We start from the raw sequence: 72,089 nt of genomic DNA on the forward strand, positions 1-72,089 counted from the left end.
CAACAGGCAGGCGGACTGACATACATACAGACAGGCAGACATGCGGGTGGCCGATGAGCTGACGGCCTGGGGGATGGACAGGCAGTCAAACATACTGGTTGACAGACAAGCAGGTAGACAGACAGACATGCAGGCAGACAAACAGACGATGGGGCAGGTGGACCGTCCATTAAACAGTTCGGGGGACGGACCAGCCCCATCCCCAAGGGGGAATGCCCTCCAGGGCGTGGCTGTGGAGATACTCCAGGGAGCCGGAACACAAGAAGGCAGTGGTGCTGACTTGCAGCGGCCACGAACGGAGTCGCCGAGGGAGGCGCACCAGGCGCTAGGGTGGCAGACTCCGGATAACTGGACGGCCAGGGTTTCTGGACCCTGGGCCAGGGAAGCTCTGGAACACTGGGCAGTGGGAGCTCTGAAACACTGGGCAGGACAGGTGGCCCCTGCTGGACACTGGACTGGACAGGCGGTTTCTCCTGGACATGTGGCAGTGATGGCCCCTGGACACTGGGCAATGAGGGTCCCTGGTCACTGGGCAGTGCAGGCAGCGCCTGCTGGACACTGGGCAGGGCAGGCAGCTCCTGCTGGACACTGGGCAGGACAGGCAGCTCTTGCTGGACATGGGACAGGGCAGGCAGCTCCTGCCGGACACGGGACAGGGCAGGCAGCTCTTGCTGGACACGGGGACAGGGCAGGCTTCTATTTATGCTCCTGAATATACTCCTCCCACCAGAGGGCCGAAGCCGTGAGGGCCTTGAGGTCCGAAGACCTGCCCAGCCCTGAGTGACATATCCCGCTCTGGAGGGCATCCCTCAGACCGTCCCGGAAGAGCTCGCACAGAGCTTCTTGGGACCATGAGGTGAGAACGCAAAACCTGGTTGCATACTCCTCCACCGTACGTGACCCCTGGCGTATGCTCACAAGCCTTTGCCCTGCCTCCTGCCCGGACAAGAGGGCCTGTCCTAAGGCAGGGCTGGTCCCAGAGGGCCTACCAGAGACCACGGGTTTACTCCAAACCGGTGGCATGCTGAACAAAAAACCCAAAAAACACAGGGGGAAGAAAAAAAAAGCTCTGCTCGGTCCAACATTGGCTGGATCCTTCTGTCACGGGGTGGGGGGTTAAGACCCAGGCGCAGAGTGAAAAAAACTCAGGAGACTCCAAAGGTAAGTCTAAACAAAGACTTTACTATCCACGACAATAGTGAACAAACCAAAGGCCACGAGGGGCAATTCCAAAAACACAAAATGCTTGGAACAAAAAAAACAATCAGCTTGAAATCCCAAAATACAGGAAACTCTGGGGAAAAAAACTAGAAACACAGGGAACTATAAATACTCAGAACTGCAGGGAACACACAACGAGGGCAGTACAACAGTATGGGCAAAATACAGTATGATCCAGCGCCCAAGTCAGGGACACAAAGAACTTAAATAGGCCAGGGATAACCAGACACAGGTGAACACAAGGCACAATCAAACACAGCAAAGAAAGGAATAACAAGACACAGGTGAGCTAGCAAACATTAAACTTTGTTCTACAGCAAAAAGTGAAATCCAATAAAAATGTTTTTAAAGTTTAACTGTTTTAAAAATTGCTTTTTAAAAGTGTGGCTCACAATTTAGGTTGTTTCCTAAGAACATATTTTGTGAATCTGGTCTCTGGTTCTAATAAACACATGCACATGGTCAGCAACAATAACTTAGTGTTACACTTAGGTATGACGCGGTATTGAAATGATGGTCAATTTGTATTAAGGGACCTAATGTGTGCCAAGAAAACATTCCACACACCCACGGGCATAATTCCGGTATGGATGGGGCGATATAACCCCCCAATATTTTAAAACAGGCAAAATAACCCCCCAGTAATATTAGCGTGATGATGAGAAAAATAATTTCATATAATAAAGATGGGAATAGGGCGGCACGGTGGTGCAGTGGGTAGCACTGTCGCCTCACAGCAAGAAGGTATTGGGTTCGAATCTTGGCTTGGGGCCTTTCTGTGTGGAGTTTGCATGTTCTCCCCGTGTCAGCGTGGGTTTCCTCCGGGTACTCCAGTTTCCTCCCACAGTCGATTGTAGACCCTAAACTGCCCATAGGTATGAGTGTGTGAGTGTATGGTGTGTGTGCCCTGCGATAGATTGGCAGCCTGTCCAGGGTGTATTCCTGCCTCTCGCCCAATGCATGTTAGGATAGGCTACAGCACCCCCCGTAACCTTGCTCAGGATAAGCGGGTATAGATAATGGATGGATGGATGGATGGATGGAAGATGGGGATTTCATGATGTGATTGGTATATAGACTATTGATCAGTAAGAATGGGCGTTTGCATGGAAGTCACACATTTCCTCCATTTTAGTGATTTCTGTGATTTTTTGACAGTTTTGGATGGTAACCTGTAAACTTTAACATAGCCTATGTGGTGTTATTTTTATAGTCCTACACATTTTAACAACAGTCTATTGCCAAATGCTGGGAGACACCATAGACCTATGCAGATTCTACAATGCTCTGGGAGCATTCCAGTCCTTGTCAGCTGTTTCAATCAAATGTTTGACTGGCTCTGTCAGCCCAGTGTTCATTCCCCATTATGGTCACATCTGTGACAAAAGCTCTGTCAAAGATTCAAACCTCGCAATGTACAACTTACTGTTCCAATACAAAAAATGGACATGGTAACCACATTTTATTTTAGTGATGCAATTTAATAATGCTCTATTTCTAACAACGTTCTGTTAAAAAAGCATGCTCTTTCTTTCCATGATGGTCCGAATTAAGCAAATAAATGCACCAGCCTCTTAATGTATTTAATTTGTAGGCTGTTCCTAGTAGCCAGCCAATTGCCAATTGATTTTTTAAACTTCAAGCATTTGTTACTATTGCTATAGTTATGCATATTATTTCATTTTCAATTTCATAAATGGACTTTAAAAATCTCTGATTTCTTCTGATTTTTACCAATCATTTAGCCGTGACTACTCTATTAACTTCATTCAATATTTTTTGTGACAAATACCCAACCTTAATTATCAGTAATCTGAAGTATGTTCCTCAGGGTTTATGCATTTCAACCCCTCCAATATTCAAAATAAAGTTAGCCCTTGCCTACACCATTACAACACGATTGCCAGCCTGTACTGTTGGCACAAGGCTGGATGGATACATGGATTCATGCGGTTTATGCCAAATTCTGACCCTACCATGTGCATGTCACAGCAGAAATAGTGAATGGGCAGACCAGGCAACATTTTTACAATCTTCAGTCATCCAGTTTTGGTGATCACATGTCCACTGACCTCATCCTCCTGTTGTTAGCTGACAGGAGTGGAACCTAGCATGGTCTTCTGCTGCTGTAGCCTAACTGCTTAAAGTTTGACGTGTTGTGCATTCACACCACGGCTGTAAAAACGCCGTTATTTGAGCCTTTGTGGCCTTTCTGTTAGCTTTAACAAGTCTTCCCATTCTCCTCTGATCTCGTTAACATTGTGTTTTTGGCCACAGAACTGATGCTCACTGGATGTTTTTTGTTTATCACACTATTCCCTGTAGACTCTAGAAATTGTAGTGGGTAAAAATCCCAGAAGGGCAGCTGTTTCTGAGATGTTGGAACCAACATGTCTGGCACCAACAATCATACCACAGTCAAAGTCGCTTAGATCATGCATCTTGCCCATTCTAATGTTTGGTCAAACTAAAAACTAAACCTCTGTACCACATACGCATGTTTTATATATTGATTTGCAGCCTTAAACCTTTTTCACAAGCCCCCTTGTGACAAGGATGCCAGCATCCTGAGACTGCTCAACTCAGGCATTCAGTGCTCCTGCAAGCAAACTATGAATTGAAACAACAAACTAGTGTTCTTGCTTTATTAGTAGAAAATACATGCCATTACATGCCGTATACGCCAAATACGGAGTTTCTATGTGACACCATTGTCACCATATAGCTAGTCTATTTAGCAATCTCCCCATCCCTGAAGTCTCATCTGCAACAATAACCCCCATGCAAGACAAAAACATTTATTTGGGAGTCCATAAATATTATTTCACCACCAAAAATTAATATTCTGTCTTAGCAAAAATATAAAGCAGACAATAGGCTGAAGGTATGCCAAGACAGCGGTGAAAATGCTGAATAGTGAAATAAACAAACGCAATTCTTGTGTAATTATACTGCGTTCTAATATCAATATAAAGATACCCCTTTCAAGATTCAGTAGACATTTACTGTCTTGTACAATCTGTGTGAGAAATAAACATGCAAATAGAAAGTGGGGCGCTTATATCGGCTACTCTGATAACTATTTTATCCAGTAGAGGACAGCATAAATTTTCTAACGGTGTATAGCATGTTTCATTTGAAGTTCAAAACAACGAATGAGCGCCCCACACAAACAGCAAGCATGGTTGCTTCAGCATAGTTTTGCGCAGTCAACTGTAACATTATACAATAACATACAAGCATTCGTTGAGGCATAATTGTTTTCTTTCTTTCTATTTTTTCTTCCTAATTTGACTAAATCATCAGAAAGGCAAAAGTAAATTATCTGGGGAGTGGGTCAGAAAGGAGTCTAGCTAGGACACATATGAAGATGTATGTATTACTGCTGGTAGTATTTCAATTTTTTACATTGTGTAATATTTTTTGATATTGTTATGTTCACACTGGTTGTAAGAGACAACTGTTAATAATGCTCAGCATGTACTGCGGGCTAAATAATAGGCCTAGCTGTTAGTATAGGGGCATTGTTAGCGTACCCTGGCTCGTAGTGGCCTGCTTTGTTAAAATCCATGCCACTCACAATGAAACTGATCGTCTTTCGAGATGTTTGCACTATTATATAATGCAGTCATTTCATGTACTGTAGTGCAAGCATTCATAGGTGGCTCAGTCATGTGCTTGATGCACTGGTTTACCATGGAGCTAGATCATCGCCAATATTTTTCTGATGGTGGAATATTATTTATTATCTTATTGTCAATGTGGGGGGTATTAGTGTCTCCATCAACTATACCTTTCATTTGGGGCATAGAAAATATTCAAATTTACTGTGTGCCAGTCGAACGTAAAATTTCCCTTGGACTAAGCATGAATAGTAATAAATGTCGTGTCATCCCAATGCAGCAAAAGATTACATATTGTCGAGTACAGAAAAATATACAAGAGTAAATAATTAAAAATTAAGGTATGTGCATCACAGTGTGTCCCAATGTTTTTGCATGATTTGTCAATGTGATATCAATGTTTGATCTTAACTGCATAGACCCTGAGGACGCCTTGTGGCGTCATAAATCACTACAGTTCATTGTCAACGAAGATCTCCGTTATTTTCGAAGCTAACTCGGTTTTCTTTTTTTATCAATGAGGGGAGGGTCTGAACTTTGAGTGGCATGCATCTTTAGCCATTCAGCAATCTATGGTGCTTTAACTATGTTAACAAAACGCCAAAATGTTTGTGTCGGGGAAGCAATGGAGGCTAGTGCCAGACTTCATGCTACTGAAAGTTTGTTTGAGTTTTTTTCCATTTTGAATTCATTTTGAAATGCTTCCAAAGATGTGTTTGAAGAGACACATGGACGCTAAAAAAGCTCTTGAAGCTATTATTACACACAGTAAGATTGTGGTTCTGCAAAAGAGTGAAATTTTTTTGCAGAACCGAGGATGAATAATTACTTTTCTTTGGCATGGATCCATTTGAAGACAATATCAGGTGAGTTTGTTTAGTCCGTCATTATGCTGAGAAATTGCTAAACCATTTTTATTGATAGTATTTGCGTTTCTCAGCAAACGCGTGAAAACACGCTGGTATAATAAAACAATGATGGTAAATATATATGTGTATATATATATATATATATAGTCTGCATCGTTCTGTTGCTACCATAATATAACAAACGTTCTTGTGTCTACAGCTGCAGTTTCTCGCTGCAATTACTAATATTAAATATAAACAAAAGATAGCAATTCATGCTACTGTCTGCCAATGTCTAAATAAATAATATGGTACTCCGTGTGCAGCACGCAGGTAGCAGGGATAGCGAGTTGATATTTTGTTTTCTGTTTCTCTTCTGTTTTTTTTTTCCAATGTCATATTATTTGAAATATGAATTATTATTCTATCTGTCTCTGAGGCTCTCTGAAATGTGCATTCTCTGCTGATCTAAGCAATGGATTGGAATATGCGTCTGACGCCTTTTTTTCTCAGGGAACTGCTATCAGCACAATAATGCACTGCCCCGCCTCCAACCCCCTCAGCTTTGCCATCAACTTGCCCTGCCCACTGCCCCCTCCCCCCTCCCCCGTAACTCCAAAAGCAGTTAAAATAATATAGTAATAATAGTCATATTTTTGTTTACTTTGTAGTTTACTATTGTTCAAAAACAAAGAAACATTTTTTTATACAATAAATAAAATACATTTTTTAAAATTTTTATTTATGGTATTAGTTATATATAAGGTGCCGTATTCCTGGACTTTCACCACTGCTGAGGACTGGTAAAGCCGCACATGCCACAAGTTATATTTGGCAACCAGGAACTGGAAGACCAGGCCATGGGCCTACCTGGCGGAGGGGTCAAACATACAGGCAGATTACCTCCCTGGAATACTAGGCTATGGACAATACAAGGCAAAGGGGTCAACAGGGCAGGACAAGACTGGACACAGACAGAAATAAACAACGTTGCAATGTATCGACAGTGCCACAGCACAAGGAATGTGCTTGAATGTAGAACAGAATGTGAAAGAGGCAGTGATGTATAGGAATAAATGTGGGAATGTGGTCGGAAGTAGGGTGTATCAAAAAATGAGGTTTACCTACATGAGTGTCTGGATAACGGAGGGACCATTACCTTATAACTCCATAGAAAAGTATCTTGGAAGATAGTTACAATCATAAGATTGTGCGCAGTCGCACAAAGAATCTTATTTCTATCAATAGACCGCAAAGGAGTATACTCTGCGGTTTCCCTGGTTTTGGGGGAGAAGGGGTTTTGGTGCCTATTCCTGTCCAGACCTTATGTGGGCAAACAAAGGGAATTGTGGGTATGGAAGGCTTGCTCAGGATTGTACCTAAGGGAAGCTCAAAGAAGCATTCAGGGAGACACTGCTTAACAGTTCTCCTGGTACCGTAGTTATTTCCGTACAGTCATTTAGTTATGTATTTGTCAGTGAACATGTTCATGTTTATTTGGCGTAGCAAGCATGCATCTGCATGCATTTCTACAAAAATTACATTTCTAGTCCTAAAGGAACCCCTGAGTATTGAATTGTGAGTAACAATTTTCAAGATATGAGTTTCTAAAATTAGATTCCTAGTCCTAAAGGAACCTCTGAGATTGAGTTCTGAGTAACAAGTTTCAAGATATGATTAGATTCCTAGTCTTAAACGAACCTCTGAATACCAGGATAGATAACAAGTTTCAGGATAAGAGTTTCTAATAAACAGATTCCAAGCCTCAAAGGACCTCTGAGTCTGAGTACTAAGCCAGACATAAAAATAAAATCCCTTGTGAGGAAAACAAAGCCTAAAATGGGGGGTAGCAAAAGGAAACCAGAGCTCTGAGGTGCAGGTATACTGCTCAATACGGGGTATATACCAGGTTTTGGGTATTTGATTTGTGCCCCCTGTCTAAGCGATAACTAAATTATACAGAATTTCCTTTACAGTTTTGGCGCTGCAAGCAGGATAACACATTTTCTTTTACAGTTTTGGCGCTGCAAGCAGGGTAACAAATTTTCTTTACATATATATATATATATGAAATTTAAGCAGTTCAAGTCCAGTGAATGACATGAAATGGTACAAAGGTAAGCGGTAAACTGCCAGAGTTTTAAAAAAGTTCCAGTTATCAAAAACTGAAAAATAATGTAAATTTCATGTAAATGTAAAAGGCCTTATAAAAAAGGCCTTTTCAGGGAACAAGTAATGGGTTAAAAACTTACAGCTTTTCTGCAGCAATGAAAGTAAATTAAGCCTTGAAAGTTTATGCAAACAATTAAACAATTCTCTTGATTACTTACAAACTCTCTGTCCGTATAAAATCAGTGTTGGAACAGACTGTGTTACTACACCCTGTGAAGCATTATTTGGAAAATATTGCACTGCAGGAAGTAGTATATTGCTATCATAATGGCGAAAAAGGCAATTAACAAAGGAAAAGTATAGGTCTTTCCTTTAGAGAAATTGCAAAGAAAGCCAAGGTGTCAGTGAGTACAGTTTCCTACACCATCAAAAGGCACTTGGAAACTGGAGGAAACTCTGACAGGAAGAGGTCCGGCAGACCCAAAGCCACAACAGAATTAGAAGGCACGTTTCAGAGAGCCAATAGCTTGTGTGATAAGCGGCTCACAGGACAACAGCTTCAAGCTCAGCTTAACAGTGGTCGAAGTAAGCAAGTCTCAGTTTCAACTGTGAAGAGAAGACTTCACAGTTGAAACAGCTTTGACAGGTCGAGTGGCAGTACAAAAGCCATTGATAAAACAACAAAATAAGAAAAAGAGGCTTGTCTGGGCCATGAAGCACCGCAGTGGACTACTGAAGAATGGAAGAAGGTCTTATGGACCGATGAATCAAAATTTGAAATCTTCGGTTCATGATGCAGGGTTTGGTTTTTGTATACTGTCGAGTAAGTGAAAGGATGGTTCCTGTGTGACACCAGCTCTTTTGCTGGATCCAGAGTTGGCGCCTTGCACATAGTGACTGGCACCCTGAACCAAAAGGGCTACCACAGCATTTTGCAGTGCCGTGCAATACCCTCTGGTCTATGCCAAGTTAGTCAGGGGTTCATCCTACAGCAAGATAATGACCCAAAACATACCTCCAGGCTATGTCAGAACTAACTTACTAACTAACTAAGAAAAGAACAAGAGAATAGACTTCAAATCATGGAATGGCCAGCACAGTCTCCAGACTTAAGCCCAAACTTGTTTGTGATGAATTGGACAGAAGGGTGAAAGCAAAGTAACCTACAAGTGCAACACATTTGTGGGAACTTCTGCAACAGTGTAGGGAAGAACTTTCCGAAAAATATTTGATTTCCATTGTAGAATGAATGCCACGAGTGTGTTCAGCTGTTATATCTGCAAAAGGTGGCTACTTTGATGAGTCAAAAAATTTGACCGGTAGTGTATATATATTAGAGCCCAACCGATATATCGGTATGGCCGATATATCGGCCATTATTTGACTTTTTTGACGACATCGGGATCGGCAGTTATGCCGCCGATGTGCCCCGATTTTTTAATAAGTATAATAAACAAAAAAACAATGATTATTTATCTGTACTTGTCTGTTCGAACGTTGTAATTGCTATTTACTAGAATTATCCAGTAGAGGGAGCTCTAATGCAAGTGTGAACTGCAGCAGCTGACGCGCTACTTCTCTAATAAGACGTTTGTCACTCGTGCCTCATCCAATATTCTCCACTGCAAGACTTGTCTGCACAGATTCGATTGCCGCAATAAAGGTATGTATATTTAGTGAATGTTTTTAATTAAATGCGTTTATACGACCACTATGTTTATCAATCCTCATTATCAAGCGAGCGAGCTAGCTAACATATTTGGTTCACTTTAGCAAGCTAGCTGGCTAGCAAGCCTTTATGAAGTGGCAGTGAGCACATAAGCAGCGTAGGATCTACATTTCCAGAGGACATCGCTGTATTCTCAAATAAATAACCAGCCAAAATAAAATGGTGATTGAATGTATCACATTTGTTTTTTTTATCTGAGATAATGATATTAGCTACTTTATGACGCTGTGTAAATAGCCAACGCATGATTGCAAGCGAGTGTGTCATCTAGTCACGCGTCATCGTAGCAAGCTAACCAGACAGTAAAAACACAGATAAAACACTTCTAACATGGATCTTTTTAAGCTATGTTATCTAGCTTTGTCGTGATAACATGAGAGAAGGATTGCTGTTGGAGAAGTGAATCAACCAACAGTTAGCGCAGGTAACCTGCACGAAAGCGCATTGTAGTTTTTTTTTTCACGTACTTCATCCAGTCAATTTAATTTCATCTAACGTTACACTTGATTCACTCTTTAGCTCCGCTAGATAATTTCTTACTCTTTGAGATCATGTAGTAGAAATAAAATAGGAAAATATAATTAATTTAACTTACTGAGAATATATAATAAGAAATAATGAGGCTGTGTCAATAGCTAATGCGTTATTGCGAGCGAGTGTGTCATCTAGTCACGGGTCAGAGCGCATTGTAGTTATTTTCACCGCCTAATTCTTATGGACAGGGAAGCTCGCTAGATAGTCTTACTCTTTGAGATCATGTAGTAAGAATAAAATAAGAAAATATAATTAATGTACTGAGAATAGATACTAAGAAATAATAATAACAAATAACAACAAGAACAATAATAATAATATTCATAAAAATACATGTTTGAAACTGGACAACTGATTTTTTAAAATTAATTTTTTATAGATGGCTGGAAAAGAAAGGAGTAAAAGCAAGGTGTGGAGTTATTTTGATTTCACACACTTAAATATGGTGTTAATATATATATATATATATAATATATATATATAATTTTATATCATCTTTTACTTTTTTATCTAAAAAGTTCTTTGTGTGTTTATTTTTCAAAACATCGGTAATCGGTGGGCTAGGACTCTCCAAAATCGGGATCGGCATCGGACCCAAAAATCTGGCATCGGTCGGGCTCTAATATATATATATTTCAATTGTGCTTTTGGAATAAAAACATTTCTATTAACATTTTTATATATATAATTATCAAGTAAAAAACTGTAAAAATAAAAAAAATGAAGGTCAGCCAACGTGGTTGAATGGAATGGCCTGCCAACAGCCCAGACCTCAACCCAACTGAACACTTGTGGGATCAGCTTGGGCGTGCTGTACGTGCTAGAGTGACCAACGCAACCACGCTGGCTGACCTGTGCAAGACAGTCTGCCTGCAGGTCTCCTCTTTGGAGTCGCTTCCGGTGCAGGCTCCGCTCTCAGGGCAGCTCCACTGTCAGGACAGGAAATGTACCCAAAAAATACAAAACAAAACCCTAGCGACATCAATTCACAGAAAAAAATAAAGCTCGTTTATTGAACAATTGGAGCTGTCACGACAAATTTAATCCCCCCAACAAATTTCATCCCCCTATTCACTTATTCACTGCTTACCTTGCGTGCATGGTTTTCAAGCGTTCGCTGCTGGTTGCTAACGACAGTGAGCGATCGCTAGCTAGGAAGAGAAGCTTTAATAAAAGTCTAAAAGAAGCTCTTCCCGCTAGCTAGTGATCTGTCTCGCTGGCTATCTATTTATTTCTCTTGCTAGCTAGCTAGCGATCTATGAATCTTGCTAGAGAGAGAAATTAAAAAAAAAAAACTAATTACTCATTGTTTCACATAATTTACACACGCCATTACACAATCTAAGATACAGAAATACCACACACACAAATTTGTATTTTGTTCATATGTTTATTGTTGGTTGTACTCATGTTTTTGCAATATGTATATACATCATGCAAATAAAATTTATGTGAATTTGAATCTTCGGACAGAGAGATTATGTGAATTAGAATCTTCGGACAATGCCGTTACATTGACCAATCGGCGCGACCCCGGAAGTGAATAGAGGGGATGAAATTTGTTGGGACAGAGCCTCTTATGTCATAAGCCTCAACATCTCATTATGTATAATATTTATCTCATAAAAAACATGTTTTCAACGTACAAAAATGCCAAGTTACTCACACATACAAGACATACACCGTCATTCATTCAGACTGACAAAATCCAGGCCTGCCATTAAAAGTATTGATATCAAAATGATGCCAAGTTACGGTACTACAAACAATATAGGCTATCTTGCCTCACCGAAATTTAATAACATGTATTCCAAAGCAATGCTACCCAATATTTCCTCAAGTTGATAGTGGAGAATAGGAGCAGACGCATATGTCCCAGCAGGCTTAGCATATGAGAAAATAACAACAGTGTGAGATGAATTAGGCGAAATGATGAAATTGCGTAGTTGAAACAATATGTTTTTCGCAGAATGGGCATGTAGGTGAAGGTTGACATGATGACAGACTATAGTGCGAAGGAAATTAAGTGACCATGAGCGAGCTTAGTTTCCTTATCAAAGGGTAGCCTATAGGCTATATAACAGTCTGTGTTAAACGTTAGTTGTTGAAGTGGAGGGTTAAATAACGTGTGCAATCTATTGCACTAATGTGTTTTTCTCATGTTCAGTGCTAGTAGTTATATTGAATCATGATTTTAAATGTAATGTTTTAATGCGGAGTTGCAGAACGTACATACGTAGTAATTGTTTGTATGTGGCTAGATAGAGAACAGGGCGAGGTAACATGAATGTAGAAACGTGGCTTTTGCTGATAAGGTTTTGTACGGTAGCCAAGTGAAGAAATATAGTTAGTAGAAATGGCACAGTGGTGAACTGGTGTAACTTGTTAATAAAAGGAATAAATTTGCCGTCATGAAATGCATATGGGTGGCCGTGAGTGAGTTTTGGTAAAGCAAATATAAGCGTAAGAAAACGTTAGTGTAAAAGAGGAAATGATCTGCCTGAGGGCGAGGCGGGATTCAAGCCTTAAACCGGAGGTTTAGTGCAGCACCATGCCATAGCTATACAATGCGTGAAATATCATTAGCAAACCTGCCGGTGGTTTTAAAGAAGAACACAGGCCAGTAAGCACAGAAGAGCTCCCGTTGAATCCATATGGCTTAGCAATATTGTAGCCGGTTAATAACTGAACGTACAGACGGTACGTCATAATGCATATGGCTTAGCAATATTGTAGCCGGTGAATAACTGAACGGTGGGTAGATATGGTGCAAAAGCAATAATTGATAAGTAGCAGACAATTATTAGTGAGGGTCGAAGCAGGTTAAAGGAGTAACATGGTGGTTGAACGTGACACTTCCCAGTTGTCTTTAGGCAACAACAAAACAAATGTGCATAATTTTTTTTATTATTCAGTCATTTCAATGTACTTTAAAACATATTTTTCTAAGCTTAAATTTCCCACTATAAAAGTTCACCCGAACCGTCTGGGCATGGTAATGAGAACTGTCAGTTAGCTATGATTGACAGACCGTGCCCCGTTACCATAGCTAACCCCCATGATAAGCGCTCTTTTTGGGAGACTTTTCACAAGCTAGCTAGCTTAGTAGTATATCAAGTATCGATAGATAGCTAAGATAAGGACGTTGACTTATATCCAATTATAATTTTTGCTATCTAGCTAGCCAAGTGAAGATAAAAGCACAACTAAAGCATCCTCATAAAAGCAAACTAGCTAGCTAACGTTATCGATAACATTGCCTTATGAAAGCAAACTACCTAGTTAGCTAACGTTAGCTAGCTAGCTAGCTAGCTAAATGAATATAACCAGAAATAATGTAATAGTCCTTAAAAGGCACTCTAATTTAAGTGAACCTAACGTTAGTGAAATATTTGCATTGTCTTGCTCGTAAGCCAGCGGCGCAAACTATGGGTCTCGAGTTATCCATGGGTTTATGGGCGTGGAAAGGGGAGTGGTTACTGTGTTTGTGAGGCACGAAGTTGAGAACTTTCTCAACCGGTTGAAAATAGGACGATAAATTTAAAACGCATATTTCTCCAAAAATACAGAACGGACATATTTAATACTTTACTCATTGTGTTTCTTCAATGCCTCTTGTGCAAATAGCACATAAAACCAAGAAAGTGTGAAAATCACCATGGTACTCCTTTAAAGAAAGGTGTTCCTAGCTGGGCTTTAACCTACGATCCCGTGTTCCCAAGACTGTCACCTTACCCACTAGGCCACAGGCGGAGTAACTGTTTAAAAACTGGAAATGTTTCAGAGTAAAAAGGTATGGGTATTTTGCGTGTGTATGCGCATTTTTGATTGGGTCGTGTAGGTGAAGATTTGGCTGGTGTCAGTGAAATGTTAAATGGGGAAACATGTTGTTAGTGGGATAGGCGGCAGGAAAAATAAGAATGAGAAGAAGAAGAAAGAGAAGAAGAAAAAGGAGAAAATGCAAAATCCCCTTAGTTTGGGGCTTTATTGTGTGGACATGTGAAGTTGTTTATGAATTCTGTCTGTTGAAATGGGGTCAGAATATACATAATTTAATGTTTTTAAGGGCTGTGTGTCTGTGGCTGTTGTGGTTATTTCTGTGGGGAACCCTGAAAAGTGCCAAACTCTCGATGCTGTATAGGTATGGGGCATGCCCCCGCCAAGGCGTAACTTGGCGGGATGGCATACCTGCCATCCCAATCATGTTATATTCACTATTCTGATGTGTGCTATTACACACTATTACTCACCTAACTCCTACATATACTATACTTTGCTGCTACTTTACTCACTCTAACTTTTGGTTGGGGGGTCAATAAAAGGCTTATCTGAAAATACACTAATTTAGCTCTGCGTTCTTCATGGCATAATCAAAACAAAAAACAAAACAAAGCAAAAAACACACAAACTGACAAAATGATCAAATGTTCTATTGCCCTTTATTCAGCAAACACAGCATATCACAACAATAGTAGTGTGCTACTACTTGTATTCAAAGTCATAAGTTGTTTTCCATTCAGCATTCACAGTACGCCAAATACCCTTGGCTATCTGTCATTTCTTCACAAAACTTCCACGTCTTCAATGTCGTAAAATACAAACTTGAATGGCTCTAAGATCGATTCCCTCTCATGTTCGTCCAGGCCCTCACTCGTTTCCTCAACCCAAACCTTTCCATACAGCTGTGCAGCCTCTGCCAGTTCCTCTTCCCCCAAATTCAGTGCATCGGGCAACTCCACCTTGGCTGAAAAGACATGCTGGTTTGCTTTAACCCATTCTTCTGCCTTTTTGCAGTCATGTACAATCCTGGGCTCTACTCTGTCCTATGGAAAAGAGAGAGAGAACAAAGGTTGTCTTCCTATAGCAAGCATAATTGCTGCACCAACAGTATCATAACCTCTTTTCACATATTGCATTCCTTCTTATATATATATATACACAACACACATACACACACACACTTTCTTACTGAGCATAGAATGTAGCAAATTTTGAGCTTACGTTGCAATGGGTAAGGGTAAGTAGCTAGACTACGCCGCCTTGGGAATTTCACCCAAGGAAATAACCAGTTCGGACGCTTTACAGTTTCCCAGGTTCTTTCATTGAAAGAAGACAGAGACATGGTTCAAAAGAAATTATTTTAACTTTTATTGAGATTTAAGAGGGCTGGATGGAAGAATCAAGCTCAAATAGCCAAAACGATTAGAAGCTACAAGAAAATAGCAGAAGAATTTAAGCAATGATACCAAACTTTTATTAATTTAACATCAAAATACATGCATGGAATTCCAGACTACTTTGTTAAAAATGACTAAAAATTACCATTAGAGGGCGCTAACGAATGAGCCGAGAATCCACTCAGTGGGAGGTATACTAACAATAAGGGCTGTCCAAGTGAATTCTACTTACCACCACGCGTGCCACCTCATCTGAAACACAATCAATTTTGTGTTAAATAAGTGATTCAGTGCAATTACCATTAAGAGGAACGCAAACAGTGAGGGACCTAACCACCGACTAACCTCCCCACCAGAGCAGCACTGGGCTCACCAACAACCTTAATTTAAACAATGTAATAGATCTAGCTAAAAACAATTAATCAAATACAAAGAACCAGTTGGTTAGTTTCGATCATTTCGAAATTAAAATGACAATACGGGTAGGCCAGTCTTTCCCGTATCTCCGCCAACAAACGCAGTTTAGCTCGTTTAAGGTAAAAGAACGGAGATTTAACCGCTGAACTATGACAGTAAAACACGACCAGTGCGAATACACTTCAGGAGCGTTCAGGGTAGCAAGTATAGTACAACTACGAAACACCCTTCGGACAAAGCTAGATTAGCCTACCAAATCCTAAGCACAGCGGAAAACTACAAGTGGTTAACAAGTTGTAGGCAAGTAATGTTGCACTAATAAAAAGAGGCAAAACAGCAGCACATTGAGGCAACCTAGAAAGGGAAAAAACAAAACAATAAACAAGGTAACCAGACAATCGCTATGAAAAATAACTACCTTGGATGCCATAAGGCAATCCTACTTAATATACCTCTAGCCTACCTTAAGCCTCAGAAATGCACGCACCTTGATTGGTGAAGACACACCCTCACTTTACTATTAGGCTACCTCAGCCAGGCGAATCAATCACTCGCTCTGGCTTGCAGATACCTGTAAATGAATGGGAGGGTTTGTTAGCCAGTGGAAACACGGACTTTTAGTTAAATGTACACGTCTTCCGAACCTACCTAGATGCAGCAACAACTGGTTCACAGTAGGATCCAGCGATTTACTAGAAGCCAGGAAACTACAAATACAAATGGTTATGAATTCACCGCTTTACATATTGAACCTTAAAACAGAGGAACAAGACTGCACGGTTACACGTACCTCTCACCAAAGCAGAAAGACGCTCAGAAACAGAGGCGGGCACAAGAGCAGGAAACAAGGTAAAGCGATAGGTACATTTCACTTAAATAGAAACCTAGGCTACCTAATTGGCGAACTACTCAGTGAAGAGGGGTGGGGAAAAACACGCAACTAGTTTACCATGATGTCATCCCAAACAGGAACAAGTGAAGAAACACTAGCCCCGGTCACACTTACTTTGAATGAGCAGGTCAACTTACAAAAATGAAATCATAGGGGGCATCCAGTATGGTGTAAAGGGCATACTATGAATAAAACATTAATAATTTAATGTTAATATCTTTAAAGCACACAGAGAGTTAAATCAGACCAATAATATCCCCTACCATCAACATGAAGATGCCACAGTCATTCCCGTATGGTTGTCTTGGAAAACCCTAGCATGTCAGAAAGGAGTTGGTTGTTTAGTTATGGTTTTACAGTACTGTTAAATATAAATTATACATACTGTATACTATTACCTCTATTTCCAAACCAGTTGTCTCTTTCCACGGTCCAGGATTTATTGACTGGGAAAGGTTTCTAAAATTGAAAAGACAGCTGCATTAAGAGCTAAATATGTTTATCTTTATCTGTTTTCTCTTACTTGCCTTTTGTTGTTGATTTTATTGTAAAGCACTTTGTGACGTCTGCCCTTGAAAGGTGCTATATAAATAAACTTATTATTATTATTATAGTTAGTTATCAAAATGATAAATATGGTCCTCGTTCATGCACAACACACACCATACAAGCAATTCGGTCACAAACAAAAATTTACCTGCAGTCACACACACACCATTTCAGCAGGCTTTTTATGGTGTCAGTTTATGAACTCAGTTGCTGGTTTCAAATATTTTTAATGTTAGGTCATCGCATTAAACTGTAAAATTCTAAGATAAAATTGATATCCAATACTTGATGCACAAAACTGCAGTTATATTGAAGTTGCACCATAAAAAGGCTATTACACAGATCAGAACATGATCTGGCGAAAAAACAAACAACAAAGCTTTTCAGAATGGCATAGCAACATGAACACCAATGAGAACCAAAATGTAAGTTTTTGTTAGTGACCTCAATAGTTCTCTCATTTCCTGATCACCAAATCCAAGTTGTGCATGTGCACATTTGGAGTCAAGAAAGACTATGTCTCTCTGTGTTGGCTTCAAAACCTACAATTGCAGTTAATGACATGTCAAATCAACATTGTGTGAGAGGATAACACAACGCAACACGACAGTCTAATATAAAATACCAATACTTTTTAAGAACATTTGATAAATAGTTTAGAGATTTTCCTCATGAAAGCTACGTGTCACAGGTAGCATCACTACTTACAGACAACAGGAAATGTCCAGGTTTCCACACAAGAATAACAATGGTGTCTCTGATGTAAGCATCATTCTAATACAAAGGAAAGGTTTGTCAAAATACATAAAAAAATATGATGTAAATTGAAACCAGTAGGGCATGGTATACTTACAGGTAAACTTGAGAGTGGGTTGCATGCATTTGGCCAGTGCCATGTTGGAACAACATACAGATCAGCCACAAAAATGCTCTTTCCCCCGTAGAATATATTGCAGCCCAGGCACCAAAAAAAATATAAAGAAGAAAAAAGTATGTTCTGAAAACAAATTTTATATTTTATACCTTTGATTGAGCAATTCGTTTGCTAAGCTCAAAACATGCGTTTCCTACCTGCAAAACAAACAAAAAAAGTTTAACTTGGCAGCCTTAACTACATACATAATTAGCTCTCAACGAAATGAGATCCATCAACTATTAACTCACGGTTGATTCCATTTCATTATTCAAGCCGAGGCCCAAAAAGTCAGCACGTGTCAGGCAACTCTTTTGTGTTTTGACAATCAACTCTGTCCCTGACCTCTCGATATCCAAGACGTAGTTGAGCTGATGATTGTAAAAGAAACAAAAAACATAAAATGTTATTTGACATGAAATATAACATTCATAAAAAGCATGATATTTTCCCCAGGAACTTCATGGGTGGCTGGGTTTCAAGATGAGAAGCACAAACCTCTCTCTAAAATGTCACAGAGCTAGCTTTTGTACAGTGGCTCTGAAATGCAAAACACAAAAACAAAAAGAGCACGCAAAAACCAAAACTTTCGGCCCTGAAGTGCAAATACAACATACAAAAACAAAAAGGAGCAGCCCTGAGGTGCAAAACACAAACATACAAAAACTAGCAGCCCTGAGGTACAAACATACAAAAACTAGCAGCCCTGAGGTGCAGATGCAACATACAAAAACAAAAACTAGTAGCCCCAAAGTGCAAAACAGAAACATACAACAACAAGCAGCCCTGAGGTGCAGATGCAACATACAAAAACAAAAACTAGTAGCCCCAAAGTGCAAAACAGTGCACTTCGGGTCTACTAGTTTTTGTTTTTGTATATTGCATCTGCACCTCAGTGCCAAAAGTTTTTGTTTTTGCATGCTTTTTTTGTTTTTGTGTTTTGCACTTCAGAGCCACCATACTTTTACCTTTAAGAGATGTACTACGTACCAGCTGCTCTCGGGCAGGATGAGTTTGCAGTGTCCATGATGCTCGGTATGGTCCTACTTTGTCACAATTTGTGATGGTTTCACAACGTGTTCCACATGGGTCACTGTCTATCAAGGAGAAATAAAGTGAGTAAAAAACATAGCCAAAACAATTTCATGTTGATTTGAAAACCTACTACCTACCTTTGTATGTGTCAGTGTGAAGCCCTTGTTGCTGCAGAGGGGTTCCAACTGGTGAGGGTTGTTGCTGTACAGCCTTTTCAGGTGGTGGGGGTCCTGAGGCTGTACTAATGAAATCATGATTATTCAACACAAGCATGATATTTCAAATTACAACTGTAAAACAAAACATATTTCCTTGACTTCATATTTACCAAATACTGCTTCTCCAAAGTCGTTCAGAGTGATGTCCTGCAAACGATGTGACTCATGCCCTCTCTGTAGTTGCTGTTTGTGTTGTTGTTTCTGTGATGTACTAGGTTTCTCATCAAAAAAATGTGCATTGATGGTGCCGTGTTATTAAAGGAGTAACATGGTGGTTGAATGCGACACTTGCCAGTTGTCTTTAGGCAACAACAAAACAAATGTGCATAATTTTTTTTATTATTCAGTCATTTAAATGTATTTTAAAACTTATTTTTCTAAGCCTAAATTTCCCACTATAAAAGATCACCTGAACTGTCTGGGCATGGTAATGACTAGCTATAAATGAACATAACCAACCATAGATAGTCTAATAGTCCTTAAAAGGCACTCTAATAAGTGAAACTAACGTTAGTCTAATATTTGCATTGTCTTGCCTGTAAGCCAGTGGCCTAAACTATGGGTCACACGTTATCCATGGGTCCCTAAATATGATTTAGAATGAGCTATCACAGCAATCTGACTGACAGTAGGGAGGGCAAAATGGAGCTTTAGAATGTCGCCAGCAGTGTATGCGCGTGTCTCACAGAAAAGGTAGTTTGTCGCCTTTTTTTTTAGTTCATTACAGTGGTGATAGAATTGACTAGAATTAAGTGGTACTGTGCTGTTAGCCTTCACTGATCACCGTACAAGGTTAATGTGAAGTAGCTAGCACAATCAGACAGCACTAACCCATAAAAATGTGCTTGAATGGTACTTGCTCAATCAAACGGTCAATCTGAATTTTCGATTATAGTCAGTGGCACCAACATTTTCTTTCACACCCTCAATAAATGGCAAAAGTCCCAGTAGAAGATTTAATTAAACCTTTTACATTATTGATTCCGCTTGGCCACAGTGAGTGAAACTAGGTGATCTGAGTGTATAGTTTCTATGTAAATTACGTCAGAAGGATTCAGCCTTGTTGTTTACTACCTAAACTTCACAGCACACTTGTAGCAGGACGGTGTGTCCCATAGACATATGTCTATGGTGTGTCCAGTCAGATTTCTTTACGGGGCGTGGAAAGGGGAGTGGTTACTGTACTTGTGACACACTAAGTCGATAACATTCTCAACCGGTTGAAAATAGGACGATAAATTTAAAACGCATATTTCTTCAAAAATAAAGAACGGACATATTTAATACTTTACTCATCATGCTTCTTCAATGCATCTTGTGCAAATAGCACATAAAACCGAGAAAGTGTGAAAACCACCATGCTACTCCTTTAAGGAAGTAGTTGTTTTTCTGCATACTTGAAAAAAATTGCTCGGCCACCTGGCTATTCAACGAACCCTGAAGTTCTGGGACCAGGTTTATCCTCCTTAACACTTCCTGTAGATCTTTGGTGTTGGCCTGTAGGAACCAGTGAATGGATGCCCATCTTCATCAGGACTTTGCGACATTTCAGTCAGCTATCGTAGAGAGATCTTGAGTTTTTTCTGCTGAGCTGCTGTGATGATATCTTCGGTTGACGCAGCCAGTCTCCCTTCATGTGGCTTGAATGGTAGTGAGGTTGGGAAACGGAGGTTGACATGAGTTGCCAAACCCCAAGCAAAATCATAAACAGAGACATTTGGCAGGTGTTTCCAGGACAGAAGAAGATCGGCAAAATCCCTTGGAGACTCTGCCCTCAGGTTAAACTTTAAACTGTAGACCACACCATTATACACTTTGTTGTACGTCGCTCTGGATAAGAGCGTCTGCCAAATGCCTGTAATGTAATGTAATGTAATGTAATGAGGGCACAGAATCACTGACGACCCACCTTTAAAGGAAAGTTGAAAAACGTAACAAAAACGTAAACGAAAAAAGTTATACAGTAAATGTGTAAATAGCTAATCTCAAATAGTTTTTTATGAACTACGTGTGACCCTTACCAGACGCTCCCCAGATTTTCTGGAATATCTTGTCATATTGTCTTGTCTTCATCTCCTCCCTTAGTCTAATAATAAGATCCATCCATGATCCCTTCAAATCCAAATTGCAGGCCTTGCACAGCTTGCGCACAGTCAAAACCTTTTGAAATACAGACGATAAGAAATTAAGACATCACTGCACAATACAACTCAAATATACATACATACATACATACATCCAACAACTGTACCTTCTGCTTCATGAGCTCATCCACAAGACGGTCCTCTGACACCATGCTGATATCAGATTCAGTGGAGGACTTTGAAGAGGAAACTTTTTCAAACTCTGTGTTTAACACTGTCTTGGATTTACGTGTATTCTTCCCAATCTATGGGCCCCAGTGCTCAAAACTAGGATTTACATAAAAGCTGTTCTTTTTACGACCTGGGAAAAATAAACCAAACAAGACATCAATAATATGGTAAACTGCACTGCACCATTAAATAAAGGTAATTACTCATTTAGAGAAATTTGAGAGCATGTAAATACTTCGGAAAAAGCCACGAGAAATCAACTCCAGCTGAACAGAATCCCAGAACTCTTCAATGTTAACTTCACCAGTGAAGTTCTCAGAGGCCTCTTTCATGACACTTACTGAAAAAAAGTCATTTATTTACTCTTATATTTTTAATATATATATTCACTCCCTCCCGATACACATGAGACATTGTGATTTACCAGGCAAGTTGAACACTCCTTTTTTGTGCAGGTCCATCACAACTAATTGAGGATAGTAGCCACAGCAAACACAAGAATAGGAATAATCATGGCTCGTCAATGTTTCAAAGTGGCAGTAGGCATGGAGTGATAGAGTGATAGTGTCTCTGGCAGGAAATTTTACTTTCCTCAGGCTTTCCAGTACGTTTAACACCTTGGACACAGAAACATTTTTCTAAAAGAGAGGCAAAATAAAAAAAATATGTATATTTTGGATGAACAAACAAGTTCTAAGCAACACACACAAAAAAACATTTGAGCATTTTTCCTCACCACGAAAATTCCATTGTACCTACCTGTAAGTTGTGTCTCAGATATAAACATAGTTCAAGGTTCAATATAACATGGTCATCAAATTTGTGAAGACTGTCCTGCCATTCCTGGTATCAGTACATCATGTGGCACTGTGGACATCGCCGGAAATAGGTTGAAACATCTAGTGAAAATAAAACATGAATAAATAATGAACACTTGTTACATTCACAAATGGCAAACTTTCATAATATAAGGTGAAACATGAATAACTTACTTTCAATTACACCATTCATGGTGATTATCTGGCATTTCTGGAGATTCTTGCTGACTTCTCAAGATGTACTGACCCTGGACAGACAGGGCCAAATGGTCTCTGTTGGATGCAATTCTGTGATATAATTATCTCAGTGCCTTTGGTTTCACAGGATCATCTGGTTGGTTGGCTGGAAGCTTTTTATGACTATATATGGACTGCACAAGTCACTTCAAGTCTTCAGCCGATGGTGGATAGACAGTGTCTTGGTGCTGTCAAGGTGTACTTATGCAGGCAGTCTCTGTTTTGAACATGTCCCGGTTAGTTTGAAATAAATGCCATTTACTTATGTTTTTGTGTACACATGACAACATTCTTGGTTTGGCACAAGGACAATGCCACGTGTTAGCTGGTGAATTGTATGTCGCCATTACCCTCCCAAGGCAACTATAGTGGTGTAAAGACGGCTCGTAGATTGAAAAACAAAATTGCTTGGGGGTTTCTTGAAATTACACTTCAACACAGAGAGGGACATGAGCTGCCTGGGCATGTTTTTGCCTTTTCACACAGATTGCCTTTTTAGCCTTGCCGAAGTCCACCATTTCAGATAAGACTTCTTCTTTAAGACATTCTTCTGTTGCTGTTTCCCTGCAGTACTCCAGTGAGCGGATGTGTTCACAATGGCTAAATCCACTTCGAAACGCCATTAAATGATATGGCCTGCATTCTTCCAACTTGCACTGAACCTTATGCACATGACTCCAGGTTTTTTTTTGGACATGTATGGCCACAGAAAAGCCGTGACTTGCTTTTTGGACTGCAGATATCCCATTTGTAGCATCCACACAGACACTCTTTAAATGATCACTCACTGTTATGTCCTTTGATTTTTTATTGTGTTTCCTCTGGATATGTTTGCCCATGTTTCTTTTATTGCAAGTAAGTTTGCAGTGAGGACATGTTACCTTATTCAAGATTAATCTTGGAGTTTTAGTCTCCTGGGCTGTAGGGACAACAGAAGAGGACTTGGCAGTTGAACTTTAAACCAACAGAGAGGAAGATACATTTGTTGCAGAATCAAGTTTAAAATGGGCAACTGTCGCATGTGTATCCACTGAGGAGTGGATGGCAGATGTTTGAATTAACTGTGCAGAGGGAACAGCAAGTGCGGTTGCATCTTGTTGGGGAGGAGGAGCAGTCAATGCTGGAGAGGGGGAGACTGTGGTTGGTGGAAGCAGGGGAGAGGGCGTAGCAGTTGAGTTTGGTTGCAGTGAGGAAGAGGAGATGGAAAAGGACAAATCCCATGCAATAGGAGTAGATAGACGAGGGTCTAGGTTATGTTCGGACCGGGCAGCAGCTGAGGTGGATGTCTGTTGTGTGGCACCTTGGCAAGCTTCCAGGTGTCCTTCCATGTCTTTTCTTATAATAATAGTTTTGTCACAAACAGGGCAATGAAAATGTCCCCCATCCCTGCAGTTTAAATTGCATCTACATATCTTGTTATCTAAGAGCAAGTCTAGAAAAAGTTTAAATTAGCCAATGACTAACAAGACACAAGAATACACACTTTCAATATATATATACATGCATACATATAAAAATGACCTTTAAACGTAATGGCATTGTTTATGTGGACTTCTAGGTGCTGCTGAAGCCTGGATGGTAGGCTGGGCTTGTATTTAGGGCAAAGGGGGCAGTGGTAAAGTTGTGCATCGTTCCACTGCATGCTTTTCACTGGAAGGAATGATCGAATGATGCATCTACAAAAGACAGAAAAACTGTTACAAATGTTATGGTCATAGTAAATAAACTTCAATTCAAATAAGATTAATTCATACAGCCAGCAAAGTCTTTGCACGCTGTTTAAGTGTAGCGGAGTGTAGCACAGTGGGTAAGGAACTGGGCTTGTGACCGAAAGGTCGCAGGTTCGATTCCCGGGTAAGGACACTGCCGTTGTACCCTTGAGCAAGGTACTTAACCGGAATTGCTTCAGTATATATCCAGCTGTATAAATGGATACAATGTAAAAATGCTATGTAAAAGTTGTGTAAGTCGCTCTGGATAAGAGCGTCTGCTAAATGCCTGTAATGTAATGTAAAAGTGTGAAAATAGCTTATTTCAGATTACATTTTCGTCTACACCGAACGGCCTGAACGATAGAAAAACTTTACATTTTTATTTTATCTTCTTTTGTACAACAAATAACCAACCTGAGCATCATAGTCAACATCTTGAGACAATCTTAAGATATGTCCCTTTTGAGAATGAGTGATCATATATTGTCTTGGACAATCCGTTTGTGAAATATATGTGCATCTGTGGCGCCTGGGTACCTTCGACCACACCCGCCAAACCCCCCCACATTCAACAGCATCCAACAGCAGCCCCCCCCCCCCCCTTGCCCAAAACGGTCGCAATTTCAATGGCTGCTATGCCCTTGCTAAAGTCTTTACAAAAACGTTTAATAAAGCCAAACACAAAGTTATATATAAACTTCAGGAGCTAACGCTAGCCACTGTTGGCGTAACTACCTTTAAAAGACAAATAGCCTACCCACATGTGTAACATTCGGTAATTTGCGTGATTTAGATTTACACATATTGATAGCGGTAGCTATTTTGACGGCGAACATATGCAAGACCCATGCATTAAGATTTTTTTGGATAATGCAAATCAGTCACCTACCGTTGCCACGAGGCATAGTGTAGTGAAAACAACCGGGAGAATGCCTTAAGTTATGTCCTTTGAGGCGACGTAAAAAAAATCTGTTCGTCATTTCCTGTCCTGACAGTGGAGCTGACTTGAGAGTGGAGCCTGCACCAGAAGCAACTCCACAGAGGAGCCCTGCAGGCAGACTCCTCTCGACCTGCGATGAATCCTGGTTGAGGAATGGAATACCATCCCACAGCATGACCAGTATGAGCAGGAGGTGCCAGTCTGTTGCAGCTGCTTATGGTTCTTCCACCTGCTACTGAGGCTCCTGACTGTTTGTTCTATGAATAAAGCGTAAAATTACCAAAATGTCTTGTTTGTTCCTTGTTACTGTTAGTGTTCAATTATCCAATCCCCCAAACAACTCAAAACAATAGAGTCAATACCAACAGGAGAATACACAGTTTGACATTGGCAGGGAAATTTGGCACATTTCATCTGGGACCCCACCCACATAATCAGCTGTGCTGCTCACCCCACAAATGCATGATCCTTACAAATTGGACATCATTGTAAAGGGAAATGAACAGACTTTCCAATGATATAACATACAATGCTAATAATACAGTGACAACAGAGATATGATCGACCAAACACAAATTTCCAAACTTTTTTTGAGGAGTTTAGAATACCCCCTAAATGTGCGAGGATTGGCCAAATTTGGCTTCTGCGCAAAGGGGTTGACTGAAAGTAATAAATTATGGAGGTAAGCTATATATTCTGCTGTGTAGAGCCACCATTGTCCTTGGTTCACTGTTGACCTCAGATAGCAACTTTCATGCAAAATTAACCCTCCTCTCTCCCATCATCCCCTCTATGATGTACTTAACATATTCTGCAGCTGCAGTCTGTCTGATCTTGCTTACATGGAACTGATACATTTTATAGGGTGAAACCGCATACAATTTGATACATTGTCTATAAAAGTAAACATTCAGCACTTAGTGAAATATATTTATCAATTTACTACATGGTCAGTATGACATTTAATATAATTGATTATATAACGCTTTATGTAAGTCAAATTTTCAACTATGACCCAGTATCCCCTCCATTTAAAACAAAATTCTGAGATATCAGACATTTTACTAAGGGTTCGTCCGATTTCACCAAGTGCCTCACAGGTTTGACCAGTATCCCTGTGAGTGTAAACATTCCCAAAAATACCCCTGTCACTTCCCTCCATACCTTGACTGAAAATTTTAAATCACACCAATAGCTAATGCGTTATTGCGAGCGAGTGTGTCATCTAGTCACGCATCAGAGCGCATTGTAGTTATTTTCACCACCGAATTCTTATGGACAGGGAAGCTCGCTAGATAAAGTCTTACTCTTTGAGATCATGTAGTAGGAATAAAATAAGAAAATATAATTAATTTACTGAGAATAGATACTAAGAAATAATAATAACAAATGAATAACAACAACAACAATAATAATAATATTCATAAAAATACATGTTTGAAACAGGAAAACTGATTTTTTTAAATTCATTTTTTATAGATGGCTGGAAAAGAAAGGAGTGAAAGCAAGGTGTGGAGTTATTTTGATTTCACACACTTAAAGATGGTGTTAATATATATATTTAATTTATCATCTTTTACATTTTTTTTATCTAAAAAGTTCTTTGTGGGTTTATTTTAATTTTTATTTGTTTGCTTATAAGTTATATTTTATTAAAGATTCTATATTTAAGAACATTTAAGTTTTTCAAATTGCACTTTTTGACAAAATATTGGTCAAAACATCGGTAATCGGTGGGCTAGGACTCTCCAAAATCGGGATCGGCATCGGACCCAAAAATCTGTCATTGGTCGGGCTCTAGTCTTAGTGTGCAAGAAGGACGGCACTTTAAGATTCTGTATAGACTATCGTAAACTCAACAGTGTAACCTGCTAAGATGCCTTCCCCCTGCCCCATATAGAAGAGTCTCTCACTATGCTTTCCAAGGCATTCACCACACCCATGGGGCTTTATGAGTTCAGCAGAATGCCCTTTGGATTGTGTAATGCCCCTGCCACTTTTCAGAGACTTATGGAGTCATGCCTGGGTGATCAAAACTTCCAGTCCCTTTTGATTTACCTTGATGACGTTGTTGTGTTCTCATATGATTTCCCATCTCATTTGAAAAACGTAGAACTGGTGTTTCAGCGCCTGGTCCAACATGGCCTGAAGTTAAAACCCTCTAAGTGCCACCTCTTCCAAGCTAAAGTGCAGTACTTGGGACATATGGTGACGAAAGATGGGGTGTCTCCAACCAGCCACGCCCCCAAACGGTAAGGAAGCTGCAAGAATTCCTTGGCCTGATTGGGTACTATCAGTGCTTCATTAAAGATTGTGAGGAGGCATTTCAGCAGCTCAAGCAAGCCCTGGTAATAGCCCCAGTCTTGGCATTTGCTGACTTCTCCTTACCATACCTCTTGTACACTGATACCAGTAAGCAAGGCCTGGGTGCTGTCCTTAGCCAAGTCCAAGGGGGGGTGGAAAAGGTCATTGCCTATGCAAGTCGTAGCCCGCACCCCTCTGAGAAAAATGATGCACATTACAGTTCCTTTAAGTTGGAATTCTTAGCCATTAAATGGGCTATAACAGAGAAATTTAAATAATACCTGTTTGGTGCATCATTCACTGTCTTTACAGACAATAACCCTCTGGCCCATCTGCCAACTGCTAATCTAGGAAGTGTGGAACAACGCTGGCGTGCACTGCTGTCCAGCTACAACTTCATTACATTATTACATTACAGGCATTTGGCAGACGCTCTTATCCAGAGCGACGTACAACAAAGTGTATAACCATAACCAGGAACAAGTATGACGAAAACCCTAGAGAGAAGTACCGGTCCAAGTGCAGGGAACAACCGCATAGTTCAACTTGGGCCCTGAAGCTTAAACTGATTAACACTAACACAAATGAGAACAGCAACAACGCAGTCTATGGAAAAATACAAGCAGTAGTTAAGACGGGTGCATTAACTAAGTCACCTACGAAACAGCTACCTAGTTACAACCCTAAGCTTACAGTCATTTGAGAGATTACAGGGAGGTAGGGAGGGATGGGGAGAGGTGCAGCCTGAAGAGGTGAGTCTTCAGTCGTCGCTTGAAATGGGTCAGTGTCTCAGCTGTTCTGACCTCTGCGGGGAGGTCATTCCACCATCGTGGGGCCAGAACAGACAGGAGACGACTTCTGGAAGCGCAGGTGCGAAGAGGGGGTGGTGCCAGGCATCCTGAGGTAGCAGAACGGAGGGATCTGGCTGGCATGTAGGGTTTGAATATCTTGTGGAGGTATGCTGAGGCTGATCCCTTGACTGCCTGGTATGCTAGGACCAATGTTTTAAATTTGATGCGAGCTATAACAGGCAGCCAGTGGAGGGTAGTGAACAGGGGAGTGACGTGGGAGTGTCTGGGGAGGTTGAAGACCAGACGAGCTGCAGCATTCTGAATGAGCTGCAGGGGTCTGATGGCAGATGCCGGTAGTCCAGCCAGAAGAGAGTTGCAGTAGTCCAGGCGGGATAGAACCATTGCTTGGACTTCAAGATCCAGTTTCGACCTGGCCGGACAAACCTTAATGCTGACGCTTTGTCCAGGGTTCCAGTGGGGGACCCAGGCCTACTGGAGGAAAATGATGTTGAAGTGGTCTCCTACACTGATGTGGGTGCTGAGGTAGTGGAAGCCTTCTGCTCTGGAGCTGCTGGAAGTGTTACCACAGCTGATCAATCCCCCTCTCACTGTACCCCAGTATAGTATCAGTGGTCAGGTATGACACTGGCAGCCTAGAGGCAAGCACAGCAACAAGATCTTGTAATTGCTAAAGTGGTAGTATTCTTACAGAAGCCTGCCAAGCCCACTGCCACTGAACAAGCTGCCTTACTACCTGAAGCAATGCGCATCCTGAAGGAAAGGGAGAGACTGTTTTTCCAAGATGGTGTCCTCTTTCAGAGACGCAGAGATCCAAGAACTCTAGAAATATGCCACCAGCTGGTGCTCCCAGAGGCCTACAAGCAAAAGGTATGGACAGTATGCCATGAACAAGCTGGCCACTTTGGCCGAGAGAAGACCCTGTCCTTCATCCATTCAAGGTTTTTCTGGGCCCACCAAACCAAAGTTGTCCACAACTGGTGTGCTTCCTGCCCATGCTGCACCCTGCGTAAAATGCCCCCTACTATCACAAAAACACCACTTGTACCCACTGAATCCACCTATCCCCTTGAGCTAGTGACCATGGATTTCCTGAAGCTGCACCCTTCTACAGATAGCCATCAGTATGTCTTAGTGATGACTGATCACTTTATCAACTATGCATGGGCGGTGCCCACCAAAGATAAAACTGCAGTCACCACAGCCGGAGCAATGTGGAATAACATAATTTGGTTCTTTGGGAGTCCATCCAGGCTTCATGCTGATCAAGGGGCTAACTTCCAGTCAGCAGTTGTCAAAGAACTGTGCCAGCTTTATGGGGCGAAAAAGAGCCACACTACGCCATATCACCCCCAGGGTAATGGAAGCTCTGAACCTTTTAACTGCACTTCACTCCAACTCCTAGGCACGCTGGAAGAAGACCGTGAGACCCACTGGCCTGACTACATTCAAGAACTGCTGCTGATGTATAACAATATCTTTAAAAAAAACACGTTTTCAACGTACAAAAAGGCCAAGTTACTCACACATACAAAAAATTAATTATAAGTCCTTAAAATAAAAAAAAAACTTGCAGCACCTAGGCCTGCGATTAAAAGTATTGATATCAAAATGGGGCCAAGTTACAACAAACAATATTGGCTATCTTAGCTTATACAAATTAAACAAGCTCAATTCTGAAGCAATGCTACCCAATGTTTCCTAAATCATTTCACGTAACTTGGCCCTGTGTTTTTCCATCTTACCATCTGAAGAGAATGTGGTCGTTCTAAATTTATGTCACATGTGAGTAACTTGGCCTTTTTGTACGTTGAAAACGTGTTTTTTTTAAAGATATAATTTCTTTTTGTACTGTATTTATTATGTGTAACTGATAATAATAATGCATATAAATGAGAGAGAACCATGAATGCACATACATACATGCAAACACACATACATTCTTGCTAAAAGAAACACATAGGCCTAGATTCAGTCATTTTTCTGTTAACATGAATTACAAATAAATGGAAGTGTAATTTTTTTTGATGGATTGTGGTACTGTAAGTGTTTTTAATGGGTTATGCTTAATTATAGGTATGGTAAAATGTAAAGAATGACACAAGCATGTCAAAAGAATATTTCACATGTATTTGTCATTATTACATCAATAACAGACAGCTGTGTGTACACTTGCCATTGCAATATTGTGATATGGAAGAACTTTATACGAAATGTATAAGAACTAAGAACTATAACATATTATGTAAATAGTACTGAACAGATTACATAATGCCAGAAATCCAGATGCAACAGGTTATCTTAAAAATACACATTACACTGCACTTTTACATTTTTTATGGCAAAGTAGCATATATACATTGTATATTTACAGTATATACAATATCTGTTGCTGATTTTCTATGTAATACATACATTTTTGGCCATGTTAGTAACTGCAGTTCCATGTATGGTTTCATGTGGTTGAATATTATTTTGCTTAACCTCAATGTGTAAGGTTTGAATTGTACCTCAAGTGTTACATCTTTTCATAAAAGGCCATGTACATATCCTTTGCATTTTTTGGCCATGGTTCCAATGTAGTCTTCGTGTCATTGGCATGCACCCACTTTTTAGTTCCAGGTACTGAAAGGACAGAAATATAATGTCCTGAAGAAATGTCTTGTCCTTTGTGTAAAATAATGGAGGACAGCCTGTACTTGTGTTTTCCAAAAACTATTTTGCTCCTGTGTGCTGCAGGAAACTTCACATCTTTCTGCTTTGTAATTTGTGTAACATTTCCTTGCCTTTCTGCTTTCCAAAGCATTAGCTGGACAGCAAACAATCTTCCCGTTTGACCAAAACGGTCACGTTCAACAAAGTCCTCAGATTGGCAAGAGAAACATCTGTGTCCGGCTAGATTTGTCCAATTTTCTTTATATTTTATTGTGTCTTCAATAGACATGTTGTGTGCACTGGGATTAAGATGGAGAGAGTAAATGTAGCCCAACTCTGACGATGACGTTAGGTGGCCACAGTCCTTACATAATCTTTCATGAGAAACATTGAAGGACAGCGAATCTGATATCTGAGGGCACTTGGCACACATTTGTGTGAGGAATTCTGCAACATCTTGCTGCTGAGGTGTATTGAAAGGTTCTCCCATAAAATTACAAATCTCTTCAGTGCTCAAAGAAACTGCAAAATGTAGTTCATCATACTTAGTTGCAAAGGTCTTGAGAACTGTTTGCTCACTGTTTTTTAGAGAGTGCTTCAATGGCTGACAATGAAGAAGACACTGTACTGTGGCATTGGCATAGCATGAGGTGAAATTAGAATTGAGCAAACCTCTCACCATGTGATCAATTATCGGGGTGCTTCGCGAAGTGGATGGGATTTACTGGTCTTGGACAGAATTGTTGGCTTGATGCAAAAAATGCACATGGTCTTTCACTTTGTGCACTTTGTGTTTAGTACTTAAATTCTGGCTAATCCTCTCAGGGCACTGTTGAGCGTTCAGTCTGCTGTACTCTGCAACAGCAGCTGGAAGTGCTGTAATGGAGGCAGGGTCAAAGTTAACCAGGTGAAGTCCACTCAAAGAAGTTACCCTGGATAGAGCAACAAAACTTTGGGCACTGGAGAAAATGGAGCTCCCAAGGTCGGACAACACTGTGTGTAGTGTCATGCCTTGGCATTTTGTGAATAGTGATTGCATGGGCACCAATAACAGGGAACTGTTCTCGAACAATGTATGCTCTGTCCATGACTTCAAACTTGGAACTTGTTCTTTCAAATGTGTGTGTTACTCCATTGTTGAATGCAATAGTTATTGATTTCACAATGTGAGGATTTTCAATGTAGTAAGAAACAGCCTGAAGTTTCCCTATGGCCCCATTAATAAGACCTTTGGAAATGTCAATATTTCTCCGAAGCATCAGTTTGCAGCCTATTTTCACCCGTATTGAAGTTTCCAATCCTGCAGTGCGACTGCAGTCATCCTTGTAGTTGCTTAATTTCTTTGAGACAGTTTTCTTTATTTGTGGGCAGTCCACACTGTCAATTGCTACAAGATGAATGTCCTCCCCGGGCATGCTATCCAGCATTGCATTTTGTATCTGATTACAGGCATTTAGTGTGGGCATAAGGCATGTTGCGTTTGCATCTTTTTCATCCAATTGTTTCATGTACTGAATGATCCCTTTTTTACAGGTGGAAATGTCACTTCCAGCAATGGGTATGAGTCGGGAACGCAACATAGCATGGTCACTGCTGTTTGTTGCACCAAGTCCGGCACGATTAAGCAACTGTGCATAAGCTACATCTTGCTTTTGCTCATATTGATCGTCAGTTCATCATATGTGCACAACTGCCAAAGGTCCACGGACCCCATAGAACCAGTCAGTTTGTGTACTTCTTCTTGTGTAAGTGGGACAAAAGGTGGTTTCTTGTGCACAGGAGGAAGCTGAAGTAAGTCTCCCAAGAGCAAGATATTGATTTTTCCAAACCAGCTATTATTTGCATTGGTAGTCTCAAAAATTTCTGATAGACGCAGGTGAATGTGCAACAGAGTGACATTTGAAATCATTGATACCTCATCAATTATGAGGAGTTTGACATCTCTCAAGTCTGAACAAAGACAGTGAAACACTTCATCTGAAAGGGTCCGATAAGTGGGTGTTTGTCCATGTTCTACTGGGAGCATTAGCAACCTGTGACTTGTCATGCCATTGATATTGTATGCTGCTACTCCTGTGGGAGCTGTAATAGCCACTTCCTTCTTCATTTTTTGTCTAACTCAAGCAGTGACAGTTTTTATGACGTAAATCTTTCCAGTGCCTCCGGTGCCACTCACAAACATGCGGAGAACTGGACCATTTGTTTCAGTTTGTGCTTCTAAAATCTGAACAATGTGGTCAAACACTTTATGCTGGTCCAGATTTAAGTTGGCAATCATGTCATCCACATCTTCATGGAGAGGTTGTGATGCTCCATCTCTGAATTCAGCCATTGCTTCTGCAACCTGCATGGGAACAAACTGAAGTGGATTCTCAGGCCCCTCTAGGTCTGAGTCATTTTCTTCAGCTTCCATTTCTTTTTGTTTTTTTTCCACAAGTTGGTTTAAGTGCTGTTCTGCTGCAGACATTTCTTGCAGTTGATCATGGTATGACATTGCTTGTCGAAGACCATCCTTACACGTGTGGAATGCATCAATATAGGATGTGATCCCTTGAGGAAGAAGCTCTGATGTGTCTCTCCATGGCTTGAAGAGAAACAGAATGGCATGGAAGTAGTTTTCTGGCTGATTGTTGACATTGTAGTGGTAATGGTTGATGAGATAGGGCTTTGGTCTTTTTTTGAGGTATCCGAAGGGAAACTGATACCACGTGATGTTTTCATCTGAGGGCTTTTCTTTAACAATGTCATGCCATGCAATGAAATCATAGAGACTTGTGTCATTCATAGATTCAGGACGCTGTGGATAGTATGTGTCAGTCCAAGAAGGAAAGAAGATCTCTGTCGAGTCAAGACGTTCTTCAACAAGAGAATCAATGTCTGCCTTTGACAGTAGTCGCCGGCTTCTGATGATAGACACATCAACCCACTTGATAGTTGTGTCTGGATCCTTTCCATGTAGAGGAATGCCAAGCAAGTTGTCTGCAGCTTCAAGTGCTCCACATTCTCTATTGGACAAGCTACGGACTGCTATGTTCCAAAGTCTGCTAGTTAAAGGCTTGTTTGAGGCTTTGCATAACTCTTCTCAGGCTTTGAGATGTATTTTGTAATGTAGTAGTTAAGTGCTGCTGAGTGCTCACCAATGAACTGAATATCCATATTGCCTTCCCAAGCCAGCATAAGAGTTGGATTGTAATCATTGATTCTTGCTTGTGCGAAGTCTCTGGGGAGATCATATAACCTGCTGTGAGATTTCCATGCTCTTCGTCCAGCAATCGCCACAGAAACATCTCGGATGACCATTTCTGTTTGCTGTGGTCGTGGAAAACCAAATCGGCAGACAGACACCATCCCCTTCTTTTGTTTCTTTGACCTCAGACAGTATTTGTTGCACTTATGGTTCTGCCATTTTAAGACACGTTCTCTGAGTACAGGTGCTTCAAGGTCACTTGGGATGGCACATGTGACATGTTCACTGATGAACTGTGCAACCTCTTTCTCTGATGTTACCCCAATTACTGGTGCATTTTCTACCCAAAGCAGGATGTGGAAATGCTGAAGGCCACGGCCCTGGTACTCTCTGCGCCAAAAGAAATGTGTAACATTGCCTAGGGGGCCATTACGAGATGTGATTTAACCCAAAATAGCTTGAAACTTGTTTTGCATAAATCTGAATGAACTAACTGGATCTTGTGCCACAAGTTCACTGATGGAGAGTTTTTGAAATTCTGGTCCATTGACCTCCTTCACATATTCTCCTAGATCTGTCCAAGTCCACTCTGCTGGGCTCACTGTGATAAACCATGTTGCAGGACCATAGGCTCTTGTCATAGCATCTATGTCACATCTTGGTTTCTTCCAGTATTGTTGAGTGTTCTTTAAGCGTCCAAAAATGGTTGTGAGGTCCATTTCAACATCATCAATGGACAATTTCTGAACCCATTGTGCTGCTGTCATATGCTCTTTAGGACGATGCACTTTCAGCTTGTGGTAAATGCCCCCACTGATCTGACGAAGGTTAGCTTGATGCTGCAGGTGAAAAAGGTATTGCTGATTGAGTCTAAATTGGGCATGGTGTGACTGGAGCCGAGCCTTTACGAACTCTCCTGCATGTAGAGGGGTTACTCTTTTCGCATGCATTCCATTTTCTCCATTACTGTACAAGTCTGGGAAACAGAGTAAGTCCAATTGTTTTTCCCAGTCTTTCAGGGTGTTGTCTTGTACATGTTGCATTTGGTAAAGAGCTGTGGCTGTTTCATGTTTTCGGATGTGTAACGGATGAATGCTGTAATTTTGGTAGATAATAGCCTCTTCTTCTCGTTCAATCTTTCGCATTAACAATTCTTTGGGACATTGCTGTTTTTGTGCAATGTTCTCGTCTACACTGGAATCAGATTCAACTTCTTCTTGATCATCTTGATTGCACATGATTGACGTATGTCTCCAGTTCCTGGTTACGAAACAAGTCTGCAGGATCATCAGGGAGCAAGATGTGGTTGTACAAAGGGTTGATTTCCTTTAGTTTACGCAAAGCATTGTAAACTTTGTTCACATCCACAATGTCTTCCCAAACTATTTTTTATTTTGTTGGTGCACTACGTACCATGATGTGGAGTTCAAGAGCATCTGGCAAGGCTTGGTTTGGTGGAGGTAGTTTGCTGAGAGTTTCTTGAAGTGGCAAGGGCAGGTGAAAGGTTCGACCATGCACTTTCAGAATGCGTTGATGATGCGGTAACCTCTTATTAGTGGAGACTGGAGACATTCTTGATACTGTCTGGAAAGCCTTAGCACGCTGAATGAGTATTTTTTCATACTCATTGAGGCACAAAATTTCTTGAGGAACCTGTGGAACTGCCATTTTGTTTAGAACACATCTGGGTGGTAGTCTGTCGTTCCTGAACTTTTCGAGGCAGTAATTGCAAACATACTTGACTTCAGTTTGTGTACTGTCCAAGTAGGTTAGAAGAGTCAACCAATGTTGAGAGTCTGGTACTGAGGACATGCGATTCACATCAACACAGTCCTTTCTGAAGCACAGTTTATTACAGGAAGCACAAGCATGTTTTGGTGTGTCAGCTACACATTTTGCATATGTTGCAAATTGGGTCCTGTATTTTTGTAGTATCAATGCTTCATTTAAGTGTGATGTGTCATGTTCCTTTGAATGTCAGATTTGTGGATTTGGAGAAAGGTTTGCAGATCTCTTCTATTCTGTCCATATCACCTTTCTCCAAGGCCTTCTGCAATGAAGTGGACTTGTCATAGATAGTCAACACAGAGTAAATGTTTTTCACAAGAGTCCTTATCTGAGGGAAATGAGTGCCAAGAGTATACAAGTAACGAAAAGGTGACTTGCAGGCGCTGTCAGACATGTAACGTGATATGATGGCCTAGTCTGTCAGGAGAGCGGAATCCTCCATTGTTGCAATCATCAAAAGTTTTCAGAAATGTGCATGCTTTGCTTGGATCTGCAGAGGCTATTCTTTGAAGAATGTTGAGAAGATAAGGGACAAGTTCAGCGCTTGTGTCAATTCGACAAATGTTGTCATTACATAGCCACTTTTGACAATGTCTTTTTGATTTGTTTTTCCCCTCCTCATCTTTGTCATGAGCCTCAGAAAACAATGGCCCAGTTTCATCATTACTTGTTGGATGTTGAATTAGTACATCAGAGAAAACATGGCCTTGTCCCTTCTCATCAATGGGAATGCAGGGAAAAGCTGCTTTGTCATAGGCTGCTTCCAATAGTAGCACTCAGTATTACTTGTGTGTAGACTTGGGCCACATAGCACATGAGCCTTTTCATCATCATTGTCCTGTGCATATGCTTGCTTTAAGATGACATGCACTTTCCTTTGCAAACCAGAAAAATCCTTAACTAATTGGTCCAATTTCTTTAAGACTTGGAGGGCAAATTCAACAGAGTATGTTGCCATCATACGTTTGTCAGCAGTACTGTGGCCTTTCAAGTTCCTGAGTAGTTGCTTGATAAAAAACTGTTTATGGAAACGAATCCGTGAACTTCGTTTTCTTGTGTATATGGTGGAGAGTTTTTTGATCCTTCGGTAAACATTCCGACTTTTGCTGTGTTGTTGTTTTCTCTTTTGATGTTGCTTGTACTGCAGTTGTCTCCTTTGTGGATTAGCACAATATTTTTCCCATTGATCTTGAAGATTCATTTGGTAACGTTTCTGCTTCTGCTGTAGAATTGCTGCAGGATTTTCTTGATAATACTCTTGTACTTTTTTTCTCTTTGGTTCAGGATTGTTTTGGTAATGTTCCCGTACTTGTTGACGCTTCGGTTCAGGGTTGAGTTGGTAATGGTCTCGAACACGCTGACGTTTTGCTTCTGGATTTTCTTGGTAGTGCTCCCGAACTTGCTGACGGTTTGCTTCTGGATTGTGTCGGTAGTGCTCCCGGACCAGCTGACGCTTTGGTTCTGGATTGTCTTGGTAGTGCTCTCGAACACGCTGACACATTGCTTCTGGATTTTCTTGGTAATGCTCCCGGACCTACTGACACTTTGCTTCTGGATTTTCTTGGTAGTGCTCCCGAACCTGCTGACGCTTTGCTTCTGGATTGTTTTGGTAGTGCTCCCGGACCTGCTGACGCTTTGCTTCTGGATTGTCTTGGTAGTGCCGCCGAACCTGCTGGCGCTTTGCTTCTGGATTGTCTTGGTAGTGCTCCTGAACCTGCTGACGCTTTGCTTCTGGATTTTCTTGGTAGTGCTCCCGAACCTGCTGACGCTTTGCTTCTGGGTTTTCTTGGTAGTGCTCTCGGACCTGCTGACGCTTTGCTTCTGGATTTTCTTGGTAGTGCTCCCGGACCTGCTGACGCTTTGCTTCTGGATTGTCTTGGTAGTGCTCTCAAACACACTGATGCATTGCTTCTGGATTTTCTTGGTAATGCTCTCGAACACGCTGACGTTTTGGTTCTGGATTTTCGTGGTAGTGCTCTCGGACCTGCTGACGCTTTGCTTCTGGATTTTCTTGGTAGTGCTCCCGAACCTGCTGACGCTTTGCTTCTGGATCGTCTTGGTAGTGCTCTCGAACACGCTGATGCATTGCTTCTGGATTTTCTTGGTAATGCTCTCGAACACGCTGACGTTTTGGTTCTGGATTGTCTTGGTAATGCTCTCGTACACGCTTGCGTTGTACATCTGGTATATCGTGATACTGTTGTTTCTGTCGTTGTCTTTGCGGTTGAGGATTGTCATGGTAGTGTTGTAGCTGCAGTTTTCACTTTTGTTGCAGTATTTTCTCTCGATTTTCCTGATACCGTTGTCGTTCTCGTTTACTCTTAGCTATAGCATTTTCTAGCGAGGTATTTTTGTATTGCTGGTCGTTCTCTGAACATCCTTTGTGATACGCATGAAATGATGGTGCTTGCCTGAGTTCTTTGGGTTTTATCTGTTCAGTAGGTTTGTAAAATGATCCATCAGTCTCGCTGTCTTTTGGCTTTGTTAAACAGGAAAAAAAATTAGAAACAATTTTCCCAAAAGTTCTGAACTTTGATTGTGGTGCTTCAGCTTGAGTAAAATCTTCCTGTTGTTCCCCTGACACAGGTGCCTGATGTGTATGTTGTTTGGGTTTCAGATGTGTTTCACCTTTAGAAGACGTGGAAAAAGAGAACGTACGGTGGTAATGGCTCATCAGAAAAAAGTTAAACTCATAGAGACCAGGGGAAGAGCATTGTGACTGGCTGATATGCTGCCATTGTGTTTGCATTTGTGAACCAGATGGAGAATGTGGCGTAGGGAAGTCTATGTCCTTCTGATGGTGTGTAATTTTTTTCCGAGTCTCATTTTCTTGATATCTTGCAAGCTGCCGCTGTGTTTTACCCTCATGCTCAACGTGCTGAAATTGCCTTCGTGAATCACCCTGAGAGAAAGAGGTGCAAGACACTTTGTGTTGTGGTCGCTGAGTTTCAGTCCTGACAAAAGAGGTATGAGACTCTGTGGGCTTTGGTCGCTGTGATTCAGTATTGAAGAAAGAGGTACGAGTCTCTGCAGGCTTTGGTCGCTGTGCATCGATATGAGATCGAGAGCTGTAAAAGCCTGAAGGCTTTACATGATGGGATTGCACATGAACAGTTGTACGATGGTATTGTTCATGTCTTGCATATTGTGATTTTGTCTTGACTGATGCATGATAGTAGTTATGATCAGACCGAATTTGTTCCACTTTATCTTTATGACTTTGCATGATAGAATGCGTGTTTTTTTCTTATTTTGGGAGAAATTATGTTGATCTGTAAATGTCCACCTGTGAGTGAAGAAATACAGGAGTAGTTAAAATTGGAATAGTAATGAAACAAAGACAATACATTTAATACTGCATATATATTTGAGTAGCAAATGACAATGGGCATCATGTATCAAATGACTGTATGAACAAATTAGATTGTGAAGTGTTTGTATACACAAATTCACTGATGGTATCAGGTTTATTAATATTCACTTGAGATCAGATATTTACAACAGGTCCAAACCTTGCACATGCACATTTTCCGATGGTAGAAAATACATTAATGTGAATAGTAAAACAGTGAAAAATGTTTTCTTTCATGTTTATATTAATAGTACAGGCTCATTTTAATTTGTCAAAAATGAAGTAAGGAAGCCGAAATATAGTGCAAACAAAGAAAGTTTATGTATTCATTCATACTGAAAAGTAAAACAGAATGAAAGGCTTTACGGTTTAGCCAAATTATGGTGTTCCTCAGACAGCCTTAAGCCAGGAACATGTTGCATGTGAATGTGTTTTTTCTTTTTTTTGTGGCTATTTTTTGTTCTGATCACTTACCATGCCTATGAGTATAAAAGAATAAATGTATTTGTCGTTTGGCCTAGTTTGTCTTCAGTAGCATATTTTTTTATATTTCCTTGGCCTGCTGAAGGAGCCTACTGCCACTGCCCTATGTTCAGCTTTAATTGAGCGTCCTTTGGATATATATATATATATATATATATATATATATATATATATATAAACCACAACATGCTCATATGCATGCACATACGCACACAGGCCTACAAACATTCACCCACATGCATACACACCATGTTTGGAAACTGCCCTGTGAAGCAACATGTAGATAGTGTTACAGTGATGACGTATGTTTGTAGGCCAACCCGGATGTTTCTTCCGCCATGGGTTCCCTCCGCAGATTTCGAATGGTTTTTTTCCCATAGGGATTTCGTTTTCTGCCGAAAATAAGGTCTGTGGTAAACGTATGCCAAAATCAGTTTCACGTTTTTTTTTTTTTTCTAGGAGATAAATGACAGCCATTACTATCTCAACCGTGAATTTCGTTGAAGTTGCTAACAAGTTGCTAAATTGAAACTACGTTTGTCGCGTGCATGCGGGCTAGTATGGAAACTAGAGTGGCGGTTGCAAGAAAGCCACTGTTGTTGTAGTTTAAATATAGTGCTATTAATTGGTGCTATTTATCTCGTAGAACAAAACGTGAAGCTCTCTTAGGCTTACGTTCACCACAGACCTTATTTTCGGCAAAAAAGCGAACTGTCTATGGGGAAAATGCTTTGGAAATCTGACGAGGGAAGCCATGGCTCTAAAATGCGAATTGCTTACGGGTTTCAGGACTAAAAAGTGTAAAGTGTTTTTACAGTCTCTGAGTGTAACACTCCAGGGCTTGACATTAACATCTTGGGCAAGGGGTTTCAGATTGTTTACTTGTCCGATAGCTGGACTTACTTGTCTGAAATGTGAAATGTTGTCCAATTTTAAGAAGAACAATATACAGATCCATTTTCACAATTATTGTGATTTAATGAACACAATACATACAAAATAACATAGCAGACTGGCTAACCCGGTCTTTCTTTTTCAAAAATTTGTTGCAAGTGGAGTCTCAAAGCAATAAAGCAAGCTTGCAATCAACTGTATATTTTACCTTCCAGAAAAATAGGTCAGGTGTAGCCTACTCGCCAATTTATTTTGCAACACATCTTTACCTGTGCAGTGTGGAAACTCCTGAGGTTCACTAGCTGCACTCAGCCCATTGTTTATTATCAACCACCGTAATTAAATGGTTTGAACATTTATTAGATATGTTAAAGAAGACATAAACACACAATTCAATCATGGCATTAATTGAAATTTGAGAATTATAATAGAGGTAGCATGATCATCAATGGGACTTATCTTGAGATCATATTTTAAGCCGCGTTTCCACCAAAAGTACCCGGAACTTTTAGTCCCAGGAACTACTTTTCAAGGAACTAAAAGGTTCCTTCAGCCCATGGTTGTCTGTGTTTCCACCGCGGTCTAAAGTCCCGCGAAGATTAGGCAAATTAGCCCACTGACGTATGAAAAAGCGACGTTGTCGTCGGTCCATCTGTCTTATGATTTCTTCTGTAACCCCATACTACCACCGAAGTAGCCTACATTATTTTCTAATAATCGGGACAGCCCGGAGGGGTTTATTCCACTTACATACAACGGGTTACCAACAATGACTGTATATGGTTACTTTTGTATTTATTGATTTTTATCGATTTAATCACCCGGAATTGAAATATTCTTCTGCAGCCGTTTGGGCATATTTTACCGTTGTCAAGCAAAACTGTCGTTGGTAGTTGAACTTGGACCGTTGTTATGCAACAAATAGGATATAACACGCCAATAGTCAGATTGTAACTGTTTTATATATCCTCTCAAACACATTCATTATGTTTTTATGCGAACATTCGCTTTCATGTCTTGACATCCGAAGCGACAGAATGCATTCACATTTATATGTATAACTGGCAACAACAGCAGAAAACATGCACATGTTGTAAACAATTTGCTGTTTGATTACTTTCTCATCGTCAATTCCATATAGGCTAATCGCAAAATGACAAGAATAGAACGAAAACTCGGACTTGCGTGAAAATTTAAATTAGTAGTGGTAGCCTACAGCCACCGTTTGCTTTCCTTCGAAGTTACAGCTAGCTGAGCAGCGAAGTGTGCCCTCCAGATGCGAACCATGCACCATAAATTAGTCCATAGTCTTCCTGGTCTTTTTGTAGAATTGAAGAATGGCAGAGTAAAATTACGGCAGTCTGAAAAAGCTAAAGGGACGATTACTAGAATTAACCATTGGGACTATTTCATCAACGGGTCCTGACGCTACAAGAATGCCGGTAAGCAGCAATCTCGGCGGCTAGCCGTTTTCGATGTGGAAATGATCATGTTTTTGTTGTAGCTTTTTAAAGAAATTTTCGGACAAAGTAGGCAGCTAGCATTTGGGTAGGAATTATAGCTAGATGGTGTCGTTATGGAATTGTTTACGTTTGGTGAATTAGTGTAATGTTAGATTGTAGGAATTGTGTGAAATGCACGCAATGGCACCTGACTGAGACAACACAGATTTTTTTGATCAGATAATTTGTAGTATTGTCAGAAGGTATAGTTGATACCTGTAGATCAGCCTATATGTAAACCAGTTGGGGTTTGGGTATTACAATAAATATAGGTTAGGTGGGTGAATTTCATGATCGGTGACGAGAAAGGAACGATCGCGTTCGTTTCCGTCCCCGTTATTATTACTCCGTGAGAATGAACATTTTGTCAGCTAGGTGGCTAACCTCAAAGTTAGGGCAGTAGCTGGTTTAGACTTACTGTAGTTAGCCTTGGTAGGCTATAGTTGATGTTACTTGGTAGCTAGCTAGTATTGTTCAGTATTTGTAGTTTTAAATTATAATTAGAAGTTGACATCACAGAGCGTTGTGCACTGTTGGCATCTGGTTTAATGAAGCTGAGCTAAGTAGCTGGCCAGCTGTAAAATATGAATGAAAGCATTCTGGCTAATGCCGGTAAGCAGCAATCTCGGCGGCTAGCCGTTTTCGATGTGAAAATGACCATGTTTTTGTTGTAGCTTTTTAAAGAAATTTTCAGACGAAGTAGGCAGCTAGGGTAGGAATTGTTTACGTTTGGTGAATTAGTGTAATGTTAGATTGTAGGAATTGTGTAAAATGCACGCAATGGCACCTGACTGAGACAACACGGATTTTTTGATCAAATAATTTGTAGTATTGTCAGAAGCTATAGTTGATACCTGTAGACTAGCCTATATGTAAATCAGTTGGGGTCTAGCTATTACAATGAATAATAGAGTTTGGTGGGTGAATTTCATGATCGGTGACGAGAAAGAAACGATTGCGTTCGTTTCCGTCCCCGTTATTACTCCGTGAGAATGAACATTTTGTCAGCTAGGTGGCTAACCTCAACGTTACGGCAATAGCTGGCTTAGACGTACTGTAGTTAGCCATGGTAGGCTATAGTTGATGTTACTGGGTAGATAGCTAGTATTGTTCAGTATTTGTAGTTTTAATTTTCTTGAAAGAATTGAGGAAACATTGGGTAGCATTGCTTTGGAATACATGTTATTTAATTTCGGTGAGGCAAGATAGCCTATATTGTTTGTAGTACCGTAACTTGGCGTCATGAGTGAGTTTTGGTAAAGGAAACAGAAGCGTAAGAAAACGTTAGTGTAAGAGGAAATTATCTGCCCGAGGGCCAGGCGGGATTCAATCCTACAACCGGAGGTTTACCAGTCTGTGACTTTGTTAGTGAAGCACCATGACATAGCCAGTGGTTAAATTGGGTTTTCTAAGGAGGGGGAGCCCTTGTTTACATATTACCGTCAATGGTCAACGTCTTTCAATGCATCTTTATTTACATCTCACAACATCTTACGCCACATTTACATCTCACACCACTTATTTATATCTCATGCCATCAGTTCACATATTAGCTTTACAGTCATTTCATTTTAATTCATGAGGTTCCAAATAGGGCTGAAAGCATGTTTCTCCTGTCTTTCCTGTCTCTCTCTACAAGCTGTATGGTCTGCTGACCTCCTGGTCATGACCCACTTCTTGACATACTTTGTTGGGTTCCAAACCTCTAATGGTGGACCCACTATGTTGATAAACATTAGGCAGGAAACATTCTGTACCTTCAGCTGAGTGCGAAGTGGTGAGACAACAGTGTTCATGACAGAAAATCCTCGTTCACATTCGGCTGTGCTTACAACCATTGTATCAGCTGCTTGTTTCAGTTTTAAGAGTCCCTCCCTGGGTGTCATATCTGGATTCTGTTTAAAGTCCCTGAAGGCTTGCTTTACACTAGAGTAACTTATTTTGAAACAATCACAGAGTTCTCTTACTTCGAGCTCTCCATAGAGCAATGGCACCGGAGTAGGCCAGGTTTTAGGTGAAAGCACATTCAGCTTTTCAAAAAGTTCAAGTTCATCCTTTGGGACCATCCTTGAGATCATGCTGTTGCTCAGTTCATGGAAAAACTTCTTAGGTTCAATGAGTTTTTGCTTGGCATTTGTTTTAACCAACACGCCTTTAAAAGTGCCATTCTCAACAGCCTGAGAGGCAATTTGATAGTGTGGCCCTGGTGTCTCCTTCATAACTGAAAAAACTTCAGCCTGCCTTTTTACCATATTGACAGCATCTGACAGATGGACATTCCTGTCCTGCAATGACTCTGACAAGTCTTTTAGCTCTTCTAAAGCATCAAACAAGATTTTTAATAAAATCTGCGGAGGCCAGTTTTGCTGAGAGCCCTTCATACATGCATCTCTCAGCAGAGCTCCTTCTTTCATCTTTACCAGCACATGACAAATGTTGGTGCAAAGCACTGTACATGTTCCACACAGCTTCAACGGTTCTGTAGGAAGAAGCCACCCATCTCACATTTAAAACACGGCCTATCTTGCGCAACTGTGCACCCACTGCTGATGCTGCTTGATCCAGCTCTCTGAGATTTTTAGGAGATTGACTATAGAGACAATACAGCTTGTCTAAGAAACTGGTAAAGTGGTTTGTCTCTACACAGCTCTTTACAGCATCTCCTACAGAAAGTTCTAACCTGTGATTTAAACAGTACCAGCCAACTATATCTGGATATTTGGCTTTTAACTTGACATAAACCCCTGACTTCTTACCCAACATCACTGATGCCCTGTCTGAGCAAAACCCAAAAAAGCATTCCTTAAGAAATTCATCATCTAAACTATTGTGCGTGAGGCACTTGAGCAATGAATCAGTTATGCCATCTGCTGTTGTCTGCTCCAGTTCAATGACATCCAAGAAAAAAGTAAGTGGGTCTGAATTTTGTACAGATGCTCTAATATATACAACTAAACAAGATTTCTTGCTAAGTGTTGTACTTTCATCGATCAGAATGGACACTTTGGGTCTTGTACACTTGATGCTTGCCATCAGGGCTTGTTTCATTTCTTTTGAAATGAAATGGACAATATCTGTGCATGTAACATTGCTATGAAGGACTCTTCCCATATTAAGTCCATTAACACGTTCTAAGTCTATGAGAGCAGGGTGGTCGATGTATGGGCGACTGTTTTTTGCAACATAATATGCCGTTCTGAAAACCTTTTCAGTGGTGCTTAGTAGTTCCTGCTGTGCTCTAAGAAAACTGGCATCTAACGGGTTTTCTGCTTGTTTTTGACAAATTGACTCAGCCAGTTTATGACTGTGAGATGTTTTGTGGTCATATAGCTTTTTTCTCAGTGATTTCATTTGTTTTTCTTTTGTGTTTCCATATGGAGTGACATTGCCATTTTTCCATTCAGAAGAAAATGTATGTTTGTTGGACCCTGACCTTAAAACCCCTGGTGAACCAGCATCTCTACAATTCTCACACCCTAGCGCCTTATTTGACATAAATATGAATGGAAATTTTGTCTTGAAGTGTTCAAATTGTGAAAAAGTCCAACAAATCGGCAAACTTGCAGCTGTGCTGCTACGGTCACTGCTAATGGCTGTACTGCCACTACTGGTTGCTGTGCCTGTGCTGCTGCTACTGCTGTTACTCAGGGCTGTGCTGTTGCTGTTGCTGAGGGCTGTGCTGCTGCTACTGCTGTTACTCAGGGCTGCGCTGCTGCTACTGCTGTTACTCAGGGCTGTGCTGTTGCTGAGGGCTGTGCTGCTGCTACTGCTGTTACTCAGGGCTGTGCTGCTGCTACTGCTGTTACTGAGGGCTGTGCTGCTGCTGTTGCTGAGGGCTGTGCTGCTGCTACTGCTGTTGCTGAGGGCTGTGCTGCTGCTACTGCTGTTGCTGTGGGCTGTGCTGCTGATACTTCTGTTACTGAGGGCTGTGCTGCTGCTACTGCTGTTGCTGAGGGCTGTGCTGCTGCTACTGCTGTTGCTGAGGGCTGTGCTGCTGCTACTTCTGTTACTGAGGGCTATGCTGCTGCTACTGCTGTTGCTGAGGGCTGTGCTGCTGCTACTGCTGTTGCTGAGGGCTGTGCTGCTGCTGCTGCTACTGCTGTTGCTGAGCGCTGTGCTGCTGCTACTGCTGCAAAGTTCACATTTATATCAGCCATGGCCTCTTTTCCATTATACTTTAAATGCATACACCTGCTAACAGACATCCAGTATACTACTGTGAAAATAACCAACAAAATACTTGTTAATTATGGCCAAATTATTAACTATGTTCATTTTGGTGCACTTTTATCCTATTACAACAATTTCTGTCATGTCTAGTGAAAAAAATATCTGTACAGTTTATGCTAAAACATGCAGCTAGAGTAGATGTGCAATGGAGCACTTATAACGAAGAGAGAACACAATAGCATTAGTTATACATGTTTTTGATTATGAAAAATTACTTATTCTACACATGACTTTGGGCTTTAATATCGTCATTGTCTTCATTCCTATTCAGCATTAGTTTTTTATTTTATTTTTTTAAGCAAAACGACCACACTTACCAAAAAAAGAAATCTTTTAAGGTCCTCTTCCTCTTCATTGTTAAAATGGACTGTTCATTAAGCCTCTGAATGAATGAACACAATTAGCTTAGCTAACTAAAAAGCTGCCAGTTATCCAAGTTACTCATATCTTCCACTTATTGTACAAACGTAAACTCATCGTGTTCCGAACAAAACACGGGGAAGCGGCCGCTTCCACAAGAAGTTAACGTCCGTTCAACGTTAGTTTTTCTCATGAGGAATGTGGCTTAGTTTTAGGCTTTATGTGCACTAACAGTTACTGGCTGCTAAAGTTAGCTTAATTTCAGCTGATTTACACAGTTTCTGATGTGATGCCTGCCTGAGAAGCTAAAAACAGCCATTTCAGTCCACCAAGGCAACACACAGCTAATCCTGCTTAACAGACAGCTTAGTAAATACACATAAAATGTTAGCTAACTCAGAATTGAACTTTTGAAACTTACCGAGGAGAAAAACAATTTGACGGAATCGGAATGTTCGAGACGAATGCGATTCGCGCCATAACAAACTCGGTTTGCGTGATGTTGTGCGGGCTCACGCGCGTTTGATGACGTCTGATAATTGTTACAAGCTCATTGTTTACATAGTTTTGGATGTAGAATTCGACTCAAATGTCTCTATTTGTTGTCTAGAGAATTATACATCAAGACTTACATGCTATTACATTTACTGGGAGATTTAAAAAATACAAGTGTGATATGATGATACGATATTGAAGGAGACGGAGCTCAGCTCCGGCAAGGTGCAATTTGGAAGTGAGGACGCGGAGCTCAGCTCCGGTGGGCTCCGGCCCAATTTAACCCCTGGACATAGCTATACAATGCGTGAAATATCATTAGCAAACCTGTCCGTGGTTTTAAAGAACAACACAGGCCAGTAAGCACAGAAGAGCTCCCGTTGAATCCATATGGCTTTGCAATATTGTAGCCGGTTAATAACGGAACGTGCTGACGGTACGTCATAATGCAGTGTATACGTTCTGTGAACGGCAGGTTGATATGGTGCAAAAGCAATAATTGAGAAGTAGTAGACAATTATTAGTGAGGGTAATAGCAGGTTAAAGAAACATGTTCTTAGCTGGGTTTGAACCTACGAGCCCGTGTTCCCAAGACTGTAACCTTGCCCACTAGTCCACAGGCAGACTAGCTGTTTCAGTTGGAAATGTTTCAGAGTAAAAAGATATATGGGTATTTTGCGTGTGTATGCGAGTTTTTGATTGGGTCGTGTAGGTGAAGATTTGGCTGGTGTCGGTAAAATGTCCAATGGGGAGACGTTGTTAGTGGGATAGGCGGCAGGAAAAATAAGAATGAGAAGAAGAATGAGAAGAAGAAGGAGAAGAAAGAGAAAACGCAAAATCCCCTTAGTTTGGGGCTTTATTGTGTGGACATGTGAAGTTGTTTATGAAATATGTCTGTTGAAATGGGGTCAAAATGTACAGAATTTAATGTTTTTAAGGGCTGAGCGTCTGTGGCTGTTGTGGTTATTTCTGTGGGGAACCCTGAAAAGTGCCAAACTCTCGGTGCTGTATAGGTATGGGGCATGCCCCCGCCAAGGCGTAACTTGGCATACCTGCCATCCCAATAGTCCACTGGTCCACAGGCCAAACTCCATCCTATTTACTGTTTGGCTGGCACCCCCTTCTTCCCCTCAACCTTGTCCTTGGTACACCTACAGCAAACCTCCCTGAGTCCCCTTCCAGCTGGGTAAAGCGTCATCATGGAAAACTGTGCTATACCCACCAGAAAGCAAACAAAGCCCTTGGAGCCAGATGCCAACAGCAAAAGCAGAAGTATGACCAAGCTCCTTTAAGCGCTCCTCTTTTGCCTGGTGAACAGGTCCTGCTGAAGCAACTGCGGGCAAAGGACTGTGGTAAGCTTTCAGACAATTGGGAAAAGTCACCTTACATTGTTGTTTGACAGCCTAATACAGATATACCAGTTTATGGGGAGGGAACAGAAAAGGTGTTGCATCGAAATCTTTTACGCCCATATCCTGTGACCTGTCAGCCACCAGCAGTAGAGGATCAGTCACCATTACCGGTTGTGCAAAGTGGGGGGATGCCTTGGTGGGCCATGTTCTCTTTTCCAGGTCCAGCAAATCCCCCTGAACCCAGAGTCCCAGTGAACCAGCCAGCACAATCACAGCCCCTGGCAGACCACCCGGAGTCACACAATACTAGTCAGCTGGAGGCAGTTGACCCCATGGCTACCTTCCGATGATCACAGCATACCACGCAAGGGCAAAGGCCTGCCCGCTACACACCCTAAAATGCTTAAGGTGAATTACCCCTCTATTTAGCCTTTGCATGCCATGAGGGTATAGCATTGAAAAAGTGGGGAGGGATGTAATGGGACTTTTACTGTGTAAACTTTTATTACTGTCAATGTGATTGTCCTCTTTTCCTACAATCATGTCTGTGCAGTCAGAATTTCTTGTCCGGTCATATTTTTAGAATATGGTATTTGAGTAGATTGCTATTATAGGCGTGTGTGTGTTCCCAAGTGCACAGATTTTGTGGCGCCACTGATTATTTGTTTTCTCTTTCATTCTCGCTCCCCGCGCACTTGATAATTACAACCTCAAGCTTTGTTCGTTATATCACAACACCATTGTTAGAAGAGAGGGGAGGGCTGTAATCATTGTATTTTACTTTTATCCTTTTTTTTTCTTAATCTATGATCTATGATCTATGACCAGGGGCCTGATTATGGTATATCTAAATAGACCGGCAACTGTTTGATAGTCACGTGTGTACTAGTTTGCCGTGAACCCCACTGCTTGTGCATTTCTACTATTGTATTACTATTGCGTATTTACATCACTGGATTTAATGTGCAGTGCCTTTGAGTGTTGTGTATTTAAGTTATTGTGTATTTAATTTATTCTGTTTCTGTCTATTGGTGTAGCCACTCTGCCTGTTTATTCTATTTTGTAACTGTGGCTATGGTCTTATTATCTGCCTTTTAAAAGAAAATATAGGCTATTTCAAATAAATTGGCTATTGTTCTAACTTGTTTGGTCTACACTTTGGTTACTGAGGTCCCATTCCAGATTTTCTGTTTGATTTTACTTACTTTAGCACTCATTACACATACTACATGCTGAAAAGGATTTTAGCAAATAAAGACCCTGTCATTACCACCCTGGCCTTAGTCAATCCCCATCTGCTTATCCTATCCCCAGGTGAGTGGGAAGAAGTGAGAGGTCTGCAATGTGCTGAAGCCCTTTGAAGAGATCACTGTTGAAATTAGTGGTGAAAGGTATTGAAAACCGCATGATGGTGAGAATGTATTAAAATATTGCCATAGTTTACATCATTCATATTATTAGTTAAATGCTCTGATTCTGAAGGCCTGGGTTTCACTTTCACAAGCTCATTAAAACAAAGTCGTAAACCTGTCCATCAAGGGTGCAATTGCTGTCTTGACTAAGGTTGTTACTATAGGAACTGGACTTGGGAGAAGCTTCAAAGGCCTTAACTTCGACTGCTTCTCAGCTAAGATGTGACATAGTAGTAGTGGTGGTATTAGGAGTAATAATTATAATAACAACAACAGTAAGAATAAGAATAATAACACATTTTCTGAGGGCTAATCTTTCTTCCTCTTTCATTCTCTTAGTTATGTGACTGCCACAAAGGTAATATTACTTGCATAGGGTCTTCAAAGGATCACAGCAAATCATCAAAGAGCTGGTGGAAACCTAAGAAGGAAGATATGGTGGAAGGCCTGGGCAAAAATATGGGAAACTGATTCCACAAAATGGAGTACCACTTACTGCTCTCAGAAGCAGCAGCTCTAGGTTCGAACAATGGCCTTCAAAGATGACCGTGCACCAGACATGGTCTATCAGCTTATCTGAAACACAGCAGCAAGGGTGGCAGTCACCAACCAGCAGGCTGAAGAGGAGGAATCGGGAGCAGCAGCACAAGCAAATAAGACCACACAGGAGAGTGCAGAGTGGAGTGATTTTGATGAGCAGGTCTCTAGGCTTGTGACAACCAGGGACAACCCAACTGCAGAAGCCATTATCCTTATTTTCTTAGAGGAGCCTGTGCTTTCTAGGTCCTCAAACCCACTTGTGTGATGACACGGCTTGTGTGATGGCTATTGTTTGTTTGATTTTTTTTTTGTACAGCACTATTGCTATTCCGTTTGTTGATTGCACTTTACTTGATGTTAATATTTTCTTGTTAGTATTTTACATTTGCACTATATTTTCTAATTGCAATTACTCTTGTCAGTATTCTATTTTAATAAAATATTACAAAACCATCTCTTTCACCACCTCTCTCACAACAAATACTGAGGCATGTATGATGCAAATAGCAGTAACACATTCCCAACTGTAGGCTATTCATTTAACCGGGTATCCTCTGACCTTATTTCTGCCCTTAATTAAATTATAACTTCCTAATAAAACATAGCTGTGGTTGATGGCCGGATTGAATGGATCAAGGCAATGAAAACTTTTTTTAAAGGTATAAATATAATGTACGTACAAAGTTATACAAAAAACAGATGAAAATTAGCCTGTATGGCTAAATCTGGCACATTTACATGGTGCATCTAAGTTCTCATGTTTTATTAACCTCTTAGCGCAAAGCCCCTAGTGGTCGGCACGCTGGCGTGTCGAGATTACTGAACTCAGACATTCAGTGCTACTGCAACCAAAGTATGAGTTAAAAACAGAAATGTGTTGTTTTAGTTTAATTAGTAGACGATACACGACAACTATGTTGAATGTGGAGTTTCGCAGCGCCACCATTGTCACTCTGGTTGTTCATTTAACACACACCCCCTCCCTGCAATCTCATCTAAAACTACACCCCCCACCCATGGCATAATGGACAATATTGTCTATCTTGGCATTCATAAAAATATTCTTTCACCACTAAAAAATTGTATTCCGTCATAGCAACAAGATAAACCGACTATAGCCTAACCCTAAGATATGTCAACACTGCAGTGAAAACGCTGCTCACTGAATAACGAAATAAACAAGAAAAAGTTTTAAGAAATGATACCATGTCATTCTACAGTCAATATCTGGGACTACATATTGAATAAATATACAACCTTATTGGTTTTACACGTAGAGATGTCCCTTTTGAGACGGAGTGGTCATATATTGTCTTGGACAATCCGTTTGTTAAATATACGTGCATTTGAGATGCCTGGGTACCTTCCAAAATAGCTGTGCGTAATACCACATGTGTTGTTTACGGTATTGTCGCCCTTTATAGGTAAAAGACGCTGCACCTAACAAAACATGGTCAGCGATTTTTTGTAATTTCTTGGAAAATACTATTATTGTTGAGGACTTCCTGGCATAACCAAGCCATATGTTTGCTGATAGACCTAGCTGACATCGTTTTCTGGAGCAAAACAGAAGCGAATAGAACAGTATCATTGATTTACTGTCTCTGTCTCCATATACTGAACATAGATAAGATTTCATCATTGCTATTAGGATGGCCACCAGCATTACCTCAGAAAGGAGGACACTTCTGCAGGGCACGCTGTGTGGGTAACCAACACGGCCCCTCGCGCCCCTCGTGTGTGTGTTTACACCACCTCTATGGTTTGTTTACACCTGCTTTGCACCACCACCATCCCCATCACATGGTCCATCACAAGTTTAAAATGAAGTAAAGCAAAGGGAATGGATTTGTTAAATTGAAATGTAGGAAAATTTTGAAACTCCCCATGATTGTGATGACGTCACATGTTAAAGTTAGGGAATTCCCATCAATGTTGATCAAACTGGTTCCTCCAAACTCTCGATGCTTCATGGTAAAAGTACATCACATGTCTGACTATTCACTCACATAATCAATATGTAATCCAATAAACCTGTATCATTAGTTGCAGCTGAGCTTATGGAAACGCAAGAAACCACAGTATCAACTGTAGAAAAAAAGCAAGAGAATGCAGAAGGCTTAAAAGAAACGACACTTACTCACTCAGCAGAAAACATTAATCAAATACTAACCATACACTTATATTTTCAAACTGATCAACTGCTAATAAATGTGCTAGAAGACTAATATTTTACAGTGACTCCTATGTAACCTGAATACAATGGAAAATTACAGGAGGCTGTGACTTGTATTCTTAATGGAAAATTACAGAATAAAGACTAATATTTTTTAAGGGAAAGTTGGGGTAACTTTCCACAATGACGTTATCACCCAAGAACAGGAAATCATTGTGGTGCCAAGAAGGTCAGGTAGACCCAAGAACAGGAAATCATTGTGGTGCCAAGAAGGACAGATGGTATTTTAAGGAATGTGTTAGGGGGAGTTGTGGGGTGCACAGTGTATAAAATGAATGTAAAACTGACAATCGAGGTTCAATTCTGCAGAGTTGATCCGGCTTTGTGCACCTGTGCAAACAAAGTCTAACTTTTCTGAAGAGCTTGCTGCTGTGGTGTCTTTTCCCTCATGAAGTTGTTTTCTACAAATTAAAGATTGGACTTTGAATTCTGTCGGTTCCTAGACACGACAGAAATTCATCTTTATTTAAGGGAACCACGAAGACCATTCATGTGCTATTGTATTTTATTGTATTTCTTTACTGTTTTTTTTGTTATTTTTTTCCTGTTTGGATTGTCCTTTTCTTGGGGTTTTGTTGTATGCAATTATTATTAAGTTAAAATGTCACAATGTGGGCTGAATGTTACCAGGATGTGGGCAACATCAGGGTATAGCCTACAGAACAGAGGGTCTGACCATCTGATGCAGCTGAAGGTAGACACACATCTGGTGTGGACTGGTCTGGCCATCTGGGGCAGCTCTAGGTAGGCACACATCTGATGTGGACTAGCATATTTGTTTTTCCGCATGTGATGCGTTTAGCTGTTGTTGAATCATTGTAAATTTCCCTATCCACTTTAATGCCACAGTCTACACTGCTGTGAGACTGATGGTGTTTGACAGTGTGATAGACTTTGCAGAGCTCTGCTGCTGTCGTTTTATTCTCAATCGGGGATCCGGTAGGAAGGAAAAAAAGACGAGAGATGTACCTGCACTCCTCAGATTGAGTCGATGCTTGTCGGTCAAAGCATGATGTTCTATGGCGCCTTTCCCTTTGCTGCACACATCAAAGTCAGTTCTACACACTGTGCAAAATGCATGAAATTCATCAATTCTACTTCTCTTTATGAAATCCATTTCCTTGCTCCATTCTTCGCTAAAAGACATTTTTCTTTTCGGCATCTTTCTGCAAATTTTAGTTGCTAGCTGGCGTCAGTTTCATCCGACCTCACATGCACCGGCACCACGCGTGCGACCCGAGCCTCTGACGAAAAAAACACAAAAATGCCATGGTGCATGATGCACGCAGCAACGTACGTAACGTAGCCAATAGGCTGGCTGCCAGCTGATATGTATTTTTTTATACAAATGAAACGCAAGATTTTATTTGATGTAAATCTAAGCCAATAAAATGTTTGAATAACACGTTGACACTGTAATTCTATTTGTAAACATAATAACTTTCACAAAAGCCAGACAATTATGCATCGGGCCAGAGGTTGCGCCGGACAGAGGACAGTTGGGTCAAAAACCGGACTGTACATCTCAAAACCGGAGAGATGGCCACCCTACTTGCTATGTAAGTATTACTGCTCAAAATATTTTGGTTATATACGTTATTTTTGAAATTGAGTGTCTTTAAATAGGTTAGTGGTATTATATAATGTGGATATTTCACACTGTAATGTAAGCGTTACTTAGTAGTGTAACAGTTTTTGTGAAGCATGCAACAGTGATGACGTGATAGTTGGAACATTGCCAAAACCTGGTGGACAGTTGAAAATTGTTTTCATGACGCCCCATCTCTATACCAGAAAACATATGAGAGTACAGAGTATAAAAAACATACAGGAGTTCATTATTACACATTTAGGTACTGTACCGCATTGTGTGACAATATTTTAGCATTATTTTTAAAAAATTTGATGACAATGTTTCAACCTTCATAAGGGGCTCATTTATATGCTTTATAATGTACAAAAATCATTTTATTCATTTTTGGAGAGATTTTGGATATGTTTCTGGACCCCTAGTTATTTTAGACCACTGTACTGATGGAAAGCTTGTAATTCCCACTTGAAAATGATGCAACAGTGAGTTTCCTGACAGTTGATTTGTAGTGAAATACGTGAATATGTCGTGATTTACAGCAATGCATAATTTAGACATTTTGGATAGACTTCGAGACGCTGGGTACACTGCTTAGTTTTTGCTTCATAAATCTACAGTAGTTCTACATATCCACCCTTAGATTTTATGAACTGGTGGTCAAAAGCTTTTTGATCCAGCACATGTGTAGTTTAACCTGCTGTATATATGCAATCTCTCAGTATTTCACTACAAAATAAAAAAGTGCAAATTCATTTTTTATTTTTTGTCTAGACAATTGCATTTGTGGCACTTTATTTCTTCCAAGATAATGAATATAAACTAATCTGCGTTAGTATTGTAAATTGTACAAATGTCTTGCCATTTTGCAAGTCTCTGTGGTGTTCACACCTGGAGTTATAAAGCTTCAAATAGGGTACCCCCTAAATGGGCAAGGATTGGCCAGATTTGGCGTGTGCGCTAAGGGATTAATGTGCACTGTCCCTTTCTTAAATAAATAAACCTGTCTGTAAATAATGTTTTAATGACTTCAACATAAATGTAAACTTCCGACTTCAACAGTATTTGCGTACTCACAGTACACGCTACTTGAGTAAATTGCACGAAAACATTCCCATATAGGCTATTCATTTTTAAATCAGCTAAATGTTTTGAAAAGATCTGGGAAAAGCATAATAACAGTGTAAGCTTGGCTAGGCTAGGAATTCACCTACAAAGGAGAATAAGTGACTTATTTCTTTTGCTAGGAACTACAGCCTGAAGTTGAAACCAGACACTGAAAGACTCTCATTCTCATTCATTTGGAACTGGAGTCAGTGTACAAGACTGAGAATAACAGTTAAGTTAGAACCCATCACTGCATGACTTTTGTTCTTTTTCGTGGGAATCTGAAACCATGCCCCCAATCTCCCTAGAGTTCCTTTCTCTCCCCTCTGCACCCCCCACCCTGGACCAAAACACATCATCCCCCTTGTTAACATTTTATAATTCGAAAGAATTTACAGTTCTTACCAAATTTGAACAGATGCAACATGCACACATAAAAGTGGTTTGTTAAAAAAAATGCGCTTCTGTTCTAAATCTCTGGGAGCAGACATTCATTTGGACTGACCATGAGCGCTCTGGCAGTTAACATTCATTGGTAAGCTTGGACAAAGTTACTTCTCCCTCAGTCATAAAAGAGATCTGGCAGAAGCCTAAATTTTCAGTAAAGAATCTGCATGCTGCCAGGAAAAGGCTGAGTGTAGGCAAAAGGCGTTTTAGGGAAGAACAATAATGCAACATTAAATGGCAGATATGATTTTAAAGGACAGGCAGATTGATGACTGACAGGTTTCATACAGTGGACTGTGGCAGACAACTGCGGACCAGGAGTGCTGCGACAAACAGCCCTGTACCTCTTTCAAAAAAGCTCCCTCTTCTCTTTAGTAGCATAGATTTATTCTTTTTGTATTAGCTCTATCACCACCTCAGTAATTATTCTACGTAAGAGGACAAAGGCACGCTGATAAAAGATAAAGTCCTTGAAACACCTTTGACAGTCTTTGTACTGGAATTGTGCACACATCATACTGTATTATCTTTCCGTAATGCATTGTATGTGTCATGGTTTTGGGTGGCTTGAGCATTCTGCTCTATTCCTTTCCACCCCTGCTTCTCTAATTAGAGTTTGTCACATTGTTTGGGTTAATGGTCCGTATGCATGCAGAATTCACTCTGCCTACAGACCCCTTCCTCGCTGATTGGTTCAGAGCTTGGCAGGCGTGTTGATTGCGTTAGCTGCGGCACCTGTCTAACGTTACTTAAGGTGTGGGTTCACAAAAAAACAGCGCTTTAGTGTCATCTACACACAAGAGCCGGTACTGGTAACCAAACTGTGCTTTTCAGTGTTTTTTAACCTTGTATAAAGTTCACGTCCAATAATTATGCCCATAGACATTAATAATCTCTTGCGTGAAAATTATATAAGGGAGGTATCTGGTTTAGCATGTCCGTGACTCCTTTAGTCAGGATTGTCACGGGGTAGAGAGTTGGGAGATCAGTTCTGCGAGTTGTGCAGTTAGTCCTCTCTCTGAGCTACAGAGGTTTTGAATAGGGCCCAGAGGTTGGGTCTGCATCAGCTCGCTCTGTTGGGCTATTGTTTATTTTATTTTTGTTCTGAGTTTTGGAGAACCTACCTACTCCTCCCCCTTGGTTCGGAGTCCTTTTGAGGTTCCCTTATTTAGTTGGGATATTCCCGTGGAGTAGTAGTCGTTTCTGTTCATTTATCTTTACCCTTCCTCAATCTTGGAAGAGATTTTGTGGCGTGCTCAGCTTTTAGTGAGACGCTTTAAGATCCCTGTTCGGTTGCGCTTGGTCTCCGTCCCCCAACCCTTACAGCATGCATTAAAATCAACCAGGCTACAGACAGCATTGTGTTGAATTTCAGGATGTCTTTGATCTAACAATGTCATATCTAATCTGATGTCTCTGATATATTTTCATTACTCTTCCTCTGATTCCCTCAGCATAGGTCACTGGGTCAAGTCAATGCTCAATGGATTCCTTTTTTAATTCACTAGCTGGCATTAAATTAGATGCAAGTTGTATGAAAGTGGAATTTTAAAAAGTGTGTAGGAACATTCAATACCTCAACCAATATGAGATTGCCATCTATAGTTTTAGCAGAGACTGGTCAGGTGCTACCATTAACCGTAACGTAGAAATGAAATGAAACCTTCCATTCGTTATTCGTTGTGAATGGTTGTGTTATGGATTGTGGGTAGTCCTGTATTTAAAAAAAAAAAATGAATGGAAGTCAGTTGGGAACTTTAAGGAACATTAAGGGCATTACTTAAACTTTGATAATAACAACTAGAGAATTTTTTCTTTATGCATGAAAAAAACTTGTCAGCCTCAGTGTATGGTGAATCATGTGTCACGGGTCGAGGTGAGGTGGACCCAAATGCAGACTCGGATAACAGAGCGGTGAAACTCCCGTAAGAGTTGTTTAATGTGGAAGTACACAATACAGCAGGCAGTCTCGTAGTCAGTTCGTGCAAAGATCAAAACCAGAAAAAACCACCGGGGCAAAAGTACAGTCGGTAAACAGGCGGAGGTCAGAACAGGAAATCAGCAAAACAAAGTCGGCAGGCAAAATCGGTGGTCGGGAAAACGGGCAAGATCAAAACACGAGTCGAACTAACGAGAGGTAAACGCTGGAAAGGCACTGTAAACAGGAGGCCCAATCTGGCAAGGAAGAACAGGGAAACAGAATATATACCAAAAGAACCAGGTGAGTGAAATGAGAGTGAATCGAACAGAGCGTGAACATGCAAAACAGGGAACAGGTGAATGAAATGAGTGATATGAGAAAGTGGCCAGAACAGGTGAGAATGATCAGCTGAGGGGAGAGAGAGAGAGAGAGAACCACGCCCATACTACAAACCGAAACAAAGATTGTGCAGGAGAAAAGCAGATAGTCAACTAAAAAGTGAAGTGACAACAGAAACATAACATCATGAGGTGGGGCAACTAGTATTTATTTAGATAAAGTGGTTTTGAAATGCTGTTCCACTTTTGGTGCTGAAACATTTTTGCATCAGAAGACGACAATGAGTTAGGACCTGAGCTGCAAAGAGATGTCATAAAATGCTCCATCTGAATGGATTATGTGACTGAATGTGCACTTTAATAGATTACATTGCCATCCATTGTATCTGCTCCTGTTGACATTTTTCCTCATTATCAAGTATCTGTTGCAATGAAGTCCATCTTACATTTTTGTCAACTTTATATTTACTCTTTAATACTTAAGTGTTCGACCCTTAATTGTGCTTTAGTTTTCCAATAATGGTAGCTAAGACAAGACATATATGGAATGTAGAGTAGAATCACTATCAGACACAGCGCAGAACCATTTATGCTCACAGTCCATGGCTATTTATGCATACATTTATCTCTGACTGTTTACATTGTAGGACTATATCTAAACTTGTTTAAAGTGTGGGACTCTTTTTTTTTAGCAGACTGCATATATAATGTAGGTTTGCTTTTCACTAAAAGACTGAAAACTAATTTTCACCTTCAGTCCCTGGGCAGATTACAGCAATAAAGATACAACTCACACACAATGCAAAAAGGAGTCAGCTTAATGGAAAAAGTACAAAAGAGAATCCTTGTACCAAAACAATAGAATCTAACTAGTTCACATTTGTGCAAATTTGTCGCAATAAAGCCATAACAGAGGTGATGTATGCACTAAAAAAGCACGACAGAGTCTGGGAAGAGTAAGTTGCAAGAGACCATAAAAAGGCTAATGATGTTTTAGGTATTTTAAACCATGACTTAACATCAGAGACAAATGTCATATTACTGACATTTTTATGTTACTTAGAAGGCAGTTCTGATATGTAATGGCTTTAATTGAAAATTTGAATCAGCCAAAAGCATTGGAGATATGTGAATAATTATTCATGGTATACACAAAATGTACATACCAATGTAATGGTGTTTATTTCGCAAAATTCACAAGATTCACAAGAGAATTTTTATTAAAAAATGACACCCAACCTTTCCCATCACAAATAAATATAAAAGCGAGAAACATTTTTAAAATGCATGTACACAGAAATAAATTAATAGATTAAATCTGACATAAATGGTTATTTCTGTATTAATTTATTTCCACATTTATTTATTGATATCTGCATATATTCATTTTCATATTTATGATGATGAGGGGGCACAGCTTTTACATTTAGCCATAGCAATCAGGCCCGGAGGCAGAGAGTAGGAGGTCAGTGTAAGAGGTTGACAACATGCAGGCTGTTCAATTCAACTTTTTTAAAAATTCCAACATATAAAAGACCTCCGTTTAAATACATCAGTGGTTCTTTTCCTATTTCTTATTTTCTGCAAACAAATACAGCCACTGTTTTGTTTGAGCTATGTATTGTGCATTGTGTTGCTATGTATGTATGGCTTTTCACTGTGTGTCTCAAGTGCATTGTAGTGTATGTAGATCCATTAAAGGGGAATTTCACTTTATAACACTTCTGCTTCTCATGACTGATATTGTCCTTCTAATGAATCGCCCTTCATTTTTCGATTAGTTATTTCATTATGTTAATATTTTACGCTGTTTTGTTGTTTTCTTTTACAAATGCAGGTAGTAGACCCAGGCAGTTTAGTGTTGAACTTGAGGATGCATATCATTGCGCGACTTCTGAGGTGGGTGTACCTGCAGACAATAACATTAGGTTGGTCGTAGAAATAGTGTTGTATGACTACTAGCTAGCGAAACCGAAAATGTCTGAGGACGAAAGAGATTTTGTTTTTGATCATGGGATTGTTGTGCCCTATCGATTTGAGCCGGAATACACAGAAGAAGAGCTGGCTAGTTTGCAGGCTGATTGTGCGAGTGAGAGTCAGGAGCGGGCTGAGATTGAGGAACCACAGGCTATTCCCAGGACAAACGGCAACTGGTGGTAGACATCCTATGTATCACAGACAGACGTGATAGTGTTAGCCAGCCTGCATAGTACCTACCTCGAGCGGTTTGACCAACGATGGGAAAACGGTGGGTACAGCTCCAGGCTTCAGACGGTCGACTTGGCAGTCGGTGCCTTCAAAGTGGTCGCTGCATACCCTTAGTCCTCGTTTGCGAACTTCTTCAGCTGTTATGTTGGGGTGTCTGATTTACATCCAGCCATGTCTGGCACAAAGTTGCATCGCATGGAAAACTATGAAAATGTGCTTTCAAGGCACATCAAACAAAAGCTAGCAGACGTTAGTTTGTTCGATTTCAATGCCAAGTTAATGGAATGTTTTGCTTCGCTTCTCTATTTTGCCATAAAATTAAATCGAAGAAGAAAAAACCTGAAACCGTACTACTGTGGACTTGCGCTAAAAAAATAGGTCTTTGTTTCTAACGTTAGACTTTTAAAATAACTAATCAAAAAATGAAGGGCGACACATTCATTAGAAAGACAATATCAGTCAGAAGCAGAAGCAGAAGTGTCATAAAGTGAAATTCCCCTTTAAGAGATGTCATGGAGTCTATTAAAACACTCTAGCTGGCCTAATATATTCTGTCATTGGGTGCATTCAATTTTTTCGTAGCACCCTTTGCTACTACTAGTACTTTCTATCATTGGCAGCATATGAAACAGTTTTAGGTGTGACCCACCTGGGGTGTGTCTGCACTTTTGACTGGCCAGAAATCCCAGAAAGCAAGCATGCTATATCAAAACTACTAAATATGTTTGTCACTAAAAGACTTTGCGATTACATAAATTTGGATTCCTTGACATACATACAATACAGCACCCGAAAAATACTTCTGGTAAAAAAATAAATAAAAAAATTCACTTGCATATAGCCAAAACTGACTTTTGTTTGGGAATATCTACAGAAATATTTATTGAAACCTCTCGCCGTTTGTTGGAGACGACAACAACAGGGTAATTCTGAAAAAAAAAGTTACATTTTGTGTAGTAAAAAGCAAACGGTGTTGAGGCAATGCGTGCATAGTTGATCTAGGCACTCAATCGACCAAAGGGAATGACAGCCCTCTAATTATCATATGGATGAAGAAATACAGAAATAAATATATACAGAAATAAATGAATCAATAAATAAATTAATATGTAAATTGAGAAATAACCATTTACTTCTGTGTACTTTTTTATTTTATTTTATTTTTTACATTTTTAGTGCATTTATTTATTTACTATTTTTAATTTTGCCATTTTGGGTCCTCCGTGCACCAAACGATCACAAGAAGCCAGCTAGTCATCTTCTGCATCAAATGGCTGGGTGCAAACCTGAGCATTAACCACACTGTCGACTCCAGTAGGACCCTCTTGGAACCCACAGCCGGGTGGCAGATCACTTATATTCATAAAACAAAGACAGCAGCATGGCCATCTGGGGAAAATGATGTTCCTTTCACTGGCCAGTGGTGCCATGCTGTCCCAAGACACCTTCAGTCTGACATGCAGACTATTGCATTATGCTTCTCTCACATTACATAATCCTGCCTTTTGGGTGACAGATGGGGTCATATTTAGATAACCTGTGTGTCCAAAAGTCAATTCAAATTGTCGTGTCAAGCAATTCCATTTGTGTTGGCCAGAGCAGAAAGATGAGAGATTTAAAAAAAAATAAATGTGCAAAGTACAATAAACAGATCACAGAAGGCATAGAGAATAAAGAACCCATTGCAATGGAAATGTAATCAAAGTCAGATTTAGCAGAAAAATTGCCCCAATAAAGCAGAGCGATTGAGAAGAATGCACACAACTTGACGCCAAAGATGGGCTCTCTCACCATTTATTGGATTTCTCCTTGATGAATGATTACTTGAAAATGATAAGGGGAGAAACGCAGCCCATCTGGAACAATATTCTGTCACATGCCTCCTATTCTTGGCACTCTAAAAGAAAATCTGTTATGGACGATCTGCATAAGGAACACTTTGATAGTTCTGGCAAATACATAGAATTTTATGTGCCTTTCTAATCTGCCATCGATGAGAAAGGATGGCCGTCTGAGTGGGCACAATATCATAGCTCATGACATTAAATTATTGATTAATGTGTGTATGGAAGGGTATGACACTTTTGGAATATGAAGGGGATTAAGTCTTTTCTTTGCTTTTGGTGTGAATAATGTCTACTTCTGTGCAACAAGCAAGATTACCAAGTAAGTGATGTCTCGTCCGACAGATTTTTTTCCTCTCGATTCTCTCTGATCAATAGTTAATTACTGTGGCCTTTATAAGATGGGCTATCAGTTAAAAGTAACATAGGCAGAGGGAGTTGATTGGTGGGAATCATGAGAACCACAATAATATTAATGGATGGGGATGCAATAGCTTGCCTCCCCTACTGTTTCTGGGTCTTTGGATGAAAATGGCACGTGGTGGCCATCTCTATTACTGGTGATGGAGAGCTTGCCCGCGCAGTGTTATTAACAGTGGCAGCTTCATGACAGCATGGCAGGGCCTGAATAATGCTGCTAACTGCTCACCTCCTGCCCTGCTAATGTAGAGTCACTCACCGCTGTTGTAATTTCAACGGAAACCTCATTCACTGCAACGCCTATTCAAATGTATTAATAAGCAATTCATTTCAATTAAAGGACACTACCCACTGCCATTCTGTTCTACATTGTTTATAGTTTATTTTGGATCCCTGTTAGCTGTCGCCAGAAAGACTGGTAGTATTACATCCAGCCTGTAGTCACTGACGGTAGCTTTAAAAATATATTATAAGACCTGGGCACACTTTAAATGTTCAAATAACTACTTTAGGAAGTGTAGGTTAATCAAGGTGTTACCAAAAACAGGTAAAATGACCGTTATCCCAGGAAGAAGCAGATCAAAAGTTTGTAGTAAATACAGGACGATTTATTACGCAGCCGGCTACAGGAACAACTCAGCGAGAAAGTTCAAAAAGGTATTGGTGGGTAATTAGTTTTATACAGTTCTCAGTAGATTGATATTTGCATATAGTAGAATTCTATTATTGAAAGGGAGCACTGCCTCTGATTGGTGATAAGGGGCCGTGCTTCCTTCTGATTGGGCCATTCAAATCCATAATGGTCATGGGGGGCCCAGTGGAAATTCCCAGGAGGGGAAACCTCGAAACCGACAGGAATGGAGGCCCATATATGGTCATCGGGGTGGCCCTTCCTCCGGGACTTAGAATACACAAACTGGGACTTGGGAAACAGACAGTTTTGTGTATTCTAACAGTCCCTCCTTTTTGACCCAGCATAAAGCATATGATGAGGTCAACTTAGTTGGCTTACAGGAAATCATAACAGTATTGTCAATTGGTCAGTTACACCTCTTACATATAGAACTCAGGCCTAAAATCCCCTTGTGGCATGCCTATGGCAACCGTGGCAAGGAAAAACTCCCAGATTTTAATATGAAGAAACCTTGAGCAGAACCTGGCTCACAAAGGGGAAACCCATCTGCTGCTGGCTGGCACTGGGCAGACAGTAAGAGAGGTTGACCAATATTCTAAAAGTGCAGTATGCATGATATGTGAGAACCCACTGATAAGAGTAAGGCCGGCTGAATAATGTAAGAAAACAAAAGAAAGAATCCTACAAGCGTCGTGTACAAGGCCTATTACCAGGTACAGGCACCTCTACTTACAATGTGACAATACACACAAATACTACCTTCTAGCCATTGGGTCACATTTGTTGCCTTTTAGCTGTATTTTGTTATTTTGGTTTAACACCCAGCTATCAAGTGCTGGAGCAGAGGTGTTTACTTGTGACATCAGGAGTGATTAGAATAGAGATAGTGGTAGAGGTGTCAGTTGAATTAGTGCAGTAGGAAATGTTAGGGCATTGAGTAGTTTGGTTAGAAAGTAGTCCTCCTTTTGTCACCAATATTGTGCCATTCGCTATGGACCCAGTGGCTACCTTTCACATTTGGACTATATACAACATTACAACAAAACAAAAAGTCCAACATTAAAAATGTCCTTTTGTGAGGCCATCATCCAGATTTAACTGCCGCCTGCCGCGTTGGTGCACATCTTGCCCTGGAAATAGGTGTCTGAATGGAGAGACAGAGAGAGAGAGAGCCCCCAGGGGCTATAAGGGTAGACGGGGATTATTGTGCCCCATGTTGGGTCTCACCCTTGTATTTTCTTAACTATTTAATGCGGAACCACACCGGAGTTCCAGTCACTGGAAGCAGCTGATGGAATCGTGAGCATGTGTGGTCCAGACCAAATTTGGATAATGTGTCATCCGATTATGTTTTTCACCAGGACCTTGTCTCCAGGTTCAACCAGGCATGTTTCTTCTTTGTCCTCAGCCGGGTCAGGTCCAGTTCTGTGATCCTGTGAAAGACACTTGGGACACAAGCATGCAATATTCACCTAAACGGTTGCTCATTTCATGCAATTCCCCACCAATACACTAATCACCAGGAGTCCTCATGTGTCGACCTGTAAGAATTTCAAAGGGTGGAAGCAAATGTTAATTACTCGGTCCCGCTTTCACGGAGAGGTGGCTACGTCACCCAGTCTTATCCTAAAATGGAGAACAAATGATTAGTTAGTTTGAATTGATTAGTTAGTTTCTTGTACCAATCCCCCATTTTGTATTGGGAGTTCCTGCACTAGTCAGGAATCTCCTATTCACCCACAAGCTCAAATGTCACAAGTCATTTAAAATACTTCCTCAATTCTCCACATACAAGTACTTTCAAACACGTTTCCGCCAAATCCCTACTTGCAATTTCCCTGTAAATCTCACTGGCTTTCCAGTGCCTAACTTCCTGCCGTGTTTGAGCAAGGTCCTCAGCGTCTCCCACAGTACTGCAGTAAAGGTAGTATACTACCTTGCACCAAAACCCTTCTCTTCTGTTCAATACTTCCGTATTTTACTTCCATCTTTCACACGTACTCGAACCTTACAATGCTACATACTAGTTCCTCCATCTCTGGTGTATTTACACGGCCTCGGTTGCAACCCCAGAGATCAGCCACAGGTACATTCACGGTATTAATGAAAGTCTCATGCAAGATGCGACTTTGAGAAGTAAAAACGATCCATTACCTCAGTGTCAGCTTGAAGCCAACAGTGCTCAGCGTGTATTTTATATGAGAAACTGTGGAAATGGCGTTAGGATCTGCCACTAGGGGGTCAATCATATTTGTGCTACCTTTTTTAAAATTTATTTATTTATTTATTTATTGTTACTCCCTTATCTTGGGCTCATAAATTAAGAATATTTAGGGGCTTATGGTGTCCACGTCCTTATGCTATTTCGTAAAATATATGCAGCCCATGCCCAATAGATCACTACAATCTCTCAAAGCTTAACCAATTTCTCCACAATGCTTTGTTTCTAAAAATGGGAAGACTACCATCAATTACCACAGTCAGGAAATCATCACTGTCTCTACTCAATTCATTCCCTGAATTACCATAAGCTAAGTACAGCAGCGTATCTCTAAAGGCTCATTCTCACCTTGTTCCCTAGCAGAGAACACATAGCAGCCTTCCTAACCTTCTTCACTTAACCTCTCTTTCACCATTTTTAGTCCCCACATTTGAAAACTCTTGATCTGTAGATTAGTCATTATTAACAATAAACAACTAGTACATGGGTATAAAATACTTGTCTGTAGCTACTTCCCTGTGTGTAAGAGAGTTGCTAAGGGCAAGTAAAGTATGTGTCTTGTATTTCATCATATTACACAGAAAATAGGAGACATTCCTATGTGTGTTACTATTTTATCATAAATTCTTTTAACCTTACTCCATTATTTCAGGCTCATATAGTGTCCGCAGTCCTTAGGCTATTAGACCGGAACCTCAATCAGTTTATACTACTATCTATGATCATTCTATTATATTACTTAGGTTATATATTCTATCGACTATATTGTGTACACTTCATATAACAAACATACATTGCTGCATATTTTTTTTTTGGAATCAAATTTAATACTTTTTAAGACCTTTTTAAGACCTTAGATGCTGAAAATCTTATTTAGGACTTAAGACTTTTTAAGGATCCACATTTTTCATCTAACTCTGTATCTAGATATAATAATATATAAGTATAAATGCGCGTTACTGGCCAACATACGATCAAGAACAATACCAACACGAAACAATAAAGACTCAGAACAATATCAAACGCAACAATAATGACCCAAAACAGTATCGAAAACGCAACAATGACGTGATTCACGTCGGACACGAGTAAGCTTCTTAGGAAAAGCCCTATAATAGCCCGCTCACCTAATACTCCAGGTACGGTACAACCTTCGTCCCCTGGACTGAGGGCCAAAAACTCAGCCTGCCTCAGCACAAACTCACAAAAACCTGTCTCTCACTGTAGGCCGAGGCGCAAAAACTCACTCTCCCCGGGACATAAAAACGCAGACGAGTACGCTTCGTAGGTATTTCTAAACCTACTACCCAAGATATGAAAATAGTTTGTCACTTTGGACCGCGGGTTGAGATGTCAACCTGCTGCGGTAACGTACTCACAAATACTCAAGTTAGAGACACTCCCTTGTCTTTACCTCTGAGCTGGGGCGCAAAAACTCACTCTCCCCGGGACATAAAAACACAGACACGATATACGCTTCTTAGGTCCACTCGACCTAATACCCAGCTGTGAAAATAATTAGTCACTCTGGGCCACGGGCCAAAAACTCAGCCTGCCGCAGCTACGCAACCACGTATTCACCTTTTTTGGCATGAAAACTCACTCTCCTCAGGTTAGGATGAACTTCACCCTGTCACAATATAGCTATATTCCAAATACATATACAGCGCTGGTACATTCAAACAGTAGCTGATACAAAATCAGTTAAAACATAACATCACAGTAGACACGTTACAAGAAGACACAGCTTTTAACCACGAACAATTAATTGCTTCTACACTGGTCAAGTTATATTATAGGTTACGTACCACTGGGTGGAGCGTTCCAGACCTCCGTTAGTTTGCCTTCCAATCGCCTAACTATATGGTGGTAGAACAAAGTACTCACTCCTCTTGCATCGGTCGGGGAACCCACGGAGGTCCGGAAACAAATCCACCCTGCTCGCAGCGCCAATTTGTAGGTTAATCAAGATATTACCAAAAACAGGTAAAATGACCGTTATCCCAGGAAGAAGCAGATCAGAAGTTCGTAGTAAAAACAGGAAGATTTATTACGCAGCCGGCTACGGGAACAACTCAGCGAGAAAGTTCAAAATAGTACTGGTGGGTGATTAGATTTATACAGTTTAGAGTGGGTACATTTTGAATAATGACAGAACTAGAGCTCTGCCTCTGATTGGTGATAAGAGGCTGTGCTTCCTTCCGATTGGACCATTCAAATTCAAACCCATCCTATCTATTCAAACAGGTTCCATTCACATTGAAATTGAAATACAACAGGGGGGCTCGCCCCCTTCCCCCCCGGGGCCCAGCGGAAACTTCCCAAACGCTGAATACACAAAACTGTCTGTTTCCCAACACAAGCCATATGTCACCAGTGGGTTTGTATCCTTAGCAGAAAGTGATAAAAAAAATTCCTGATTTTAAGAGATACTGGAGCTTTGGAGTCTTTCATCTTGGCATCGGTGTTGCCATTCTCATCTGACACTGACACTGGAGACTTTCTATTGGTTAGAGGTATGGGTTTGACTGTGTTAACTGTTCCCTTGCATAAGGTTGTTTTATCTTCAGATCTGGTTAAAGGGGAGGTGGCTCTGGGAGTGCGGCCTGCTCTACCGGTTGAAGGAGTGCTAGTAATTCTGGGGAATGGCCTAACTGACAGCTGTGTCTGGGCAGATTCACCCCCTTCTCTAGTGGTTACCTGCTCTCCTTCTATGGATAAGGCTGAGGTTGAGGACAAAGACCATCCACAGGTTTTTCCAGCATGTGCTTTCACTAGGGCTCAGGCTAGTTCGGACAAAAATAAGCTAGATGAAAAAAGGGTGAAAAAATTTGCTCTAAATGTTGTTTCCCTTGCCTGCCTTTCCCTTCTCTGTGTCTCGCACTGACTTGATACAGGAGCAGTAGGAGGACCCTACTCTAACAGAGCTGTTTCAGCAGGTGCGTCCAGTGGAAGAGATGGAAAGTGTTGCACATGGATACTTCCTTGAGGAGGGCATGTTGGAGAGAAAATGGTTGCCTCAAGGTGTGCCTCAACAAGTTTGTGGGTGATACCATTTTCCAGATTGTGGTTCCAACTAAACTTAGAGCTGGGATTTTGAGAACTGCTCATGACATGGTGGCCGGGCATTTGGGAGTTAAAAAGACATATGACAAGATTTTCCATTACTTTTATTGGCCTCAGTTGAAAAAAGACATTTCAGCCTACATCAAAACCTGTCACACTTGTCAGCTCACACGAAAACCAAATCAGTCCATTAAACCTGCTACCTTGCATCCCATACCTGCAGTTGGTAAACCTTTTGAGCATTTGCTAATTGACTGTGTTGGCCCACTGCCCAAGTCCAATCTGGTAGTATGTATCTTTTCACTGTGATGTGTCAAACTACCAGATACCCTGCTGCTTACCCCTTGCGCAGCATAACCACCAAGTCTATCATGAAAGCCTTAACCCAGTTAATTTGCCTTTGGCATCCCCAAGCTCACCAAAGTGATCAGAGAACCAATTTTACCTCACACGTTTGCAGACATTCTGAAAGAGCTTCGTATCAAGCATGCCCAGTTAACTGCCTATCATTCAGAAAGCCAGGGAGCTATCGAGCGGTTCCATCAGACTCTTAAGTCGCTTTTGCGCTCCTATTGTACTGAGCTGGGACGTGACTGGGAGGAAGGGTTGCCCTGGATAATGCTAGCTGCTTGCGAAGTAATACAAGAGAGTACTGGTTTCAGCCCAAACGATCTTGTGTTTGGTCACACTGTTCGTGGTCCATTAGCTGTGTTACATGCTGACTGGAAGAAGCCTCCTCCTCAAATAAATCTAATGGACTATGTCAATGGGTTCAAAAGACATTTGTATGAGGCAGGTAAAATGGCAAAAATAAATATGGAAAATTCTCAAGGGAAAATGAAGTGCTTGTACGATCGCCGAGCTGAAGTGCATGTTTTTAGCCCAGGTGATCAGGTTCTAGCACTCCTCCCAGTGGTGGGTTCTCCTTTTCAGGCAATGTTTTCAGGCCCCTACTCTGTTCTTCGACAGGTCTCAGATTTGAATTATCTGATTTCCACTCCTGACCAGCGGAGCTCCACTCAATTATGCTATGTAAACATGCTAAAACCCTATTTTCCTCGTTCCAGTGGGGTGGAATCTGCAGGGGAAAAAAAGCCAGTGGTCCTGGTGGCTTCTGTGGGTTCAGTGTCTGTGGGTGCAGAGGAAGGTGGTGAAGAGCCAGTTTCCCCAGATGACTGTTATGCAAGGCTGACTCAAAAATTCAGAGTCACTGAGTAACCTGGACAAGTTGTTGGATCATTTGCCTGATGTTAAGAAGAAGGAATTGTCTAACCTCATTTTGTCATTTCCTTCTTTGTTTTCAGACAGTCCTTCTCAAACAAATCTCACAGAACATGACATTGATGTGGTGGATGCTGAACCAATTCGTCAGAGATTTTAATCATGTTTCTCAAGAAAAACGCACTCAGCTGGAGTCAGAGGTGAAATATATGTTGGAACACAACATTGCAGAACCTTCATGTTCTAGTTGGGCATCCCCATGTGCGTTAGTGAGCAAGCCAGACCAAACCTTTAGACCATGCACAGATTTTAACAACGTAAATAATATCACAAAGCCAGACTTATCCACTTCCCCTTATGGAGGATTGTGTTGATCAGGTGGGCACAGCAAAATTTGTAAGCAAGTTTGACCTTTTGAAGGGTTACTGGCAGGTGCCCCTGTCCAAACGGGCTTGAGACATTGCAGCATTCATAACACCCTCAGGCCTTTATTCCTATACGGTAATGCCATTTGGGTTGCAAAATGCACCAGCTACCTTTCAACGTTTAATGAATAAGGTAGTGGCGGAGTTACAGGGATGCACAGTGTATGTAGATGATGTTGTAATCTATAGTGAGACTTGGGAAGAGCATGTACACCGCATCAGAGCTCTGTTTGACCGTCTTGCATAGACCAATCTCACTGTAAATCTGGCTAAATGCAAGTTTGCCCAGGGTACTGTCACCTATTTGAGGAAGGTAGTTAGCCAGGGTCAGGGTCGCCCAGTTAGGAAAAAAGTTCTTGCTATTGATCAGTTCCCACCTCCCACCACTAATGGCGCTTCTCCACCACCGTGCCGTGCCGGACTCCATGCTCCCGCTTTGTTTTGCATTCTTCACTATCACCTGACCCATGCCGGGCCGCAAGTACCATGCCGATTTTAGCTACTGCTCTGGGGTAGGTACCAAAGGTACTATCCGTGCTGCAATTCGATACTGCAGACCGTTGATTAGTCAAAGGAAATTGTCACAAATACGTCATCCCATGTTCAGTTTGTTCACTGGCAGCAATCGCCATTTTTAAATACCATCAACAGCGAAACTAGTGGATTTGAATAGCTTCTACTTCTACTGAGTTATTTAAATATGGGAAAAAAAGAAATTCATCCGGTTGGACAGTCAGCAAGGTCCAGGCCCTCATCTCTGTTTGGTCGGTAGACCAAATTCAGCTAGACTTGGACTCTAGCATTAGAAATGTAAAAAGTTTTCCAGGCTATCTCTCGCCGTTTGCTGGAGATTGGGGTTCATAAGACACCCAGGCAATGTTGAGAGAAAGTGAAGAAACTAAAACAAGATTACCGGAAAATAAAGGACCACAACAGCCGCAGCGGAGCTGGTAGGAAAACCTTGCGGTGGTACGGCCACAGACCAGCCAACTGCGGGAGAAGTGAGACAATGGACTCGGCGTCGGTGGTTTCGTTGTTTGAGGCAACGATGGGCGAGGATGTCGAGGAGGAGCAAGGTAAGTTCTCTATACCTGATATGATACAATAAACATTGCTAGATAGATATCTGCTAGCAACTACTAGCTAGCTACTGTTGTGACTTTATTTGTTGTAGCTGCTAGGTAGTAGTTGCTAGCAGCACCGAACATTGTTTGGCTACGTTCTAGCTGCTAGCTAGAAGCTCGTCTTTGTCTAGCTAGCTACTATTTTTACGTTATTTGTTGTACGCAAAGCACACGTGCTTAACGGGATCTTTTAAGCACAAAGAAACTGGCAATGCTTCAAAGCAGACAAACTTAAAAGAAAAAAAGGAAAAGTGATGAACATGAAAGAAAGATAGAAAGGACATTTTGCTCTTGACTCCCATGATTTAATGGGGTTTGTTTATGCATCAAAGCTCTACATGTGCTGTAGGTTGCTCTTTTTTACAGTACATTGCATGGCTATTGCTAATGCAGAGGTGCTAACACTGCAAGGATGAATGTCTCAGCCATTCAACTCAAAACACAATGATGCAAGCTCAATCCCAAATGGAAGAACATTCAGGAATCTGCATTTCAGAATTTCTAACGAGACACAACCACATGCTGGAATCTGCTTGTTCATATGAAACACAAATAGCTATATTTACTGTTGTAAATATTAATACATGAAATTGCTGATGAATTTAAGGAATGTATTATTGAACAAGAAAGAAACGA

General features: G+C 40.7%; 3 long non-coding RNA genes across 3 annotated transcripts; 1 reads left to right on the plus strand and 2 right to left on the minus strand.

Annotated features, from left to right (window-relative positions):
* Positions 1 to 14,507: 14,507 nt before the first annotated feature.
* On the minus strand, positions 14,508 to 16,480 carry LOC135257987 (uncharacterized). The gene is made up of 5 exons (XR_010330840.1): positions 16,452 to 16,480; positions 16,310 to 16,368; positions 16,149 to 16,232; positions 15,477 to 15,496; positions 14,508 to 14,890 (listed from the first exon to the last, which is right to left on the minus strand). It is a non-coding gene; the product is annotated as an uncharacterized LOC135257987 (long non-coding RNA).
* A 36,026-nt stretch (positions 16,481 to 52,506) lies between these two features.
* On the plus strand, positions 52,507 to 53,248 carry LOC135256980 (uncharacterized). The gene is made up of 2 exons (XR_010330561.1): positions 52,507 to 53,058; positions 53,103 to 53,248. It is a non-coding gene; the product is annotated as an uncharacterized LOC135256980 (long non-coding RNA).
* Positions 53,249 to 65,657: 12,409 nt separating this feature from the next.
* On the minus strand, positions 65,658 to 67,784 carry LOC135256981 (uncharacterized). Its single transcript, XR_010330562.1, has 2 exons — positions 66,211 to 67,784; positions 65,658 to 66,056 (listed from the first exon to the last, which is right to left on the minus strand). It is a non-coding gene; the product is annotated as an uncharacterized LOC135256981 (long non-coding RNA).
* Positions 67,785 to 72,089: the final 4,305 nt, after the last annotated feature.

Source organism: Anguilla rostrata, chromosome 6 (genome assembly GCF_018555375.3).
Source record: "Anguilla rostrata isolate EN2019 chromosome 6, ASM1855537v3, whole genome shotgun sequence".
Lineage (NCBI taxonomy): Eukaryota > Metazoa > Chordata > Actinopteri > Anguilliformes > Anguillidae > Anguilla > Anguilla rostrata.